Here is a 63,895-nt window from a genome sequence, read left to right as displayed (position 1 = left end):
TGTAGAAAAACAGTTAAAGATTTAACTTCTTTACACTGACAGAAAGACAGTTTCACTGGTCCGGCTACTTAAGATCAAAGTGGGCTGTATGTGACCCTTGATGTAAAATAGTTTTGACACCTCTGGTCTAGGAGATATAGTTTCATCACTGTAGAAGAGATTTTGCTCTTGATTCTACAGTAAAAACTACACTGCACTATTCATAACCATTTAAAAGACCCAAACACAATCAAACTGTATGGCTTTAATGTGTGAGGTGCTCCACATGTGACTGGATTGTGAATTTTTAGTTGAATAGTTTGTCATTTAAAGTTGCTTTTAAAGAGCACATTTTTGATTTATTTCACATTAATAATTGAAATGAATTTCCTTGTATTAGCAAGCACAAGAAAGAGAGAGGTAAAGGACATGCAGTTTGTCATTTTCATATGAGGCCAAAGCATTGAGACATTTGGTTGCCTTGAGTGAAAATCTGTTTTTATATATCATCTTCATTAAATGCATCTTTTTTGCACAAAATAAGCCAACAAAGTACACTGCAGTAAAACAAACAACTATCAGCATCAAACAGAATGTCTGCATGTGTAATTTACATATGATTAAGAACAGAAAGGAATATTTTGAAAACACGTGTATGCTAAGTAAAGGATTTCTTGATAATATACAAGACTTGATAATAGAATAGAATTCAACTTTATTGTCATTGCACATGCACAGGTACAGGGCAACGAAATGCAGTTTGCATCCATCCAGAAGTGCTTTAGTGATATAGATATATTACAATATATATTAGCAATAATATAGATATGTGAGTATATTACAGAAATGGGTCTATTATGGTATGTTATAATGTACACGGTATGAAGTATGTTGTGAATATTCTATAACTATAAGTATGTACAGGCTATGAACAGGATATAAATATGAAAAACTATACAGAATATGAAATAAATAACTTTACAGAATCTGAGATATACAGCTATACATACATAAATGGCCAAAATACATACAGTACTGTATATATTGTATATAGTAAAGAAAAAAGAGAGAGAATGCATTTCCTGATCGAAATGCAGTGTGAATGCTGATAGCTGAATGGTTTGAGCTGAAATGTAATAACTGCTGAATCTTTGGCCTTCAGGTGAATGATTCAGTGGATTTCAACTCATTCAGCATTTTTTAATGGATTGGATTTATATAGCGCTTTTTTTCAAGGCACCCAAAGCGCTTTGCAATGCCACTATTCATTCACTCTCACATTCACACACTGGTGGAGGCAGCTACGATTGTAGCCACAGCTGCCCTGGGGCAGACTGACTTTTTCACCAAAGTGCAGACCTGTTGAAAGCTGAAGTTCACGCAGAGTTTCAAAGTTGGAAAGTAGCTGAACATCTTTAAAATCCACATTAGAAAAGCCAACTGATGACAAAAGAAAATATAGAGTCAGAAAACATCTGAATGAATATTAAAAGCTCATCTTCTAAACCACTTAAAGAGTGGAATTGGAAAAGTGGAATGAAGTATTTTTAATGTCTTAACTCGAGGATGACAAATGTAAAAACAGAATGTTTGCAGAATATCTGCGTCGTGTGTGAGTGTGCATGTGTGTGTGTATCGGCATGTGTAAACATGTATGTATGTGTGTGTGTGCATGTGTGTGTGTATCGGCATATGTAAACATGTATGTCTGTGTGTGTGTGTAAATGTGTTAAACTAAAATAAAAAGGTTATTCTTAGTTAAACCGGTGCTTTGTAACAGTGAGGATGGGGAGAGTTGGTGGCTGCACGGCCAGATCTTTTACAAACGCTCCACTTCGGTGGGAGACAGTCATACAGGAGCGAGCATCCCTGAGAGAATCAGGTGGGTCTTCACGTCAGTAGCCAGTGTGGGCAAAAATGACATTCTCTCTGACTCCTGGTGCGACCCCGAGATGGGGTCCACCAGTAAAACAATTTAAAATCGAGGTGGCCCTAGCTTTTACCAATGAGGAAAAGCACTGTCAGTGCCTGACCCCCTTCTGAAATTGGGGCCTGACCCAATTTCAGAAGGGCCTGACCAATATATAATAGAGTGGAGGAGGCCAGGTTTAACCTGATCCCTGTGAAACAGCTTTTTGGGGAGGCACGGACCCCACCTTCGCTCAACTCCAGCGGCCCCGAGTGACCGGAAGTTTTTGCCAGCCTGAGTCGAAAGATTGCAAGCAGGACTTCGCCCAGAGGTTTGGCTACCTTCAACCATTACCAATAAAATGGTGTGGGACGGTTTCGATCCAGCCAATCAGGAACAGGGTCGAATTTACGACCAGCTACCCAGAGGTTGGAGGAGGTCAGAGGGTACCGAGGTCTTGGGCTTGTGGGTGGCCCCAGAAGTTGCCTTGCTCGTCCTCCAACTGATGACTGCCCTGGATGGGGGGCGCTTACATAGATGGCCATGTCTTTACTTGTCAGCATACATCTGATGCTTCTAAATAAGCTCATCCCAAGTGATTGTTAAGCTGCCCTAGCTGAATGGAATAGTATCATATTTTAGCTTTCTACAGTTCTTCTTGAATATAAAAGGGTTTTTTTGTATTAATTGTTCTGGTTGCTTTATGTGAACATGATAAGTAGACAACTTGTTTCTAATAATTTGTTTCTTTAATTTAATTTTGCAAAGTTACAACCTCAGAAAAGAAGAAGATGTTGCACATGGAATTCTCTCTGAAAACCTGACAAAGGTGGGTCGTGCCACACATTGCTCAGAAGAACAGCGTGCTTTAATCAAAATGTTGATTGGAGATGGGAAAACATAAAGAAGTGCAGAAAATGACAGGCTGCTCAGCTTAAATGATCTCCAATACTTTAAAATGAAAAGCCAAACCAGAGAGACGTGCAAGAAAATGGAAGACTACCATTCGAATGGATCAAACAATAGCCAGAATGGCAAAGACTCAGCCAATGATCAGCTCCAGGGAGATGGTCTGAAGTTACCTGTGAGTACTAAGACAAGCTTCTTCTAATTGTCAGAGTCTATCGGCAAGAAGCCCCCAGAAAATCCAACTGTTTAAAAAAAAAAAAAAAAAAAACCCGTGCTGAAGAGGATACAATTTGCCAAAGAACATATCAACTGGCCTAAAGAGAAATGGAGAAACATTTTGTGGACTGATGAAAGTAAGGGCCACAGACAGTTTGTCAGACGACTCCCAAACACTGAATTCAAGCGACAGTACACCTGAAGACCGTGAAGCATGGTGGTCCAAGCATCATGATATGGGGCTGTTTCTCTTACTATGGTGTCAGGCCTATTTATTCCATACCAGGGATGATGGATCAATTTGCTTATAACAAAATACTTGAAGAGGTCATGCTGCCTTGTGCTGAAGAGGAAATGCCCTTTAAATGGGTGTTTCAACAAGACAATGACCCCAAACACACCAGTAAGCGAGCAGTATGTTGGTTCCAGACCAACAAAATTAAGGTTATGGAGTGGCCAGCCCAATCCCTGGACCTTAATCCAACAGAAAACTTGTGGGGTGGCATCAAAAATGCTGTTTCTGAAGCAAAACCAAGAAATGCAGAGGAATTGTGGAAGGCTGTCAAATCATCCTGGGCAGGCATACCTGTTTACACGTGCCAGAAGTTGGTCGACTCCGTGCAGCACAGATGTGAAGCAGTTCTCAAAAACAGTGGTTATACCACTAAATATTAGTTTAGTGATTCACAGGAATGCTAAATCTTAACTTTTTTTTTTTGAGTAAATATTTGAGTTTGTAATGGAAAAATGCAGACACTGCTATTTTTTTGAATTGCCCAATATCATGTTTTCCTTCATTTTCTGTAAAGTAATTGAAATATTGATACATCAAAAGATGAACAAAAGAGTAAAATACACTCAACAAAAATATAAACGCAACACCTTTGTTACTGCTCCCATTCCCCATGGGATGGACGTAGAGACCTAAAATTCATTCCAGATACACAATATAACCATCCCTCCCAAACAGTGGTCACAAATCAGTCCAAATGTGTGGTAGTGGGCACATCTGCTATATTGAGATAATCCATCCCACCTCACAGGTGTGCCACATCAGGATGCTGATCTGACATCATGAGTAGTGCACAGGTGTACCTCAGACTGCCCACAACAAAAGGCCACCCTGGAATGTGCAGTTTTGTCTCACAGCAAAATGCCACAGATGCCACAAGCAATGAGGGAGCGTGCAATTGGCATGCTGACAGCAGGAATGTCAACCAGATCTGTCGCCCGTGCATTGAATGTTCATTTCTCAACCATAAGCCGTCTCCACAGGCGTTTCAGAGAATATGGCAGCACATCCAACCGGCCTCACAACCGCAGACCTCGTGTAACCACACCAGCCCAGGACCTCCACATCCAGCAGGTTCACCTCCAAGATCGTCTGAGACCAGCCACCCAGACAGCTGCTGGAACAATTGGTTTGCACAACCAAACAATTTCTGCACAAACTGTCAGAAACCGTCTCAGGGACGCTCAACTGCATGCCCGTCGTCCTCATCGGGGTCTTGACCTGACTCCAGCTCGTCGCCGTAACAGACTTGTGTGGGCAAATGCTCACATTCGATGGCGTCTGGCACGTTGGAGAGGTGTGCGCTTCACGGATGAATCATGGTTCACATTGTTCAGGGCAGATGGCAGCTGAGAACGTCCCAGTTCTTGCATGGCCAGCATACTCACCGGACATGTCACCCATTGAGCATGTTCGGGATGTGCTTGACCGGCGTATACGACAGCGTGTACCAGTTCCCACGAATATCCAACAACCTCGCACAGCCATTGAAGTGGAGTGGACCAACATTCCACAGGCCACATTGTCAATCTGATAGACTCCATGCGACGATGTGTTGCACTGCATGAGGCAAATGGTGGTCACACCAGATACTGACCGGTTCTGGGTCCCCAGACCCCCAATAGCGCAAAAAACTGCACATTCCAGGGTGGCCTTTTGTTGTGGGCAGTCTGAGGTACACCTGTGCACTACTCATGATGTCAGATCAGCATCCTGATGTGGCACACCTGTGAGGTGGGATGGATTATCTCAATATAGCAGATGTGCCCACTACCACACATTTGGACTGATTTGTGACCACTGTTTGGGAGGGATGGTTATATTGTGTATCTGGAATGAATTTTAGGTCTCTACGTCCATCCCATGGGGAATGGGAGCAGTAACAAAGGTGTTGCGTTTATATTTTTGTTGAGTGTATAATATGCAGTGTTCCCAATGAATGGACAAAAATATTATATGGATTTTGAGCTTTATTCGTGTTCAAAATAATAGCAGTGTGTTTTAAAACACAACTGTGAATAGTTTCCGTTCTGATCATCCAGTCACAAAAGATGATTCCAAAAGTCATCAACTGACTCAAACTGCCCAGATTTAAACCACTTATCTGCTGAAGACAAATCCACCAATGGAGAACAAGCCTGAAGTTAACGGGCCAGTCAGAATGCTCTACCCAGTGTGCCTGCACTAACTACTGACTGATTCTGTTTCTCTGTGGCAAATCACTGTCAAATTTGTCTCGGTGCACGTGTTGAAAAACTGCTTCTAAATCCAATACTGTAACTCTTATGAAAATACTTTTTGAACTGTGAGGGTCTTAAGCACTACACAACAGTGTGTTCTTTATGTTCCCGCTGTCAAAATTGTGGCCACAGGAGTGATTTAAAAGTGGGGTCTCTCCTGCTGCTGAGACAAACTCCTCACTGAAAATACAATGTATCTCTATTGGTCAGTTTAGAAGGTACTCCCTAGACTCGGATCCATGCAGTTAAAAAGGACTCTTTAAGACTCTCTGCAACAAAAGAGTCCTGCAGGTGTGTTTCTGTTAGGCACAGTTAAAATCAGAATGAATATTGAAAGCTCATCTGCTTTAAATAACTTGTAATGTAATGTAAAAATAAATGTGTTAACATTAACTTAAGTTGAACAAACATTCTGTAGAACAAACTTTAAAATACAGCACAATGTGTTTCAAACATCCATCCATCCATCCATCCATCTTCATCCGCTTTATCCGGGGCCGGGTCGCGGGGGCAGCAGCCTAAGCAGAGAGGCCCAGACCTCCCTCTCCCCAGCCACCTCCTCCAGCTTATCCGGGGGAACACCAAGGCGTTCCCAGGCCAGCCGAGAGATATAATCTCTCCAGCGTGTCCTGGGTCTGCCCCAGGGCCTCCTCCCGGTGGGACATGCCTGGAACACCTCACCCAGGAGGGGGCATCCTTGTCAGATGCCCGAACCACCTCAGCTGGCTCCTTTCGATGTGGAGCAGCAGCTGCTCTACTCTGAGCCCCTCCCGGATGGCCGAACTTCTCACCCTATCTCTAAGGGAGAGGCCAGCCACCCTTCGGAGGAAGCTCATTTCTGCCGCTTGTATCCGCGATCTCGTTCTTTCGGTCACTACCCACAAGCTCGTGGCCATAGGTGAGGGTAGGGACGTAGATCGACCGGTAAATTGAGAGCTTCACTTTTACACTCAGCTCCCTCTTCACCACGACGGACCAGTGCAGCGTCTGCATTACTGCAGCTGCAGCCCCAATCAGTCTGTCGATCTCCGGCTCCCTTCTCCCATCACTCGCGAACAAGACCCCGAGATAGTTGAACTCCTCCACTTGGGGCAGGAACTCATCCCCGACTCAGAGTGGGCACTCCACCCTTTTCCGGCTGAGAACCATGGCCTCAGATTTGGAGGTGCTGATCCTCATTCCCGCTGCTTCACACTCGGCTGCGAACCGTTCCAGTGCGAGCTGGAGGCCCCCACCCGATGAAGCCAACAGAACCACATCATCCGCAAAAATCAGAGATGAGATTCTGAGGCCACCAAAGCGAAAGCCCTCCGCCACTTGGCTGCGCCTAGAAATCCTGTCCATAAAAATTATGAACAGAACCGGAGACAAAGGGCAGCCCTGGCGGAGCCCATCACCCACCGGGAACGAGTCCGACTTATTTCCGGCAATGCGAACCAAGCTCTTGCAACGGTTGTATAGAGATCGAATGTTTCAAACATATTGTGTATATATATTTTTTTATTTGTACAAGATGATAAATGCACTGGCTGAACTATGGTAAAAGTAAAGTTCATTAAAGTTTATGTTACATTGAAAACCTTTGTCCAAAAATATAATTGTATACTTTTGAAAAAGTTTATAGTTAAATAAACCAAAATCACTAAGATTTTTGTAAAAAGAATAGCATTTATTTAGCGGCATTTCCAGGAGAAAATGACTGAAAATGCTGCATGCGAGAAAATGCTGGGAAGACTGAGCAGCAAGACAGAGACTCTAACAGAACAATGGGACAGTTTTTTTGTTTTTATGGGTCTACAACATGATGACAATGTGACATACAGTCTGAATTAAGAATTAACTGTGTATGCAACAGTTTGTTTGTTTGTTTTATTTATTCACTGAGTGTGGTTTTTGTTGTGTTGTGTTGTTATGTTATGTTTTTCTTAAATGTTCAAAATAATAATAAAAAACTTCAATTACAAAAAAAGAATAGCATTTCCAATTTCACATATAGACACACAAACTGGTTTAACTGTCATAATTGCTGTGATGGGTTTTTAAAAACGCAATCTGTAGCCTGTGTTGTTCTCTCAGAACGAATGAAGCAGCTGTTGAACCTTTATTTGCTATGTGGGCAGTCCTTGGGTCCACCCTCCCTTCCTCCCAGTCACAGTGAGACTGGGGCAGCTTGGCAGGATGTTGAAGTGGAGAGAGAGAGACCCAAATGCAGCCTCTGGCTTAGATGGGATGAATGAGCTTTATTTACACATGGGGTAAATAAAGAGACAGAGCAGAGATGGGAAGGACAGAAACTAAGGAAAAAACCTAAACTTGGAAAATCTAACAAATCTGAAACCATAACTCACAGGATGACTTTGCAGAGAAACACAGATGGACCAATAACAAGCGGAAGAAAGGAGCAATCAGGGAATGGGAGACAGGAGGAAAACACAGCTCGGAAAACTAGACACAATACACACAGTACAGGGACTATCAAAATAAAAACAGGAAATACAACAGGTATGCACAGACACGAGCTTGACACTAAGACATCAGATAAGGCAACAGGGAGGGAGCACAGAGACACAGAACAGAATGAGAGATAATTTGGGGCCAGAGTTACCAAATTCCGCCATTCCTGTCTCCCTCCATTACGATAACCATCTGGCACAGGCCCAGAGAGCAGATGTTGCTGCATTGCAACAGCATTTTGCAGACGTGTTCTCCCCCTGCTGGGCTGTACGAATCTCATAGAGCACCATTTTGAAACGCAGCCTGGTGTGAGTAATAGAAGAGTCACACAGCGTGTGGTGTTGCCCCATAGCCCCATAGTTCTTACAGTTCTTATAGGTAGAGAAAGATGGGTCTATACGGTTCTGTGTCAACTACCTCAAGGTCAAAAAGTTGTCACAGTTTGATATGCATCAAACTGTGACAACTTTTTGTCACAGTTTGATGCGTATCTCGTGCCCCGGGTTAACAAGCTCCTGGACTGGTTAGGAATGGCTCAGTTTTTCAGAGCACTGGTTTTCACCAAGGGCTACTGGAAGATTCCTTCCAAGGAGAAAACCTTCTTCACTCCATACGGTTTGTATCAATTCATCAAACTTCCTTTCGGATTGTTCAGAGCCCTCACCACGTTCCAGTGCCTCGTGGACCATGTGCTACGGCCGCATACTGTATATGCTGCAGCCTACCTGAATGATGCCATAATCCACTGTAACACCTGGGCAGTCCTAGAGTCCCCGAGGGAGGCAGGGCTCATGGCCAACCTGAAGAACTGTGCATTTGTACTGGGGGTACCACTTGGGAGGCGGACAGGTGGGCTCTCAGATGGATAAAACAGCAAATGACATTTGTGCAGGCAAAAAAGGCCCTCTGTGTGTGAGGGTGAATGCGAGAGAGAGTGAGTGTCTGTGTACATGTCTTTGTCACAAATGTACTTAATAATGAGGGTGGGAAGCCATTTTTCACCAGGCTGTCAAAATTGAGGAGATCAACAGATTTTTGAAATAGTTTTGGCATTTAATTTAAAGCAGTAACAAGGGCAGGTCCGAAAGCTTAAAATTACAATTCATGATGAAATACTTCCTGTACTGAGTTTGTAGGTTAGTAAGGTAATACTGTCTGTTTTTAGAATTTCTATCTGCGATGTTTCTGTTGACATGGAAAATCTGAGTGTAACGTTGTTCTTGCCTATTTTATTGTGTGTGGAATCAAATCTTGCTTCATAACCTTTTGCCCTGGCTCCATTGTTGGACTGTCCATTGTTCAACAATGGAGGACAATAAAGTATCAAATGCAATGCAAAAATTATATATAAATATATTTTGAAAAAACACATCATACACAACATGATATAGAAAAAAAAAAGTTGATTTTGTTATAACGGTTATTAAACTCTTATTAAAATCATCAAAGACCCCAGTCACCCATCACATGGACTCTTCACCCTCCTGCCCTCTGGGAGGCGCCACAGGAGCCTCCGGACTAAGACCACCAGGTACCGGAACAGCTTCTTCCCCACAGCTGTCAGACTCCTGAACTCTGCCTCCTGACATCTGACCCACGTTAAACTCATGGACTGAACATACACACACACAATGGACAACTGTACCCTCAAACACACAATAATAACATGGAGTGAACCACCACTCACAACCACTAGCACTTTATATAGCCTCTGTAGAAACTATCTACACCCTCACTTATCTTAACTGCACTACTGTATAGCTCTGTGTAAATAATCATTCTGTACATTCAATAATCTTTAATCCTACAACTGTTTACAACTTGCATAGTTCCCATTTCTGTATAGCTGTATATCTCAGATTTCTGTAAAGTTATTTATTTCATATTCTGTATAGTTTTTCATATTTATATCCTGTTCATAGCTTGTACTCACTACAGCCTGTACATACTTAGTTATAGAATATTCACAACATACTTCATACCGTGTACATTATAACATACCATAATAGACCCATTTCTGTAATATACTTACATATCTATACTATTGCTAATATATATTGTAATATACCTATATCACTAAAGCACTTCTGGATGGATGCAAACTGCATTTCGTTGCCCTGTACCTGTGCATGTGCAATGACAATAAAGTTGAATTCTATTCTATTCTATTCTAAACATCTCCTTTCCAAAAAATCTGAATTTTCTGGCTATTTATTGATGGGTTTGGTCTTACAGGGTTAATGACCTTATACTACCATATCACAAGTACATCATAAGGTCCTAGAGTGTTTAAAAGTAGAATGGGAGGCAGAGCCTTCCGTTTTCAGGCCCCTCTTCTTTGGAACCAGCTTCCAGTTTGGATTCAGGAGACAGCTACTATCTCTACTTTCAAGTTTAAGTTTAAAACTTTCCTTTTTGTTAAAGCATATAGTTAGGGTTGGATCAGCTAACTCTGAATCCTCCCTTAGTTATGCTGCAATAGGTGTAGGCTCCTGGGGGATCCCCATGATGCATTGAACATTTCTTCTTCAGTCACCTTTCTCACTCACTTTGTGTTAATAGACCTCTCTGCATTTAATCATTATTTGTTATTAATCTCTTGCTGTCTTCCACAGCATGTCACAGCACGAGGAGGAAGACAGAATGGACATTTCATGGACGTTTCATTGGTTCTTTTCCTACAGCAATGGTTTGACAAATTCCTCGACCACTTGTCATTTTGAGCTGATAGTAAATTTAACAATAGATGTTTTCATCCAGGAAGGAGTGCAAAAACTACATGTATATGGATATGTATTTACAGTATTCATTTTAATTATCTGTCTTTTAAAACAGCATATTTGTGAAACGATTTTAAGATTCTGAGTGTATTTTACAGTGTTGTCTTCCTTTAATTATAGGAAATGTTATGTTTATTGATAATTAAAATGTTAATTTACATTAGACGTGTTAATTCATATGCTGATTTTGCAATTGTATCAATATTTTATTATCTAAAAACAGGAGTAAAATTCTGTAAAATCCACAAGAAAACTACTGTTGAATTACAGATTCTTTTAAAAAAGGGATTAAATATGACCTTTTTTTGTATTTAGTGCAACTCTAAATACAAATATATATATTTGTATTTATATATATAAAAAAAAAAAAACACCCAGCACGCCCCTGCGGGCGGTTTATCCTTCAAGCTCGGGTCCTCTACCAGAGGCCTGGGAGCTTGAGGGTCCTGCGCAGTATCTTAGCTGTTCCCAGGACTGCGCTCTTCTGGACAGAGATCTCCGATGTTGTTCCTGGGATCTGCTGGAGCCACTCGCCTAGCTTGGGAGTCACCGCACCTAGTGCTCCGATTACCACGGGGACCACCGTTACCTTCACCCTCCACATCCTCTCGAGCTCTTCTCTGAGCCCTTGGTATTTCTCCAGCTTCTCGTGTTCCTTCTTCCTGATATTGCTGTCATTCGGAACCGCTACATCGATCACTACGGCCATCTTCTTCTGTTTGTCTACCACCACTATGTCCGGTTGGTTAGCCACCACCATTTTGTCCGTCTGTATCTGGAAGTCCCACAGGATCTTAGCTCGGTCATTCTCCACCACCCTTGGGGGCATCTCCCATTTTGACCTCGGGACTTCCAGGTTATACTCGGCACAGATGTTCCTGTACACTATGCCGGCCACTTGGTTATGGCGTTCCATGTATGCCTTGCCTGCTAGCATCTTGCACCCTGCTGTTATGTGCTGGATTGTCTCTGGGGCATCTTTACACAGCCTGCACCTGGGGTCTTGCCTGGTGTGATAGACCCCAGCCTCTATGGATCTTGTGCTCAGAGCTTGTTCTTGTGCTGCCATGATTAGTGCCTCTGTGCTGTCTTTCAGTCCAGCTTTGTCCAGCCACTGGTAGGATTTCTGGATATCAGCCACCTCCTCTATCTGCCGGTGGTACATACCGTGCAGGGGCCTGTCCTTCCATGATGGTTCCTCGTCTCCCTCCTCTTTCTTGGGTTTCTGCTGCCTGAGGTATTCACTGAGCACTCGGTCAGTTGGGGCCATCTTCCTAATGTATTCTTGGATGTTCGTTGTCTCATCCTGGACTGTGGTGCTGACACTCACCAGTCCCCGGCCCCCTTCCTTCCGCTTAGCGTACAGCCTCAGGGTGCTGGATTTGGGGTGAAACCCTCCATGCATGGTAAGGAGCTTTCTTGTCTTTATGTCAGTGGCTTCTATCTCCTCCTTTGGCCAGCCTATTACCCCAGCAGGGTACCTGATCACGGGCAGGGCGTACGTGTTGATGGCCCGGATCTTGTTCTTACCATTCAGCTGACTCCTCAGGACTTGCCTGACCCTCTGCAGGTACTTGGTGCGGCTGGATAGCGTAGTGGTTAGACTACACGCCTTTGGAACAGAGGATCGCAAGTTCGATTCCTGCCTGGGGCGTCTGTATCCAGTAAGGGTCCTAAGGCTAGACCCCCTATGCTAAGCAAGCCTACCGCAGACATGAGCGAGACAGATAAATATGAAGGCATGCCGGCTCGGACGTCGCCCGGATCAACAAGGTCCGCGTCAGGTGTTGAGGAACCAGGGCACCCTGACGAAAAGTGGGCTACTGGAACAAGAAGGCATCGGTGGGCAAGAGACGAAAACAGGGCGTTGTTGGAATGCTACTATGCAAGTAACCCCGGCGGAAGGGGCTACATGAATAGGATGAGGGACCTATGGATATATATATATATATATATATATATATATATATATATTAGGGGTGCAACGATACACAAAATTCACGGTTCGGTTCGATACTTTGGTGTCACGGTTCGATATTTTTTCGATACAAAAAAAAATGTTCATGCCTTTTTAATTTGTCATTTATTAAAATTATAAATATATATTTTAACTCAAAAGTACAGTTTTTAAATTTAATAATAATAATAATGGATTGGATTTATATAGCGCTTTTCAAGGCACCCAAAGCGCTTTACAATGCCACTACTCATTCACTCACTGGTGGAGGCAAGCTACGGTTGTAGCCACAGCTGCCCTGGGGCAGACTGACAGAAGCGAGGCTGCCATATCGCGCCATCGGCCCCTCTGGCCAACACCAGTAGGCGGTAGGGTAAAGTGTCTTGCCCAAGGACACAACGACCAGGACAGAGAGCCCGGGGATCGAACCGGCGACCTTCCGGTTACAGATACGCTTCCCAACCCCCTGAGCCACGGTTTAACCCTAACCCTTGTTTTTTATTTTGACAGCGAATGCACACCTGCGGACCACTTATGTGCAGCCCTGGTTATTTAGCTCATCATATTGCAGCCACAGAAATTCTTTTGTCCATGAAACCATGAAGCTGCACTTTCTTTTTGCCTTATAGTCTGATTTGTCATAACTTCTCCGTTTTGTGGTAAGCTTTTCTTTGGCTGTCACTTCTTCACCCTGACCTGTCTTATTTGGCTCAGAAGAAATGAAATATAAATCCTGCTGCTTTTACACACGCACTCACATAAGCTCAGCGATTCTCTGCGCGATCAACCTCTCACATGTTTAAGCTTGCTGCGGGAGATTTCACTTGTCATGTTTGCATAGTAAGCTAACGATTAATAAGACGATGTCAGAGGAATTGGTGCACAAATTATCATCACTCACAGATCAGTGCTGTCGCTCTCTATACACAGTTCGCGCGATTGCAAAGTGAAAGCAAAAAAACAAGCGGAAATTCAAACGCGATTTCAATATGTCACATATTGACAGTGGCTCACCGATGCCAATGACATAATTACCCAGCTACATTTCTGAAAGAATGCAAAAGCATTGACATATATTTTTCCTTCCTACAATAGCCCGACGGGCAGGGAAGAGATAGATTTTGGTAGCCCGACTGAAAAAAATCGCTAGCCCCAGGACGTCGGGCTAGCGATATTGCAAGCCCTGTATCTGATTGAGGAATCACTCATCTTTGGAAAAGAGAGTTTATTACAGAGAAATGGCTCTTTCCAAAATAAAAGCTATACTATCCGCTTCTTCTGGGCTATATTCTCAGCAGCATAAGGAGAATCATGTGCTAACAGCTGTCTAAATGACTCGGCTAAAGTTAGTAGCATGCTTGTTGTTTTTGTCTTTGCACTAGGATGATGTCGGCGTAAATGTGCAGTCATATTCGTTGTGTTCCCACTAGTGATTTCAGGTTAATCTCGTTGAAATGACCTTAACGCCACAACACGGCAAATCTCCGTTAACGAGCTACCGCCGATCGCCCCTTGCATGGGGCTAGACGGCCAACACGTTAACGAGCTAACTGCGCTAACACACTAGCTCCCACCCATGTAATTGAGCATTGCACGGCACATCCAACATACTGTTTTACTTTAGTCCATGACGCGCTTACCTTCAGGGTCATACGTCACATGAAAACCAAAATAATTCCAAACGCCAGATCTGAATGGGGGAGGTCCATGTTGCAAGGAGAGCTTAACTTCTGTCTTGCTAGCTTGCCCTGCGCTCTTCCTTCTGACAATGCTGTCTGTGTTGAGCGCTCAGTGGATCTGCGCTCGACAGTGCAGCCTAGGCGGAGTAGTCGAACGCAGATTCACTGAGCGCTCAACACAGACAGCATCGTCAGAAGGAAAGTTGATAAAATAAATTACAAATGTTGTATTGTTCGATACATATGCGTACCGAACCGAAAGCACTGTATCGAACGGTTCAATATCGATACGAATATCGTTGCACCCCTAATATATATATATATATATATATATATATATATATATATATATATATATATATATATATATATATATATATATATATATATATATATATATATATATATATATTGAACAAGTTGAACAGCCACAAGGGGCAGTACCCTCCATGGAGAAGGAGGCTAGAGGGCAAGATCAAAGTAGCACGGAGGGAGGTTAGCCAACTAACAGAGTTGCAGAAAGGTGCGACAAATAAGGTGCCTAAGAAATACAGCAAGCTGTCCATACCTGAGGCCTTGGAAACTGCCAAGCAAAGACTCACAGCCTTGGCCAGCCGCTTGAGGAGGTACACCAGAGAGATAGAAGGCAGGAGAATAAACCAGCTGTTCTCCACAGAACCAGCAAAGGTGTACTCTCAGTGGCAAGGGAACAATAAGAGAACAGCACCACCAAGGCTGGAGACGGAGCAATACTGGAAGAGCATATGGGAGAAGGATGCAACCCATAACGGCAATGCTCAGTGGCTAGTGGATCTGAGGGCAGACCACAGCGACCTCCCTGAACAGGGTCCAGTAACCATCACAGTGGCAGATATCCAAGAAAGGGTCTCCAGTATGAAGAGTTGGACAGCACCAGGGCCCGACATGGTTCACGCCTACTGGCTGAAGAAGCTGACTGCACTCCACGAGCGTCTGGCAGCACAAATGAACCAGCTGCTAGTTAACGAGAGACACCCGGAATGGCTAACTGAAGGCCGGACGGTCCTGATCCCCAAGGACCCCAAGAAGGGACCGGTCCCCTCCAACTACCGACCAATAACCTGCCTCAGTACTACATGGAAGCTCCTGTCAGGCATCATATCGGCTAAGATGAACAGGCACATGGGTCAATACATGAGCGGGACACAGAAAGGAATTGGCAAGAATACCAGAGGTGCAAAACACCAGCTACTGGTAGACAGAACAATCAGCCGAGACTGCAAGACCAGACTGACCAACCTGTGCACTGCCTGGATTGATTACAAGAAGGCCTATGACTCAATGCCCCACAGCTGGATACTGGAATGCCTAGAATTGTACAAGATCAATGGGACCCTAAGAGCCTTCATCAGGAACTCAATGGGGATGTGGCGTACAACACTAGAGGCCAACTCCAAGCCCATAGCACAAGTTACCATCAAGTGCGGGATCTACCAAGGAGATGCTCTGTCCCCACTGCTGTTCTGCATAGGCCTGAACCCCCTCAGTGAGATCATTAACAAGACTGGCTACGGATACCGACTATGGAACGGAGCAGTTGTCAGCCACCTCCTGTACATGGATGACATCAAGCTGTATGCCAAGAGTGAACGAGACATCGATTCACTGATCCACACTACCAGGCTATACAGCAATGACATTGGAATGTCGTTCGGACTGGAGAAGTGTAGTCGGATGGTAACAAAGAGAGGGAAGGTAGTCAGAACTGAGGGGATTGAACTACCAGAAGGCAACATTGCAGACATAGAGGACAGTTACAAGTACCTGGGGATCCCGCAGGCAAATGGGAACCATGAAGAGGCCGCTAGAAAGGCTGCAACCACCAAGTACCTGCAGAGGGTCAGGCAAGTCCTGAGGAGTCAGCTGAATGGTAAGAACAAGATCCGGGCCATCAACACATACGCCCTGCCCGTGATCAGGTACCCTGCTGGGGTAATAGGCTGGCCAAAGGAGGAGATAGAAGCCACTGACATAAAGACAAGAAAGCTCCTGACCATGCATGGAGGGTTTCACCCCAAGTCCAGCACCCTGAGGCTGTACGCTAAGCGGAAGGAAGGGGGCCGGGGACTGGTGAGTGTCAGCACCACAGTCCAGGATCAGACAAGGAACATCCAAGAATACATTGGGAAGATGGCCCCAACTGACCGAGTGCTCAGTGAATACCTCAGGCAGCAGAAACCCAAGAAAGAGGAGGGAGACGAGGAACCATCATGGAAGGACAGGCCCCTGCACGGTATGTACCACCGGCAGATAGAGGAGGTGGCTGATATCCAGAAATCCTACCAGTGGCTGGACAAAGCTGGACTGAAAGACAGCACAGAGGCACTAATCATGGCAGCACAAGAACAAGCTCTGAGTACAAGATCCATAGAGGCTGGGGTCTATCACACCAGGCAAGACCCCAGGTGCAGGCTGTGTAAAGATGCCCCAGAGACAATCCAGCACATAACAGCAGGGTGCAAGATGCTAGCAGGCAAGGCATACATGGAACGCCATAACCAAGTGGCCGGCATAGTGTACAGGAACATCTGTGCCGAGTATAACCTAGAAGTCCCGAGGTCAAAATGGGAGATGCCCCCAAGGGTGGTGGAGAATGACCGAGCTAAGATCCTGTGGGACTTCCAGATACAGACGGACAAAATGGTGGTGGCTAACCAACCGGACATAGTGGTGGTAGACAAACAGAAGAAGACGGCCGTAGTGATCGATGTAGCGGTTCCGAATGACAGCAATATCAGGAAGAAGGAACACGAGAAGCTGGAGAAATACCAAGGGCTCAGAGAAGAGCTCGAGAGGATGTGGAGGGTGAAGGTAACGGTGGTCCCCGTGGTAATCGGAGCACTAGGTGCGGTGACTCCCAAGCTAGGCGAGTGGCTCCAGCAGATCCCGGGAATAACATCGGAGATCTCTGTCCAGAAGAGCGCAGTCCTGGGAACAGCTAAGATACTGCGCAGGACCCTCAAGCTCCCAGGCCTCTGGTAGAGGACCCGAGCTTGAAGGATAAACCGCCCGCAGGGGCGTGCTGGGTGTTTTATATATATATATATATATATATATATATATATATATATATATATATATATATATATATATATATATATATATATATATATATATATATATATTTGTATTTAGTGCAACTCTAAATACAAATATATATATTTGTATTTATGTATATATATATATATATATATATATATATATATATATATATATATATATATATAAATGAGGCCGCTAGAAAGGCTGCAACCACCAAGTACCTGCAGAGGGTCAGGCAAGTCCTGAGGAGTCAGCTGAATGGTAAGAACAAGATCCGGGCCATCAACACGTACGCCCTGCCCGTGATCAGGTACCCTGCTGGGGTAATAGGCTGGCCAAAGGAGGAGATAGAAGCCACTGACATCAAGACAAGAAAGCTCCTTACCATGCATGGAGGGTTTCACCCCAAGTCCAGCACCCTGAGGCTGTACGCTAAACGGAAGGAAGGGGGCCCGGGACTGGTGAGTGTCAGCACCACAGTCCAGGATGAGACAACGAACATCCAAGAATACATTGGGAAGATGGCCCCAACTGACCGAGTGCTCAGTGAATACCTCAGGCAGCAGAAACCCAAGAAAGAGGAGGGAGACGAGGAACCATCATGGAAGGACCCTGCACGGTATGTACCACCGGCAGATAGAGGAGGTGGCTGATATCCAGAAATCCTACCAGTGGCTGGACAAAGCTGGACTGAAAGACAGCACAGAGGCACTAATCATGGCAGCACAAGAACAAGCTCTGAGTACAAGATCCATAGAGGCTGGGGTCTTTCACACCAGGCAAGACCCCAGGTGCAGGCTGTGTAAAGATGCCCCAGAGACAATCCAGCACATAACAGCAGGGTCCAAGATGCTAGCAGGCAAGGCATACATGGAACGCCATAACCAAGTGGCCGGCATAGTGTACAGGAACATCTGTGCCGAGTATAACCTGGAAGTCCCGAGGTCAAAATGGGAGATGCCCCCAAGGGTGGTGGAGAATGACCGAGCTAAGATCCTGTGGGACTTCCAGATACAGACGGACAAAATGATGGTGGCTAACCAACCGGACATAGTGGTGGTAGACAAACAGAAGAAGACGGCCGTAGTGATCGATGTAGCAGTTCCGAATGACAGCAACATCAGAAAGAAGGAGCACGAGAAGCTGGAGAAATACCAAGGGCTCAGAGAAGAGCTCGAGAGGATGTGGAGGGTGAAGGTAACGGTGGTCCCCGTGGTAATCGGAGCACTAGGTGCGGTGACTCCCAAGCTAGGCGAGTGGCTCCAGCAGATCCCGGGAACAACATCGGAGATCTCTGTCCAGAAGAGCGCAGTCCTGGGAACAGCTAAGATACTGCGCAGGACCCTCAAGCTCCCAGGCCCCTGGTAGAGGACCCGAGCTTGAAGGATAAACCGCCCGCAGGGGCGTGCTGGGTGTTTTTTTTTATAATAAAATAAAATAAAATATATAATAAAATATATTTTATATAATAAAATATAATGATAATCAAGAATTTATTTGAAAACATGTTGCAGGATGTATTGCTTTGGAATAATCAAATTTATTTATTTGGTTTGAGTTATTTTTTTTATTTTGTCCTCCACAGTGAACAGCAGTGCCACAGAGTGGTAAAGGTGCATTATGTTGTCTTTTCCATTGCAATGCATCACACTCTGCACACAGACCTCTTGAGGCGTGTCATGGAGTAAATGTTTAACCATTATGGCTAAGCAGAAAGCAGTCAGTATCTTAGGTTTTTATTATCTGTCTGTTGTGAACCTTGTCCGTCCACAGTGCCTTAGTCTGAGCAGATATAAATGCCAAGCACACAGAACTTCATGAGGTCCTTAAAAGGTAGGGTTTATTTTCTGCTTCTCAAACATATGACTGTTCGTGATTTGAATATTCAAATGTGTAAACATGCACTCCTTAGTTACGGCATAATTCCTCTGTGTGAAATGTCATAGCAGTGATGGTAAGCCAGTTTACTTTTGTTTTGTTTTTTACGGTAAGTGTTTTATGCATAATTATCATTGTGGTGGATTGTGTTTTTCAAAATGCTATGGTATATATTGCTGTCAATATAAAACCACACACTAACTTCAGCTATGTTCTTCCTGGTTAAACATTGCCTTTCACTATTTGAAAAAAATAAATCCACAGGCAGGATATTTTTGTGTGTGAGCACACACTCACACGCATGTGTGTGCACACACCTACACACACAAAGTTGGATTTGAAGAGTATTGTGAAATATTGACACAAAAGACCATGTTTCTGGGGGGGTCATTTCCACTACCCTTTCTTTAAACATAATGAATGAATTGCATTAAAGAGAACGGAGAATGAGAATGTGCTCATTTGCACATTAAAAAAGTTAATGTTTTAAGGGTTCAAGCAACATTCCGACCTTCACGCTTTATGCTATATCCAGAATCAGTGACTGGCTTAATCAATGTTTATGTGAGAAATAACTTGCATTTTTATTAAAAATTAGTTTATTATGCTTTCATATGCCACAATGCAACGGACACAACTGACATATATTGCATTTTTTCCTTTTTGAATTAAATTTTGCTTCTATGCAGTTGAAACTATGCAGTTTTCCAGCTATGCAGTGGCAAAACAAGTACAGCATGTACATGTCAAAACGAGCAGACAGGAGAGGGTAGACAAAAATTGTATTCACTAATTATCATGAATCTAACTTTATAATGATTGATGATGGGTTTTTATTAGTGATAAAAAAAGAGTTAAGATAAGTTAATCTGTGTTATCCTTTCTATAGCAGGTGATAGATGAAAAAAAAAAAAAAACCATAAATAATATAATGTGTGGCCTTGTTTGGCCACCTCATACAGCCAGAATAGCCATGGTGGTGGAGTGGTTAGTGCTGCTGCTTGAAGGTTCCTAGTTGGGGCTTCTTCTTTTTTTTTTTTTCTTTTTTTTTTTTTTGAGTGGCACTACATGCTCTCCCAGTGCCTGAGTGTTTTTTCTTTTTCTTTTTGTGATTCAATTCAATTCAATTCAAGTTTTACACTAATAAAGAGAAATTTTTAGCAATCAGATGACCCCAAAGAGCAAGCAAAAATGGGAACTCTATTTATCAACATCAAATATTGATAAACTATATTTATCAGTATCAAAGCTTTATCATAAGTTTTAAGTCTAATCATCAAAGTAGAGAGGGTGTCTGCCTCCCGAAACCAAACTGGGAGCTGGTTCAACAGAAAAGAGGCCTGAAAGCTGAAGTGTCTGCCTCCCATTCTACTTTTACCAACCAACTGAAACCAACTTCTACCAGTTTACTGTGAAAGGACAGAGGTTTTCACAATGCACTTGTTGAAACCACCAGAAAAAAAGCAGCTGGCCCTTCAGCTTAATCAGCTCCAGTCAATGTTAACAGGTGACAGGCACACTCATATAACAGAGCTACAGTCACCAGTCAGATTGAAACAGCAACAATAGCAAAGTGCGACCACAGGATGGCGGTAATGTAATGTAATGCAATGTATGATATGAAAGGAGGGACTTTGGTAAGTCTTTATTTATGTCTGTTTTTAGATATGACAAGGTAAGTACTGCTTGCCATGGTTGTCCTGAAAAGTGTATAATATAATGAGAATTCATTATATCCACAAACTAAGACAGATGTATCTACATGTTGTGTCACTGTTTCTCCTTCAGGTGGCCAGAATGCACAGAAATCCACAGTAAGTTCTCCTTTTGACCCACTAGAATCTTTTATGCCTTGCGATGAACATGAGCGGCCTTTTTTTCCCAAAATGTTGTTGTAGGTTGTGCTTAAATAAATACATTATTTCTGATTTTTGTCTCCAACTTGATTGCTTGTTGCAATTCAGAAAACCCTTAATATCATGCAGCAATTAAATAAATTTGTCTATTTGTCTCTAAATAAATACTAGTCCACCTGCTGAGACTAAAGCTTGTCAAATGGTAATGATAAATAGACTGTCTCTTGAATAGCAGTACTTTGACTCGTTTTTATACAACACCTGAGGACTTTTTCTATGCTTCTTCTGCCTAACGTGTGAATTGAGCAGCCAGGGATTGAAGCACTAACCTTCCAACTAGTAGACGCTCTACCTCCTGAGTCAAGTGAAGCCAAAACATCTCTATCCCCCCCACTGGTATCTGGCTGGCCCCTCCTATGTTAGTGGAGGCAAGAGTTGTTAAACTAAAAAAAAGTGAATGTGAGCGAGTGAGTTCTCCTCAGCAAAATTCCTTTTTTGCCATTACTTCTTAACATGCTGTTATGGGTTCAAAGAGTTACCATTACTGTAATTTTACTATGAGTATTATACTATAAGAGTAACAGGGCGGACACCTTCTTGAGCTTATATGATTATTTAGTAACAATGTGTTTCTATCTCTCTCCACAAGTCAATGGACAGTAACACTAAAATAAAATTTGGAATAAATAATGTTGCTGCTGTTAAACTTCAACAGTCCATTATTAAACACAGTACTTAACGCAGTAATAACCAAAGGTAATATTTTATTTTAATTTTACCGTCATGTAGAGTTAATGTGTGTGAGTGCGTAATAAAACTTAAACATTTCAGATTTTTTCATATCATCCTCAGTCTTACCCTAAAATGTCTAAAAACATTTTCAAGATATTTCGTCAGAGCCATCTCTAGTCACAAAACAACTGATGAATAGTCCCATGTATTTAAGCTCCATTGGGAGATGTCTCATTGGAGGTGGTTCTGAGGGTTAATATGCAAATTATCACATGACATGAGCCAGTGTGTAAAATAAATCATGGATTACCATCTGTGAAACATTGCCCCAGTGCCCCATTATGTGAGCCATCAAGATCACGTGAGGTAAGGTGTGGATTGAAGTGACAGGGCAGTGATGTCAAGATTACATTGTAGTTGGCTGACAGCTAGTGTTGTAAGCCACCACTGGTGTTCGATGTTGGTCATTCATCATGGACATAGATAGACTCCTTTACTGCTTTCAAACCATCTGTCTTCTCTGCCAGTGTTCAAAATATAAACACTGGCATCCTCAAAGGATTGGCCTTTCTCCTTTCAGCTGAGTTTTGTCTTGTTGTGCCATGTGTTAAGTGCTTTCCTCATTTATTTCTTCTGCCTTTGAGGGAATGTTCTCTGTTGGTGCGTTAGAGTCCTGACCACCCCAAGTTTGTGTTGTAGTGTTTGGTGTGAGTCAAAGACTACTGAGCTGTGTCTGTGGGTTTTTGGTAAACTTGAATGCTGAGGCTGGGGTTCTCCTCAGCACAGTCCAGGAGTGGTAACCTATATTCAAAGGATACCTTTTTCTACTGGGTTCAAGCACCGTTAGGTGGTTGTTGTTGCGATTTGGAGAAACACAAACAAAATGGAATTGAAATCAATTGAAGTGATTTTGTTTTGTTCCTCTGAGGAGCCCAAAGATTCACTTTTCACTTTCTCTATGTAAAGATTGACTGTGAAGGGTGGCTGTAGCTTAGGAGATAGAGCACGTCATCTACTGATCAGAAGGTTGATGGTTTGATCCCTGGCTGCTCCAGCATGCTGAATATCACTGGGTTGCTACACTAGCTCCAAGTTGTTCTCCCACGCAAGTGTGTGAATGTTAGATAGAAAACACTTATGTAGGAAAAGCATAATAAACTGTTTGGGTGAATGAGGCAAGTTGTATAAAGCTCTTTGACTGCTCAGGTAGATTAGAATAGCTGTATATAAGAACCAGTCCATTAACCATTGCAATGGGTGACACTATTGGACTTCAATGCAGAATTGTCCAATTTGGTATAGCAATATTATAATTGGGAGTGAACAGGAATATTATACATAATAAATCTTGTTGTTAATCAGTGTAACTAGATGTGTTTCTTATGTTAAATAGTCAACATAAGAAAATGCATATATACCTTCTGTAAAAGGTGCATGTTCTGCTGTAAACAGGCCTTCTCTGTGCTAGTTTTTTATATGAAACTGTATCGTATCCTTTTAAAATTGGAGTTTTAAATTGACTCTAATATCTCCTTACATCAGTTTTACCTTTAATCCAAAGGAAGGGATTGACAACCCAGCTCTGGTCATGACTGATGATCCTGGTGAGATGTACACATCTTTACAAACAAAACATTTCATAATACCCTCCCGCTTCCTACTAGTTGTTGATTTTTTTCCTGTGTTTGCAAAGCCAGATCCAAGCGTGGTGCCGAGACTGTGCCACCTGAAGCGTTCAGAGGGCCAAAGCTTTGGCTTTCATCTGTGTATGTACAGCCAGGGTTTTGAGATCACAGATCTGGATCCATGGAGTCCTGCAGAGCACAGTGGCCTCAAGGATGGAGATCGAGTACTGGAGGTGAATGAGGAATATGTGGTCAACATGGATTTTAGTAGGGTTAGTATCTAGAATTTGTGCAATATGATAGTGGGTACAATGGTGGTTAGTTGTGTTACTCAAAGCAAGCAATGTTTACTCACAGCAAGCAGGTGTTTGTAGCCTCCTAGGGGCCTTCTGTAGAGTTAGCATGCTCTCCTTCTGCCAAAGGCATGGATTTTAGTATCGTTAGTGATTCTGAATTGTCCAACTGTTTAGATGTGAAACCTGAGTATTGACGACCTCCTTGCCTCGTACCAGCTGAGAAAGGCAAAGAGCCTGGCTAGATAAGGTTATGAGTGGCTGAAACCATAATTTTGCTTTCAAGAAAATGGAAGGATGGTTTCATGGTGAGGATTTTCCGCTGTGTGTTGCATTTTTTAAAACAACAGACATTCTGCAAAATAGCTTGTCCTTTCTTACAGTGCATACTTGCTGTACTGCAATTACATTTTTTTCTTGACTTTCCATCCTTTAGAATGTGATAAATTCTATATTATTTGACATTGTTTGACATTGTCACATACTATCCCATATGGAAAAGAAATAGTAAAAACTTATAAAAGACTTGCATAAGATGTGGCCTACTTCATGTAGTGAATCATATAAGGCTTATATGATTTACTCATGAAAGTGGCCACTTTCTCATTACTTTCATATATTGTTTTAGTAAGCATCCAAAACATACAAGTTTCATTTATATAATTTTTCAAGGGACCTTATATCTGTTTTCACTCTTGTATGCTTTTCATATAAGTTTCACACAAGACAGACACAAACTTTATAAGATGTATATATATCTTTTCCATATGGGTATGTAAGAGGTCAATATTAGTTAATCCCAATCAAAAGTTTAAGATCACTTGAAAAATGGCAAAAAAATCATATTTTGCAAGGTTGGATCTTAACAAGGTTCCAAGTTGAGCTTCAGCATGCAACAAGAAGAAACATTTTTTGACCATGCAATATATTGAAAACAAGAATTAAATTGAAACAGGCTGTTTTACAGCTGATCAAAAGTTTAGGACCACATGCCTTTAAAAGGCCAATTCTGTGCAAAAATGTGGATTCATTGTCCCATTCTCAGGTAGTCACACTGTCAGGACGTTCCAATGGCAAAAGCAAAAAAAACCAAAAAACGTTCCCTTTTTAAACGTGGCCGGGTTGTCGAACTGCAGAAGCAGGGTGTCTTACAGTGCGTCATCGCTGCTTAGGTGGGACGCTGTAAGACAGTCGTTTGGAATTTCTTAAATGATCCTGAGGGTTATGGAACAAAAATGTCAAGTAGAAAATTTCACCAGCACTGAGCTTGAGGATCCAATTGGCTGTCCGTCAAGACACTGGACCTGGACCCAAATTAAGGCTGGTACTGGTGCCGACTGCAGCCTCATAACCATCAGACGGCATCTGAGACTGAAAGGCTTCAAAAACAAAAAACGTCTTCAAAGGCCTTGTCTCCTTGAACGCCACAGAACTGACCGTTTGGACTTTACACCAAACATGGTACATTAAAAGGTGGAAGAAAGTTTCATTCTCTGATGAGAAAAATTTAACCTTGATGGTCCTGATTTCCAACATTACTGGCATGACAAACAGATAGAGATGTTTTCTATGCACCACAGTGGAGGGGGCAGCATAATGGTCTGGGGTGCTTTGTCCTTCAGTGGAACAATGGAGCTTCAGGAGGTGCAGGGGCGTCAAACAGCTGCTGGCTATGTCCAGATGTTGAAGAGAACATCCCTCATGACTGAGGGCTCTCATCTGTGTGGTAACAACTGGGCTTTTCAACAGGACAATGATACAGTACACAATGCCTGCAGGACAAGGGACTTCTTCCAGTAGAATACCATCACTCTTTTGGACCATCTTGCACGTTCCCCTGATCTAAATCCAATTGAGACGCTTTGGGGAGTGGATGTAAAGGGAATGTGAATGCTAGATACTTTAGAAACCACTTAGGTATAAGTGATATGTGTAGATAGATACGTGTATAAAACATGCCCCACGGCTCATGCAGTTTTTTTTCTCTTTCTACCTAAGTGCTTTTTAAAGTATCTAGCATTCACATTCCGATGATGCATCGGAGAGCAACCAGGGGTTCAATGCCCAAGGATACTTTGGACACATACTGGTGTAGCGAATAATTGAACCAACAAGTTTCCAATTAGGTGATACCCTGCTCCACCCCCTGAGTATAGCAACACAAGGTTATTAATCTCTGGCTGTCTTCCACAGCATGTCTTCTATCCTTTCTTCCTTCTCTCACCGGTTGGGTGATGGCCACCCCTCTCTATGCCTGGTTCTGCTGGAGGTTTCTTCCTTCTTAAAAGGGAGTTTTTCCTTCACACTGTCACCAAAGTGCTTGCTCATAAGGTGTCATATGATTGTTGGGTTTTTCTCTTTATGTATTATTGTAGGGTCTACCTTGAAATTCAGTCTGAAGTAAAATGGAATAATTGATAAAAACATTATTAGGACAGGCTTAAACTGTTTTAATGGATGACTCTGCCATACAGAAAAAGAGTAAGTTTATAATGTGTCTATGATTATCTCTCTGCAATTATCTAACAGGTTGTGAGACAGATCCAGTCATGTGGCTTACACCTATTTCTTCTGGTGCTGAAGAGGGAAGAGTATGAATGGGTATGAGAACTGATCTTTCACACAACTATGTTTTATTCAAATCTGATGTCTTATTGGTAACCAGTGATCATAATGCTCAGTGATTAACATCATTTAGATCAAGACTAAATGCAGCTATTCTTAAAACAGTGACAGCCAGCAACAATCTAATGTTCTAATGCTACTACACATACTGACAATACTGACGATGAGGAACTTTCCAACCTCTCCCGAAATAGTTGTTAATTGCTGAGGAATTAAAGTTAACATTGCAGATGTGTGTATAAGTGTATGAATTTTTTTTTAAACCTTTGCACAAAGGCAGTTTCTTTTCTTTTTTTTTGAGAGACGGCCTCAGAAAAGAATTAAAGGGTGAGCACTTCTTGGCTCACATGTCATATTTACTATCAACTACAGGTTGAGGCTTCTGAAAATCTATATTTTAGTCCTATATTTTACTTTAGCCCCCCTCCCCTCCCAAATTTTCAACATTTCATCTCTGGCAGCTTAGCTCAGGAGGTAACAATTAGTCCTCTACCAATTGGAAGATTGGAGATTTGATTCCTGGCTATTCCATTAGGGTTATAGCTCTGTTATCAGAAGAAATTTTACAAGGTGCTTAACAACGAGGGATAACATGGAAAAACAAAACAAACACAAATTGAAACAGTGGTCCCATCATTGCACAGTTACATGTTGTTTACATAACAATTTATGGTTAACGTGAGGCTAGCAAGCCACTGACGCCATTTTATTTAACTCAGGTATGTATCTTTGAAGGGTTTTTATTTCTCTGTTTAAACTAGTCAAGGTACTGAAACTTTATTTCTGAAAGACACCTACTTTAGATCCTCATATTTGCAGCATTAATTTTGCTCTGCATTTGACTGTTAAACCCACTTTCTGCAGAAATTTCAAATTACAAGCATCTTAAGGTCTTGGTGGACAGAAACCCAAAGCTCTTAGTTAAATGACAAAACAAAGTGTGACAGCATTAAATAAAGAAACTAAACAAAAAAACGCCAACAGACTTTGTTAAGCTTTTCATCATCAACCTATTTCACCATACCACATAATGGGTACATCTAATGGCAACATAGGTAAAGTATTATAACTAAATGCAAAGATTGCCCCCCCCCCCCCCAACCACCACCACCAACAAGTACCAAGTCATGTTTTGCTTGGGGAAGAAATATTTATTTCACTCAGTAAATCATGCAAATCAATTTATAATGTTTGTATGAATAATTTAATTTTATGATTTTTTTTGCGGGGGGGGGGGGTGTTCTGAACTTTAGATTCTGGAAGAATGAATCCAGAACCACATATTTCGGGTCACAGAATCTTGCAGATGTCTCCTTTCTCCTTTTTCCAGGCAGTGTCTATGGGCGTGGACCTAAAATTCCTGGCCAATGCCACCAAAGGGGATCGCTGGTCTCGACCCAGGCTATGTCACATCCAAAAACAGCCAAAGCATGGCCTAGGAATGACTATTGTCTCAGTCGATGGTATTTATTTTGCTGTCACTATCTGTGACAAGTGCTAACTACTCACAATCACAAACAGCTCCCCTGAAGTCACTGTACCTTCTAACTATTTTACAAGAAAGCCAAGAAGTTCCAGTGCTAAAGTTCAAACTCAGTTTAGATGAACAGTTTCCCCTGGTTCTAGTCTATGTATCATTAGGACATAGACCAGAACCATCAAATCACAAAAGTGATCTAATGGTTCCCAAAATGTGCAACTATTTAATTATTTCTGCTGATTACTTATAATATACAACAGTTTTGTTTTTTCTTTCATCAAGCATTATTGAGTAGATTTTGACTGTGGACAGACTGTGGATGTGTCAACAGGTGAAAAGAATCAATATATGGTGAGAACAGTTATTGATGGTCCAGCAGAGAAAGCGGGTATCTTCAGTGGTGACAGACTGATCTGGATTAATGGACTGATGGTGTCCACTCTCAGATACTCAGCTCTCATCAGAACTGTACGGATCCTCTTCTCTCAGTCAGAATTGATGTGTGTGCTCTGTTACACTGAATGTGCATTACTGTCTGGTGTGTTTGGCCCTCAGGTGAAGAAGAGTGGGGATTCAGTGACAGTGCTTGTTATTGACAGTGACAGTGAGTCATGCTATATCAGAAGGAAAATTCCCATCATGCCTGTGGTGGCACAAAGCTGCAGCCTCCCCCACAAAGCTAAGACCATGAATCTGGTGAAGGGAAGTGATGGATATGGCTTCCTGTTGAGACAAGAAAAGCTGGCAAGCACACAACAAAAAGGTGAGAGACATATTAATGGAAAGTTTATGAAAGGATATAGGGTCCCACTTTATTTTCAATTGAACTGATTTCAATTCAGCTTTATTTATATAGTACGAAGCCCCGCAGGGGACATGGGAGAAAAAAAATTAAGACGGAGCTTTGCGAGATCTCGCAAAACTTTTGCAAGATCCCGAGTTTGTTTTGCGAGAGTTCACAAAAGTTTTGCGAGATCCCGAGTTTGTTTTGCGAGATCTCGCAAAACTTTTGTGGGCCAGTGGACACTTTTTCAATAATGAGGATGTAGACATCATGGACAGGAAAGAACGCTGGTTTGAGCAGGGAATCAAGGAGGCCATTTATGTGAAAAGGGGAGGCACAAGGATACATCTGTCACCATCTCACAATGCTTTGCTTGCAGCCATTCTTCAACTCTCTGTGAATGGTACTCATGGCCATTGATCAATGATGAATGGTCTTGTTGATCAATGGTCATGACAATTTGCATATTAATGATCAAGAAACTGACCTTGACAGTCCATTGTTCATCAGTGGTGCTAGTTTCAGTCACTGTGCAAAGGTACTGTGTATAAGGTTGGGGAAACCTGCAGTCAGCTGAGACTGATGAAGTCACTTGGATCAGTGATAAAACCTTTCTCCCACTGAAATCGCTACATCCAGATGAACAGAATCAACTTTTGGGGATTTACTTACCTGGATGATTGAGCATGCATCAGGACATCAGAAAGCTTGCTTATCAAGTCGCAGTAACAGATAATATCAAACACCATGGGATGAGAAACAGATGGCAGGGCCTGACTGGTTTATAAGGTTTGTGAAGCTGAACCCCAGCTGGGGCGGGGGTGGGCACTTAAATGATACTTATCTAACTAACCTACTCTAAGCTAATGCTGATTTTGTTCTAATCTTTGAGAAGAAAAACACTGGAGAATATGAGGACACCTTTGCCACCGCTGTCCTTATCTCTTCCGTGTTGCTATAACCCAATAGGAGAAAGCCAAGTCCAGTAGGATACAATGGAAATCGAAATCTTCTAAAATATATACTCTAACAAGACAAAAATGAGCAGAGAAAAAGCCAAAAATCCTAAATCCAATTAAAGCTGGAAGCAGCTTTGGAAGGGCCCTCGCACCCAGCCATGCCCAACAGGTGGCGATGGAGATTACCGTTCAATCTAATGTCACACTCAAGCATATAATGTATTGCACCACCAGTCAAAATGTCATCTAGATCAATGACGATTTTAGCTTTTTGTACACTTCCTCTTTCCACAAAGTGGCGCTCTAACCATTGCTGACAAATGGCACATCAGTCCGTTTGAGGCACGACTGTCATAGTGCCTGTAAAGTGTGAGAGGGATTGGACAATGTGTCTTTGAGTTATAGCAGTTTTGTAATTCTTGGCAAATGATTGAAACTCGACGTGCGGCCACGACCACCCGTTTCACGAAACGTGAAAAGCTTCGCATTTTAACATGACTGAGGTCTCTTGATTCCACTCAGCGCAGATTATGTTGATCTGGTGAAATTCCAAGGATATGTTCATTAGAGTACGAGGCCTTAAAACTGTGAACAAACGTTGACATGTTCAATTGAAAATGGCTGACTTTCTGTTGGATGGGGAACACTGCTCCAAGAGACTTTTTTGTACATCTTGATATCTTACATCAGGCTGCTAAATTTTAGACTCAGAAATTTTGTAGGGGGTGCTGTGGCGTCATTTTGCAATACTCCATGAAAAGAATCACATAACAAGAAAGCCTTCTTCACACTGGAGTAGTGATGGGATTTCCGGCTCTTTTTAGAGAACCGGCTCTTTCGGTTCGGCTCACTAAAAAGAGCCGGCTCTTTCGGCTCTGAACCGGTTTTTCAGGTTGTTTTGTTGCTTTAATTAATTTATTATTAACAATAATAAAAAATTATGCACAAAAGGAATTACTAATGTACAAAAAAGTGGTTTTATTTATATATGTTTATATATAAATATGTGTGGTGGCCCCTAGAGACAAAACACGTACAAACTCCAAAGCACATTTCTAGCATGAACTGAACTTCCAAAACAGAGCTACCTAGATCACTTAAATTACACAATTGAAAGCATATGTGTATTGTTTGTGTATTTATACACAATCACTCATATATATTCAAATAATTTTAAAAAAATGTTCATTTACCTGTTATTACCACACACCAAATCCAGTTGTTGGTACTTGCTGGCTTGTGTAGCCACTAGGTAACAAAAGCTCAACACTGCACCTAGCATCCTGGAGCACTTCTATTGTGTTTTGTATGTGTTTTGAGTTTTTATGTGCTTCTGAGTTTTTACGTGTTTTGGAGTTTTTACGTGATTCAAAGTTTGTACGTCCTTCGGAGTTTGTACGTGCTTTGTCTGTAGGGGCCACTGTAAATATACTTTTATTTATTCACTCCACATAAAATGTAATAAATAAATCATATAATACAAAAACCAACTATTCACATTTCAACTTTTAACTGTTTAAATTTTCAGCTTTTTCCTTTAAAAAATTTAAAGTGAAACAACACAAAACACTGCAAACCACAACACAATTAAATATAAATTATAATATGAAAACAAAAAGAACATGCACATTCTCTGTCATATGGACCTGCATGAATAAACTTTCTGAATCCTTTATCATCCGCAACTGAAAATAGTTGTGGATGATTACTATACCTTTCTAATGTGACATTGTTGTCCCTGGCTGTCTTTCTCTTTCTCCCTCCTGCTCTGTTCCTGTGCTACTGAGTGTAACTACCGCCCCTCCCCCCTCATCCCAGTGTAAAGCACAAGGCTCGCATGCTGAGTGAAGCGAAAAAAAAGTGCGAGAAAGAAAAAGAAAAAAAAACACGGCTCGCAATAAGTGGCCAGCTCACGATAAGGGGCCGGCTCGTGTCGTTCGCGTCAAAGATCCGGCTCCAAGAGCCATTTTGTTCGCGACCGACACATCACTACATTGGAGGTGTGTGCCATATTTAGTGACTTTTCAAGCTTCCCAACCCACTGTCAAAAGCTTAGAAGAGTTAGAAGAGAGAGGCCTAATGTTTAATAATCCACATTCAACTGTTTTACTCTTTGGCGCAGCTGTGGATATTCTATTGTTCTTTCTTTGGGATTTTTTTATGCTTAAATTGTTTGATGACAGGAGAAGAGAAGCTGCAGAGAGATGTGTAAGACTGTAAGTCTGCTTCCTGGTCCCAATTCTGGATAGTCACATTTTGGCAGGTTTAATAAATTTGGCCATATTTTGAGAAACCTAGAGCTGCTCTGTCCAAAGTGGGAAGGATACTGTTGCACCTAATGGTCTTACCTATAAAACCCAAATTGTTTTTTGGAAACGACTCAGACAGACAGCAGTTAAGGAGAACATGCAGCTAAACATGTCACTCCTGATCTGATTGGGGAGGGGACCAGAGAAAAATACATAGTCTGAGATTGTTTAGCAAAGTTACACACCAATTTAATATTAGTTTTAGTGATCTACGATTGATGTAACCAGGTGTCATTACTGCCAACATGAATTCTAATTTTACAAAATCTACCTTTACATTTAGCCAGCAACTTCAGGGTTCCTTCAGTCTCACCTGCTCTGGCACCTGGAACAGAATTGCCAATAAACAGAGTTTGTTCCTGGCCTGAAGTTAGATTGGCTATAGGGATTTTCAAGGGTGCGGAGCCAGGTTTCCAATTCAGTGATCCTGACCTTCAGAGCAGTAAACAGGCTTTATTTAATTCAAGTATTGTACAACGAGGCCAAAGAGTAGCTAAACATCTCACAGACTGAGCAGGAAGATGCAGGAAGAACAGTTGAAGAAGCCATGTTGCTAGCAAGCCAGCTACGAGCTAAGCTAAACTAGCAAATACCTAGACACAGTAAATGAATACTGTGAATATAATTAGGGCTCAGTAGTTGGGCGTCTGCCATTTTTTCTGTTATTTTTTCTCTGATGCTCTTCAGTTCCATTCTTAGAAAGCACAAAACTGCTTTCCTTTGTTCCCTCTTCATGTGAATATGGAAGGATGTCTACTTTATACAGACTTGCATACAAACTGAGTGTCTTGAGGAACTAAAAGCACTGACAGCTCTGAACTTACTGAATTATAATGAAACATAGGTTATTGTATTTGGTCCTGCTGTTGCACTGTTGGGTTTTTTCCTGTACACATGGACCCTAGACAGTAATTTTAGATGTGACAGTCTAAAAGTCTAAAATTACTGTGGATTTCTGTGCAGTGGTGTAATGCAGTTTCTTTCAGCTGAGGCAACTGATAAAGATAAAACAAAAACATTGTGTTGAAAGATCACTTTAAAATAATGCCTTTATGACAGCTCGGTTGGATTACTGCATCTCTTTGTGTTTGGGAGGTTGCTGTAGCACAGGAGGAAGAGCAGGTCATCTACCAGGGCCATCTATAGGGTTTTGAATGCTTACAAAGAGTAGAACAGCGCTATACAAGAACCAGTCCATTTGGTGCTAGCCAGTCCTCCCTGCAGCTGGTGCCACATGACTTTTAACTGGAACATATAAGAGAGACTATATTACTCTGGTTCTTAAAGCCCTTAAATTCATCCTACTTCTCTGAGCTAATGCACTTGTATTCCCTTCCTGTGCCCTTAGTTCAGTTCACCATCTGCAAGTACACAGTGGACATTCAAGAGGGACAGGTCTTTTCCCATTGCAGCTCACAAATTGTGGAAATTACACATTAGACTGACTTGTTAAGACCCACTTCTACTTAGCTTTCAACCCACTGGTGACATGTTGATTTTATTAACTCATGTTTAATTGTGTTTTGTACTGTTATTCATGCTTTTATTTTGTCTGGTACTTTTGTTTAATATTACAATTATTGTAATGCTTTTATTCCTACGTTCAACACTTTAAAAACAGAAAACACTAAATGGCTAAAGCAACACTAAAGCAACACTAAACACTAAAGCAACTTTATAAAAAAGTTGCTTTTCTTTATGCCTCTGATGACTGATCTTCGATCTCATTAGGATAGTGTGCAGTGGGACACTTGGAGGGCAGACTGTCAGCTGCCCAACTAATCAGAATTAGAAGTCATACTTTTGTTTCCTTTACTGTAATTCACTGCTGGGTGGGCGAGACAGGCTGTTTGGAAGATGGAGCTAAGCCTTGCCCAGGCTTAACTATCTATACAAAGTATATCAAGATGTAATCCAGATGTAATCAATTCATATATTTCTCAAAGTTAGGAATATATAAATATATTTCAGGAAACAGTAATAAATCTAATAATAATCTTCTGTGACCCTGCAGTTCATGTGCTGAGAGAAGTGGATGTGGGGAGTCCAGCTCAGGGTGCAGGAATGGAGGATGGAGACCTGCTGCTTGCTGTCAATGGGGAACCTATTGAGTCCATGGAGCATGACGACATTGTTAGAAAGATTAGACAGAGTGGGGATAAAGTCTCGCTTACAGCTATATCTATTGCAGGAAGAGACTTTTACAGAGAGGCAAGTACAATCATATCAATACAGTCACACAAATATAGTATAACACGTAGTGTGTAAGGGGTGAACTGCTTTCTGTTCTCCTGCAGTTAGGCATTTCTCCTCTGTTATTCCATGAAGACTGTTCTCACCACTGCATAAAGAACTGGGAGGACGCTCCTCTAAGAAAACCCACAAAGTATAATCAGGACAGAGAGGAGGCTGACTCTGGTTTCTACTCAGGTTATGTCGCAGAAATGCCAGAAACCGTAAGGATACAGGTAGGACCTCACTGTTTTACTGAAGTTAGACATGAATGTGTGAGAACATGGCATGCAGTGTAAAATGTTGAGTCATCATAATGTCTAGAAAGGTGGTATTTAATGGGATTTGCAAAGCTAGTAATGCTTTGTGAATATTTAGATGTTTCTAAATGTGCAATTTTGCTTGCATTACATGTTTAACAGACCTTACTTACATTGTGCCTTTCTACTAAGGCACTCAAAGCAGTCCCTCATTCACCCAATCACACACACATTCATGCAACTATGCCTAAACACTTTTCAACATTCACACACTCACACCTTAGTTGCCCAAAGTATATGCATGGATATGCATCAATTAAAGAAAAATGCTGTTGTCATTTAACTTTTTTATTGCATTTAACAAAACAAAAATTCATTCATCATCATTCATTTTCAGGACCTACTCTACTTAAGTTTGTGTCCACAAACTTGTGTCCACAAACTTGAGTAAGTTATTCAAATGTTCCTCAAATGTTCCCGTTAGTCAAAATTTTAGAGCATTTTCCGTTGAATCTCTAATGCGTCTAAAAGAGTTTTTGGTTCTATGTAGACAACACATGGCAGACCCGACCACATATTGCACATTTTTAACACTTTTCTTTATTACGGTTATTGTAACTACACGCACACGGCTGCAGTTTTTCAGCTGCCAGCCACACACCCCAACGACAACAACAGCAAACACCCAGGATCCAGTACAGACTTTAATGCAGGGAAGGCGTGGTAAGCTGATGCAGCTCCGGTGTGTGAGCCTCCCCGCAGCGGTGCCACAGACCACGCCCCGTAACATTCTAACACGTGAAAATATTAATTTATTTACCAAAATTATTTCTTAATATTATAATTTCGTATGCCATCTTAGAAACCCCATGATTTTGTGTATTTGGATTAGATTATCTACTGATGTATTTCCTTTTAACAAATCAGTATACTGGCAAAGTGAAGGATCTGGTCAAAGACAATAAAGACCACTTTGGTATGATAGTGGACTCAGTAGAGAATGTAAGAGTGGCTGCATTTAACCTATATGTACCTAACAAAGGTTACCCACAATTCTTTCAAAAACTCACTTCTCTTTTGGCTGAGTAACGTAAAGGGATAATTCTAATACAGACAGGCTTTAACTCTAAAAGTGGACAAGAACTGAATAGACTACCTGTAGACAAAGAACACATATCCAGAAAAAGTAAGCCATTTTAGGGGGTGAGGGAGAAACACTGGTAGTTGTACTGTCATCCCAGAGAAAGCAATTTTTTTGTTTGTTTTTTTTGTCCCATGTATCCCAGGAGAATTTACCTCGAAATTTACCGTAACACACAAAATAAGCTTGGGAACAGATAAGCATTTCAAGTATTGGAGACTAAATGTATCACTACTGAGAAATGCCTTACTTTAACAGGAAATGCAGAAGGATGTGAATTTAAATGATATTCAGTGGTACTCTCCCTCCCTCTAGTCATCTCATGTTTACAACTGTGGTTACAATTGATATTTATATCAACATGAAAACAATTGTATTTGCTGTTATGGACACATTTGTATATATATATCCTAAATTTTTTTCTGTTTATATACATTCTTTTTTGTTAACTTTAATTTTATTCTTCTTTTGCACTGAAAGAACTGTTCTAACTCTCAAATGTGCGCTTGAAAGTAGATGTAAGTAAGCTTGAGTTGAAATGGTGTCCCGCAAGATCTTTAGATAGCCTGGAACCATAGTTTGCTCTACTAGAGAAAAGCCTTCTGTAAAGCTGTGGCATCTCATTCATCACTGATTGAAAAAATTGAGAACAACCAAAGCTTTCTTTTCACCACTGTAGCCAGGGTCACCAAGAGTCAGCCAAGCATTCCATGAATTTCTTCACAAATAAATTTTTAACCATTAGAGAAAAAAATATTCATAACCATCTGTAGAGGTATTATTAATGCAGATGGTTACTAGAATAAGTATACTGCAGATACATTTTCAAACTAGTTATCTCCAATCTTCGTGAGTTAACTTCATTAACTTCAATCAAAAGCGTCAATGTGTATTAGATGTCTTTCTACAGTCCTCCTCAAATAAGTCAATAAATTTATCTTAAATATGATCAGTCAATCACTATTAAGGGGCCATTTTGAGCTTGGGGCTTCCAGTCCATGTTCCTGTATACTGTGTCAGACTGCCTGCTAGCATCTTGCACCCTTGTTATGTGCTGGATTGTCTTAGAGGCATCTTTGCACAGTCTGCACCTTGGGGTTTTGCCTCGTGTGGTAGACCGAGCATCTATTGAACTTGTGCTTAGAACTTGTTCCTTTGTTGCCATGACTGTTTTATCTTTTAGTCCTTCTTTGTCAGAGGTGTGGACTCGAGTCACATGACTTGGACTCGAGTCAGACTCGAGTCATTAATTTTATGACTTTAGACTTGACTTGAAAAAATGTTCTAAGACTTGTGACTTGACTTGGACTTTTACACCAATGACCTTCGACTTGAATTGGACTTGAACCGGTTTACTTGAAAAGACTTGATATTTTACCCCAAATATAAAATTTAACATGCATATTATATAGAGATTGAAAATGTGACGTCATTCACGGGTAGAACCGCAAAGGATTCTGGGAACTCGTGGCAAGCGGTACTAGCGCACGCAGGCTTTCAATTAAAATCAGTTATACAGCGATAAAAAGAAACACAAAAATGTCAAGAAGCCGTTGTATTATTAACTGCAATAGCCGGTCGCATGACAGCCACGGGAAGCCGACGGGTAAAGAGATCGGTTGTTATCGGATTACGTCGTTGAAGAGAAATTGTTCAAGCCATGTTTCCGAAGTAACAAAGACGCGACGGATGGCCTGGATTGCAGCCATTCAAAGATCAAATATAACGTCCCAGAACACTCCAGCTCACAGGTTAGTCTGCTCCAAGCATTTACACGAAGGTCAGTGTTTTTTAGTAGTTAATACGTCATTTTCATAACATAATTAGTGATATAGGTTACAAGCAAGTCTGGCGCTGAACAGAAATTGTCGCGCTATGCTCCTTTATTTATTGTGCATAAATAGTGAATTGTCCTGACACAATATTGCGTTTCGCTTCTGTTATTATGGTACATTGACAAAAACATATACTTTTATTCACAGGATAAAACAGGTTTTTTGTATCACTAATTGCCCAGTACGATTACAGCATACAATATTGTTGTCACTGCTACATTTCTGTGATGCTACCAGAAATTATTTCCACTACTAATTAATTACCGTTGAGCTCAAAGGTCATATTAATAAACGGTTAAGGAATGTGTATTTATGACGACAATTTGTGAGACTGGTAAACTTATGATACGTACGATGGTCTTTCGTTCTACACGGTGCATTTCAAGGTCCTGCACCCATCTGTCGGTAAACTGTACCTGGGCTTGTTGCAGTGACCGGAAGTTACTAAACTTCATGAGTGTATGCACTCACTCCAAGAACCATATAATTATAAATATGCATATAAATATGCTAAGATGAGATAGCTGACTTCATCTAACTAGCAAATGTTGTCCAGGCTACGTTGGTGATACAGTTTTTTTTTATGTGTATGATATTTTTGTCATGCGATTTTAAAGCCGGTCCTACAACCGCATCCAAGAATAACATGCAGCTTATCTCAGAACTGTCGGTGAAAATTATTCTTGGAGCTAGGTTTAATTGAGCTGCATTTTAAAGAGGTGCAATTTCACAATTTGTGTATATTTTCTAAGTTCACTATTTTGTCATGTGTTGAGAAAAACACAGATTTTAAAATTACATGGTCTAATATTTACATTTAGCATAACTGCAACATTATTTTTTCGTTTTTTTTTTTTAAAGACTCGAAAGGACTTGAAATTCAAAGTTTCAGACTTGTGACTTGACTCGGACTTTTACACCAGTGACTTGAGACTCGACTCTGACTTGCCTGACATTACTTGAGACTTGACTTGAGACTTGAGGATAAAGACTTGAGACTTACTTGAGACTTGCAAAACAATGACTTGGTCCCACCTCTGTTCTTTGTTCAGTCATTGGTAGGATTTCTCGATATCAGCTATGTTTTCTATCTGCTAGTGGTACATACCATGCAGGGGCATGTTTTTCTATGATGGTTCTTGTACTTGCTTGTCTTCTGTCTCGGGTTTCTGCTGCCTGAGGTATTCACTAAGCAGACGATCAGTTGTTGCCATCTTCCTGATGTACTCATGGATCTTTGTCATTTCATCCTGGATAGTGGTTCTATCACTCTCTAGTCATTGGCCTCTGTAAGGAAGAGGACTCCCTTACTACTGTTTATATTATAATTTGTATAGCACTTTAGGAGCACACCTTTCACTTTATTAAAAGCACCTTATCTAGCACTTTATTTAGCATCGCACTGTAAGCATAGATTTGCACATGAAGAACATTTGCACACAAGAAGTTTAATTATTTATTGAATATTTATTGCGTATTTTAAAATCAGTTGGTAGCCTTTGTTCCAGGTCCCGCACAGCTGCTCCTCATCAAGAAATGTGGTGGTTGTCTGTGAGGAGAAAGGAATTGGGATTGAGAGCAAATAAGGTTTACCAGTAAGGAGAACTAATGCAAGTGTGTGAAAATCTAAAAATAATGTGGTGCAAAGAAGTGACTAAGATGTGATTACTCACCTTTCTTTCCTGTGCCTGTGTCCTCTCCAGGGTGTTTGGGCAAATGTTTCACCAGGAGTCCAGACAGCTTTTAAAGACACCTTTTATAGACAAGCTATCTATCTATCTATCTATCTATCTATCTATCTATCTATCTATCTATCTATCTATCTATCTATCTATCTATCTATCTATTAGGGGTGCAACGATACACAAAATTCACGGTTCGGTTCGGTTCGATACTTTGGTGTCACGGTTCGATATTTTTTCGATACAAAAAAATGTTCATGCATTTTTAATTTGTCATTTATTAAAATTATAAATATATATTTTAACTCAAAAGTACAGTTTTTAAATTTAACCCTAACCCTTGTGCGTGTTTTTTATTTTGACAGCGAATGCGCACCTGCGGACCACTTATGTGCAGCCCTGGTTATTTAGCTCGTCATATCGCAGCCACAGAAATTCTTTTGTCCATGAAACCATAAAGCTGCACTTTCTTTTTGCCTTATAGTCTGATTTGTCATAACTTCTCCGTTTTGTGGTAAGCTTTTCTTTGGCTGTCACTTCTTCACCCTGACCTGTCTTATTTGGCTCAGCAGAACTGAAATGCTTTTACACACTCACTCACATAAGCTCAGCGATTCTCTGCGCGATCAACCTCTCACATGTTTAAGCTGCGGGAGATTTCACTTGTCATGTTTGCATAGTAAGCTAACGATTAATAAGACGATGTCAGAGGAATTGGTGCACAAATTATCATCACTCACAGATCAGTGCTGTTGCTCTCTATACACAGTTCGCACGATTGTAAAGTGAAAGCAAAAAAACAAGCGCAAATTCAAACGCGACTTCAATATGTCACATATTGACAGTGGCTCACCGATGCCAATGACATAATTACCCAGCTACATTTCTGAAAGAATGCAAAAGCATTGACATATATTTTTCCTACAATAGCCCGACGTTCAGGGAAGAGATAGATTTTGGTAGCCCGACTGAAAAAATCGCTAGCTCCAGGACGTCGGGCTAGCGATATTGCGAGCCCTGTATCTGATTGAGGAATCACTCATCTTTGGAAAAGAGAGTTTATTACAGAGAAATGGCTCTTTCCAAAATAAAAGCTATACTATCCGCTTCTTCTGGGCTATATTCTCAGCAGCATAAGGAGAATCATGTGCTAACAGCTGTCTAAATGACTCAGCTAAAGTTAGTAGCATGCTTGCTTTTTTTTGTCTGCTTCCACTTGTCTTTGCACTAGGATGATGTCGGCGTAAATGTGCAGTCATATTCGTCGTGTTCCCACTAGTGCTTTCAGGTTAATCTCGTTGAAATGACCTTAACGCCACAACACGGCAAATCTCCGTTAACGAGCTACCGCCGATCGCTCCGTGCATGGGGCTAGACGGCCAACACGTTAACGAGCTAACTGCGCTAACACACTAGTTCACACCAATGTAATTGAGCATTGCATGGCACATCCAACATACTGTTTTACTTTAGTCCATGACTCGCTTACCTTCAGGGTCATACGTCACATGAAAACCAAAATAATTCCAAACGGCAGATCTGAATGAGGGTGGGGGAGGTGCCCTGCGCTCTTCCTTCTGACTATGCTGTCTGTGTTGAGCGCTCAGTGGATCTGCGCTGGACAGTGCAGCCTAGGCGGAGTAGTCGAACACAGATTCACTGAGCGCTCAACACAGACAGCATCGCCAGAAGGAAAATTGATAAAATAAATTACAAATGTTGTATTGTTCGATACATATGCGTACCGAACCGAAAGCACTGTATCGAACGGTTCAATATCGATACGAATATCGTTGCACCCCTACTATCTATCTATCTATCTATCTATCTATCTATCTATCTAGATAGATAGATAGATAGATAGATAGATAGATAGATAGATAGATAGATAGATACTTATATGATTTAAATGATTCACTGTCTTTGGATTGACATTATTTGAAGTTGCTAGTAGGCTTGCCCAGTTCAACAGTTTATCTTTAATTCAATTCAGTTCAAGTGCATTCAAAAATCAAAAGGAATCTAGATTTGACTCTGGGTTTGTCTTGTAGGACCCTACTGGCCACAGTCAATGCTGCACGGAATCTAGTTACTTCACAAGAGAACTCTCTGAAGATTTAGGTCCATTGACCAAGGTATATTAAGTCCTTCATGGACTGCTCCCCTCATTATGTCTTTGTATACATAATGTCTACAAGATATTCTTGTGATTAAATGCTCTGGTGGTTCATTCTTACCAGGTGACAGCCTGGTGATAATGAACAATATATCTTAAATTGTTAATTGCTAACAATTTTGTTAACAAGATACTTTTTTTTTTAAACAAAATTATATTCATATTAAAGACCACGTTTAAAACATACTATTTGTGATGGCTGTCTCACTTCACTTTTATAATCCTTTCTGGCTGAAGAATTGTCTTCTTGCCAAGCTCAAGTCATTATTTATGTTGTTAATGAGATGTTCTAGCATATAAATATAGACAATTTACAAAATTAATTGTGGTTTGCATTGCATTGTGTTTTATGACATTTGCTATATTTTACAGATTTCTGAGAGAACACATTATGTTTACTTGTGATGGAAATGAACAAAAATAGAAGTGACCAAGGCCATCCTGTGGACAGAGCTTAACTTTGAAGAAAGTAAAGATTTAACAGCTGATGAAGATGTGACTGAAGACAATGTCTTCGTCTGGATTCAGGCCTGCTTGGTTATGGGCAGCCTCCCTTTTGATTTGATCATATAATGTGAATTTTGGACACTGAACACCAGATTTGCAACAAAACAGCAGTATTTTACATCCTTGTAGTTATAAAATCACAAATTACTCATCTCCTGTGTAGTAATGGTGTCATCATGTTTACTGAAAACTGAATAATTACTTCGCTGCAATTGTCACACTTGGCAAAGCTGAGTGGACCAAACTGCATCCACTTCTGACCTGCAGGCCCATTCTTTTTAAATCCCCATGCTGTGCTATCTATATAATATGACAAACTTTAGAATGCACCGTGGATGGATATACTCCTAGATATTTCATATACGATCTCAAAATATATTATTGTACTGTGTGCCATTGGTGCATAGAGATTCTGTATTTTATTCATTCAGTCCACAGGTTTTTGTTTTGTCACCTCAGTTAATTCGAGTCACAAAACCCCCTGAATGTTTTTGTGGTGCTGTTGCCTTCTTTGTGTGCAAATATCTAATAAAAGATCTAATAAATAATAACTTAAGTAGGTTAAATTCACAGTTACCTACTTTACTTGAGCTTCCCTTTTTACACCGCTCTCTATTGTTGCTTCACTATGCTTTATATTTTACTTCATTATCTGAGTTTATACTACTTTTGGACCTTTGTATATAAAAAAATAAGTCACCCAGTTGTGCATAGTACAACTAAAAGTATTAATTAGTTAATCAATTTTTGATTTGCTTTTTGTTTTTGTTTTTAGACAAAAACAAAGGACTAGATTGAGAGACTGCATCTCAGCTCATACAAATGCCCTCAAAACTGAAAATGAAACCATATGGTATGGTCATTTTCTTTTGTTTTATTTCATTATTATTTATTATTAACAATAATTATTATTACATTTATTGCCTCTGGGTTCCATCCTTAGACGGGAAGGGATTGCTTTTCATTGTTATGCTGATGAATGCCAAATTTATTTGCCACTAAAGCAGAAGGATGGCATCGCCATCAAACCTCTTTTGGCATGTCTAGATGACATTAAAGTGTGGTTGGCTTTAAACTTTAAAATTTTAATGAAAAGAAAACAGAGGTGTTGGTGTTTGGACCTAGTGGGCACTGTGAGTCCTCTGTTGATTTGGGACCCCTGGAAGTTTATTTTAAACCTGTTATTACTGAACCTTGGTTTTAAATTGGACAGCCAAATTAGAGCAGTGGTGAAGTCCAGTTTTTATCATTTAAGGCAACTGGCAAGAGTGAAATCTTTTCTTTCAAGGCACCTCGAAACAGTCATCCATGCTTTTATTTCTTCCCGTCTGGAGGCAGTCTCTCTTCAGCGGAAGGAAAAAATGATATGGTTTGAAAATGCCATGTCACTGCTTTCCTCATCCCTTGCACAGATCAATCCACATGTTCATAGCATGCCTTTTTTTCTCTGAAATATGCTGAGCAAACCTGTATTGTTGACATTTCTTATATGTCAATCAGCGTATCACCACTGATTTAGTGAGTAAATGTTTATTCTCATTCAAACTGTTTTTGTGCCTTCTTGCAGTTTAGCACTTTATGAAGTTGCTAGCTAGCCAGTGCTGCCTCTCGGCTCATGTTGGTTAAAAAATTAACCCCACAGCTTTAAAAACCTTATATAAAAGACTGAGCAAATTTACTGTTGCTCATTTGAAATAGAAAAGTAAGCGTTGCAGAAGCCAAGACGAAACATTTCCAGAGGGTGCAGCCCTTAGGGGTTCGGCTTGTTTTAATTCATATGGACTTTTATAACATATTAACTGTATATTCTTAGACCCGGCATTTATTCTAATGCTTTGTTGCTGCTTTTGAATATCTGTGGCATCTGTTAATGTCAAATCTAGCCATTCTTTAGCAAGCTATTTTTACATTTAACCAACATTTCTGTTTAATTTCATTTTAAATAATACTAGTATTTGTTAGTTTTAATAGTATTTTAGATTCATGTTTTGTTGTGAAATTCAAAAGCTATAAACCAGATTAGGGTTACAATCTAATTGGGCTTTATAGCTGAAAAGTAATTTAGCTTCTTCTAAACAAATTAGTTAAACTCTACTATTGAATCATCAGAAACATTTTGGGGTAGACTATGTTAAATATAAATATACATACAATGGTTATTGTGCTTTTTAGAAACTATATATTGGAAGTTAGCTTTTAACAAGCATGTAATGATTTCATTTAATTTAGGTGGTCTCTTTTTTTTATAACACACATCTCTTTAGGCCTAAACTGACATTGGCAATACCACACATTCAGACATAGTAGTAGATAGTGTTTTAAATGACTATTTTTTTCTATTATTTTTATTAATAAGTATATGTGCTAGTCTAATTAGTTAGTATGAGGTGTACATTGTGTTTCTATATTTTAAGCTATAATGGTTGCAAAGTCAATAAGAAGCAATCTCAGCTTCCAAACAATTTTCTTTTTTTTCTCCCTCTGCTTGCTTTCTTTGAGGCTCTGGGCCAGCACTCCCCACATTACATCAAACACATGCAAGAAGACATCAACTGGGTGGTAAGTGTTTTGGTTTTCCAAAATATTAATAATCATCATTGATCGTGCTAAACTTTAATCATACTTTAAACCAACCTGTTTTACTTCAATTTTGATTTGTGCTTTGGCTTGGGAAATTTTATTTTTTACTGTTCTTTCACCTTGTGGTGAGTTGGATCAGGTGCCAGGGGCGCATGCCAGACAGACCTAGCACACCTGAAAGCATTCTGAGAGAGGCTGGGAACATTGAATTGGAATGGGCAATGTTGAGGCTCCTGGAAGGAGCTGAGGCTGCAAGATGGTTGGTGCCTGTCGTGGTGATAATCACATCAAGTTGAAGAGGGGTACTGTCAGGATTGGTTAGACATCAGTTGATGGCTGAGTGTGGAATGGTGGGAATGACAATGTACAATGCATACTTTATTAATCCAGTAGGAAATTAGTCCTCTGCATTTAACCCATTCACTCAGTGAAGCAGTGGGCAGCCATCAATCCAGTGCCAGGGGAGCAGTGTGTAGAGAAGGTACCTTGCTCAGGGGTACCTCAGGCTAGTAATTCGGTGGATTTGAACCCCCGGCCTTCCGATCATGGGGCGAACACTCTACCTACATCGCCCCCTCAAAATCTGTGGCCATGGTCCTCAGCTGAAAAGGGTGAAGTGCCTACTCTGCATCAGGGATGAGTTGCTGCCCCGGTTGAAGGAGTTTATTTATCGCAGGGTCTTGTTCACGAGTGAACGAAGAGAGGAATGAGAGATCGACAGATGGATGTTGCTGCAGCTGCAGTGATGTGGACGCTATACCAGCCTGTTGTGGTGAAGAGTCATTCAAGAGGGGTAGAGTAGAGTTGCTACTCGTCCACATCGAAAGAAGCAAGTTGAGGTGCCACAATTGTTTATATCAAATTTACAGTATTTTTTACTAATAATGTAATCACACAGCTAGTTTGTCTAACTTGAGATCTGTTCTATAGGAAATGCAGAAATACATTTTTTAAAAAGCCAAATAAGTTGGTGTTCTACATTCAATTCAATTTTATTTATACAGTGCAAAATCACAACAACAGTTGCCTCAAGGTGCTTTATATTGCAAGGTCGACCATACAATAATACGATTGTTTCCTTCCAGGACACCAGTAGTGATAAGCCCTCCGTCACAGAAGGTGTGTGGTCAGTGAAGATGGTCACCTGCAGGTTTGAGGTCATTGCACTTCCAACCCACATCCACTGCCCTTAAGAGAAGTTGCAACAATGTCAAAGACTTCATTGAGGCACTTACATTTGGATCGTCTAAATCCATGGCAGTCATTCAGGCAGTAATGCCAAGAACGGAAACAAACCATCCTTAAAATGTTACAAGACACAAAGCTCCTGTGTTTGAATGCAAAACAAATGTGTTGTTTGAGCTGAACAATAAATACATTTTATACTGATTATATCAGCAATGTAACTTGCAATACAAAGTTATGGGAAGCTTTAACTTAGTTTCAGAATAATTAAATCTGAGAATTTGTCTCAGTGTAAGGTTATTAAAGGTTTAAATTATCTTAACAAATAAACATACAATTTAATTGTACTAATATTTAAAATCTAATGGGGGAATGGGAATATACTTATTTGTTGTTAAACATAACAGTGTCCAGTATGTTGGCTGACATACTTTTTTGCATTTGAAAAAAAGGCTGGGATAATTTTAACTGCATTGCAAGTGCTTTTAATTTTTGTTTTTGAATCATACTTGTACTAGAAATCTCTTAAGTTTAAGGATGATAAAACATAATGTGATTTAGCTGCATTTATTTGTATGTAAGGAAAATTAAAAATAGTAAGTCACCACAATTTCTTTTTTTAACTTAGTAGAACTTGAAATGTTTATCAGTAGGGTAAACAATTAGTATTGCTCACTCAAAAATATCAAGTTATTCTTAGTACTGTGTACTCGCTAGTTATCTTAAGTGAGCTTTACTTTAGTTCTGGGAACTAATTCGATTTTACAGGGCATAAGGGCACCTCTTAGTTAAATTATGGATGATGGAACCTCAACTGCTGACACTACTGTCCCTGACACTGAGCTTTGAATGCAACCATCATGGTCAGAACATCTAACAGTCAGGTAACCCTTGGCTACTGGTAGGTTTTGTATTACAGAGTGCAAGAAAGGTCTGTCAGAAGATGTATGTGGAGGGGCAGAATATTTTATTATTTCGGTATAAAAGCATGAATGGACATTCAAGTGTTTTTTTGATATTGTTTTTTTATTTCATCCCCACATGATCAGAAATGTGTGGAGGTAAACAATGCCAAGTTATTGAGCTCAAGAGGTAGAGACCAACACGGTGAATTCTTAATATACATATTCACAGTGTTGCCGTGACAAAATAATTAAAAATAATAACAAAAAATGCATTTTTCTTAGACATATCTACAACTGCTGTACACACAAGTTATAGTTAAGATGACTGCATTTCTTTTAATTGTTACAGGATTTTCTGTCCACATCCTAGTTGCAGGGTAAAAATCAAGAAAATATATACATTTGTATGCAAGTTTTTAAAAAAAATTTTTCACAGCCTTAGAAATGTACAGGCTAATACAATCCCTATACAGTGTTTTTTTGTGTGTTTTTTGTAGGTTGTTGTAGATTTGCTTCTCTATATAACATATATATACATAGTTATTTTCTGAGGTGTGAAAAGAATGCATACCATAGGACACAAGAACAGATTGATAACAAGTCTAAAAATATATTAAATAAATTACGTCAAAAACTTTGTTTCTCCTGAAGACAGTGTACACACATGAGAAAGAGCAGGGGCACATATTTGCACTGGATTACCATCTAGGGAAAAACATGTAGAAAAGACCATGTCATTTTTGAGATGTTCATGTGCTACTTTTCTCCTGTCTGAGAAGAGCTGCTCAGTACAATTCTTGAAGAATGTCTATAGTATGTGATGACAGATTCAAGTAGAAAGAACAAGGTTAAAACAAAATTTACTGCTGGTTTAACTGCCAGTCACTCATTTTCACCAGATCAGTTACTTTGTATTTTGACAGGTTCCGATTGGTCCTTCTAATGAAAAAGCTTTCTTCTCACCAGAAGAAAGCTACTTTAGCTCACTATGATTTTAGTTTTTTGAATATGTATTTCCCAGTCTAAGTCTGATTCTTCCGTTGCTGTTCCATTCCAACCATCTATATGTGATAACACACAAACAACGCTTTGCTTTGGCTAACCAACAACCACCCAAAAAGTCAGTGGCTCACCAAAGAATTAAAATTTTAATTATTTTTCTGCATATTTTCTTTTTACTGTATTGACCCAATTCATATATATATATATATATATATATATTAGGGGTGCAACGATACACAAAATTCACGGTTCGGTTCGGTTCGATACTTTGGTGTCACGGTTCGATATTTTTTCGAACTCAAAAGTACAGTTTTTAAATTTAACCCTAACCCTTGTGCGTGTTTTTTATTTTGACAGCGAATGCACACCTGCGGACCACTTATGTGCAGCCCTGGTTATATAGCTCGTCATATCGCAGCCACAGAAATTCTTTTGTCCATGAAACCATAAAGCTGCACTTTCTTTTTGCCTTATAGTCTGATTTGTCATAACTTCTCCGTTTTGTGGTAAGCTTTTCTTTGGCTGTCACTTCTTCACCCTGACCTGTCTTATTTGGCTCAGCAGAACTGAAATGCTTTTACACACTCACTCACATAAGCTCAGCGATTCTCTGCGCGATCAACCTCTCACATGTTTAAGCTTGCTGCGGGAGATTTCACTTGTCATGTTTGCATAGTAAGCTAACGATTAATAAGACGATGTCAGAGGAATTGGTGCACAAATTATCATCACTCACAGATCAGTGCTGTTGCTCTCTATACGCAGTTCACGCGATTGCAAAGTGAAAGCAAAAAAACAAGCGCAAATTCAAACGCGATTTCAATATGTCACATATTGACAGTGGCTCACCGATGCCAATGACATAATTACCCAGCTACATTTCTGAAAGAATGCAAAAGCATTGACATATATTTTTCCTACAATAGCCCGACGTTCAGGGAAGAGATAGATTTTGGTAGCCCGACTGAAAAAATCGCTAGCTCCGGGACGTCGGGCTAGCGATATTGCAAGCCCTGTATCTGATTGAGGAATCACTCATCTTTGGAAAAGAGAGTTTATTACAGAGAAATGGCTCTTTCCAAAATAAAAGCTATACTATCCGCTTCTTCTGGGCTATATTCTCAGCAGCATAAGGAGAATCATGTGCTAACAGCTGTCTAAATGACTCGGCTAAAGTTAGTAGCATGCTTGCTTTTTTTTGTCTGCTTCCACTTGTCTTTGCACTAGGATGATGTCGGCGTAAATGTGCCGTCATATTCGTTGTGTTCCCACTAGTGCTTTCAGGTTAATCTCGTTGAAATGACCTTAACGCCACAACACGGCAAATCTCCGTTAACGAGCTACCGCCGATCGCTCCGTGCATGGGGCTAGACGGCCAACACGTTAACGAGCTAACTGCGCTAGCACACTAGTTCACACCAATGTAATTGAGCATTGCATGGCACATCCAACATACTGTTTTACTTTAGTCCATGACTCGCTTACCTTCAGGGTCATACGTCACATGAAAACCAAAATAATTCCAAACGGCAGATCTGAATGAGGGTGGGGGAGGTGCCCTGCGCTCTTCCTTCTGACTATGCTGTCTGTGTTGAGCGCTCAGTGGATCTGCGCTGGACAGTGCAGCCTGGGAGGAGTAGTCGAACACAGATTCACTGAGCGCTCAACACAGACAGCATCGTCAGAAGGAAAATTGATAAAATAAATTACAAATGTTGTATTGTTCGATACATATGCGTACCGAACCGAAAGCACTGTATCGAACGGTTCAATATCGATACGAATATCGTTGCACCCCTAATATATATATATATATATATATATATATATATATGTATATGTATATATATATATATATATATATATATACACATATATATATACGTATATGTATATATATATATGTATATATATGTATATGTATATGTATATATATATATATATACACATATATATATACGTATATATATATATGTATGTGTATATATATATGTATGTATGTATATATATATATATATATATATATATATATATATATATATATATATATTCATGCCATTTCTGACATGAAGTCTCTGAAATGTATTTTGCATTTTGTTATTGTATTGTCACCAGACCTTGTCATATTGCAGTCTTGCTGCAGGCAACAGCCTATTGATGACAATGACAATTTCTTGCCTGCAAAAACTTTTTAAAAAGTGTCAATGTGTTTGTTAACTGTTAAAGTTAATTACATGACAGTATTTACCCTCTGCTCTTTTCTTCCTGCTGGCGATGTAAGGATGTTAAAAGGTAGGATAAAAAATGTGGCTCACATGGCTTTGGTTAGATTAACTTACAGTCTCACTTGTGAGACTTGTGAGCTTGCTGATGTCCCAACAGAAAAGCTATACTTTTAATGTGCTCATGGAAAATAATGAATAGCCAAGTCCACTTAAATAGGACCCAGACTATGAAGAACCATAAACACTCGGACTTGCATCAGCTCTGTTTCAGTGCAGAAAGTGTACAGTACACAGCAAGTCCAGCAAAGGTTACAGAGAACAATGGAAACCTGATATATTTCAGCTCAGTGCAAGCTTCTAGGTTATTTTTAATAAGAAATAATTCTCTTCAGACTCTTTTGGGAAAAAAAAAATAGCTCACCTTGACTGAGAATGTCCAAGAGGGGAACTTTAGGAGGCACATATGTAGATAAAACACATTCCTTCATTATACAACAGTTTTTCAGTCAGTCTGATGGGACTTCTTAAATTATATGTGATGACTGAACTCGTTATAAGTAGTATAACTGATATGGTCAAACGAGGGGGTAGAAATATTACTGTAGAATTGTTTGTTCTTTTTATCATTACAGTCACTCGTTGTATGCATCAGAGGAGTTTATTTTATTGTCTAGTCTAGAAGCAGGGTTTTAGGCTAATTCATTCTTAAAGTTATTTCCTATTCATTAAAAAGCTTGTCTTCATGAAGCATGCAAGTGAGCATTCACCAGCGCCACCAAAATGATCTCTTCATATATATTTTCAACTGCAAATTCCATTTCATTTTGCACAGAAATTAAATAGAACTGAACACTTTACCCAAGTTCATGTTACCAATCAGAAATGGTGTGTTGTTGATCTTCTCAGTAGGATGTCTGACTCTTTCCATGATAAGTGGAAAAGGTTTACAAATTCAGACAGGCTTATTGTCATTACCTTCTTTAGGCCTCATGTACAAACATTTGTGTTCATTCATCTGTAAAATGATGCGCAAAATATGAAATATGACCACTAACTATTTAAGTTAACTTATTTGCTATTTTGGAAATGTGACAATCATGGTGTATGGTGACAATGCAGACTCAAGGTCTACATTGTCTTACATTTGGCTAACAATCTATTTACACAGGGCGAAAGACTAGTTTACAACCAGTAATAAAGGAAAAGGTGTTCCCTGACTGATCGTGAGTTGTAGGAGGTTGACAGCAGTCCCTGGGAAAATGATCACTGAAGGCCCAGTCACACTAGCTGAAAGACCTGTTGGTGACCCCCCTGCTAAGGAAAAATGTGTATTCCCCAAAAACTTAACGATTGCTTTGGTCACTATGATGATATTGTATATTTTTTGAATGGATGTGACCGACTTATAGAAACACTTTCCACCTACTGTCTGCACTGCAGTGAAACCAGAAAAGTGCGACACAAACTGGAAAAGGAGGCTGTTTGTCTTCAAAGTAAAAGGTTTGCCTATTTAAACACAACTATTACTGTGAAGCTGTGAAGGTAGTAGTTTTAGCTTAGGAGGTAGAGTAGGTTATCTATTACTCGAAAGGTTGGTGGTTCTTTTACTGACTGCTCAAGCCTGCATGCCAAGGTATCCTTGGGCAAGATACTAAATCCCAAGCTGCTACCGATGATAAATGGTAAATGGACTGGTTCTTATATAGCGCTTTTCTACTCTTCTGAGCACTCAAAGCGCCGATACCGATGTATTCACTGGATGAATAAGTGTGACTGTTAGACTGTCATGTAGACAAAACATAGAAAAAAATCCCAAGTTATCGCATTTACAAGATTTTCAAAAAAACTGAGAGCCTAACTTTTAATATCAGCACCTATCAATTTTAAACTTCCCATGTCACCTCATTCTCGAGTTGTCGCATTCACAAACTGGTGTGTCCACACCGCCGGCCCGGCCAGTGGCGACAATAAACCATTTGCCTACTTGTAGATTTGTAGATTTGCTTCTCTATATAGTAGTAAGCAAGTATTTACAGACAAATATGAAAAACTACAGGCAACCACAGCAATATGGTTGCTAGCAAATAAAACAATCACTGGGAAGTTTTTGGTGCAGCATTTTCTTTTCTTTGTCATATTTAACCCAGCAGGAGCCATGAAACTCCAGAGACCACTGTCATCCAGTCACTAGCAACTGGCTGTTGTATCACATCTAATATGGCTGGCAACTCTCAGGCAGTGTGTGAATGAAAAACCTTAATATGTGAATGGAAAACTTGACATAAACATTATCAGTAATAATTACTTTCCTGTAAGCATTTTCCATTTTTCCATTTTAAACATTTCAATGAATTTTCTGTGAAAACTACAGATAGTTTCAAAATCCACTGTAGCAATTTAATTTAACTGAAACTTACTAAAAGGGAGGAAACTTTTGTATCTTTCTTAGACAACAGACATCCCATGGTGTATGTTTTGTAAGCAAATGACAAAAGGTGAACTAATTCCACATAGAAGGACGCTATGAGAAGATGATGAGTAATTAATCAGGAAACATTTGGTCTAAATTGGCTGTGTGACAAGCTATCACAATTTTGATGTGCTGGAACAAGTAAAACAAAAAAACTTTCACAGCATAAATAGATGGATCATATAGTTGCCTGTATTTAAATCCAAATCTCTCCATGTTTGGTTGTTCCCTGTGTTTTCAATAGAACTATTTAGAATATGTTGGTCTTAGGTTTTGATTTTATTTTTTTTATCAGACGTTAAATAGGCAAAATTGTTCAAAATCAATTAGCACCCCTTCTGTCAAAAGAATGAATAAATGAAAACTGTCAAATATGCAGTGGGGCCACAAGGCGACATTTTTTTAATACAAATGATTAAAAATAAATAAAACAATAATGCTACAGAGAGCAAATTTGTAAAAATTCTAAAATATGGGAAATTTTCAGTTGCCCATAATAATAATGTTGCAGTTGATTGTCAGAATAAAAAGTGTGGTTGGAAATAATGCAGAAATGACAGAAATGACGGGTGCAAAGTAGCCTAGTTTTCTAAATTAATGAGATGGTGATTGCAGAATTTGTAAAATATACATTTTATATATAATTTGTGCACAAACACTATATACACACACACACACACACACACACACACACACACACACACACACACACACACACACACACATACATAATATATATATATATATATATATATATATATATATATATATATATATATATATATGATGTGTGTATGTTCTCAGTTTGTTTAGAAAAATTCTGTACAAAGCATTATACAGAGCTTTTCTGTCATTAATTTCCATAAAGCAATTATCAGTGGACCTTTCTTTGATTCCATTTTTCAGCATAAACCCAGCAGACCTGTGAGTCCTGCTCTCCAGTGAAATGCTACACAGATGATAGAAGACACTGAGACCCTTTCTTGTTCCCAGTTTAGCAGCTTGTCAGTCAGGAAAAATAACGACACAAAACAGTAGCTATTCCCACACCAGCGGAGATGGAGGCATTTCAGAGGGCTGAGCCACTGTGGAGCTGTTCAAAAAACAGGGCATTAAGTGAAAGGAGTTAATATTAGCAATATTTAGTTGAGAGTAAAACATTTGTTAGTTGGACACAAAGGTTTAATACCACCAACGTTAACTGCTAGAGTTAATGATAGTAGTGTACTACTTAGAGGAGCCACATGCATGCTAGTTCACAATGGCATGTTGCTGATCTTCTCAATAGGATGTCTGACTCTTTCCATGGTAAGTGGGGAAGGTTTACAAATTCAGACAGGCTTATCATCATTACTTTCTTTAGGCCTCATGTACAAACATTTGTGTTCATTCATCTGTAAAATGATGCGCAAAATATGGAATATGGCCACTAACCACGTGACATTAACTTATTTGCTGTTTTTTAAATGTGACAGTCATGGTGGCCTCACTGGAAATGGCTTATTACACCAGAAAAAGGTCTTTTACAGATTTTATGTGAGTGTGTGTGTATGTGTGTGTTCATCCAGGATTTTATGACATTGGCAGTGTGTTTGGGATCCTTGCCATACTAACAAAGAAGTCCTTGCCAATTAGGTGTTTCCAGATGGTAGTGTATGGTGGATCAAATGCTGATGGTACTTTTCTGTGGTCATAATTCAATTAAATTTGACAAGATCTCCAACAGCACAGGCTGATATGGAGCCCCAAACCATGACTAAGTCAGATTTCTGTAGACACTCACTGTATCTCTCTCCTGACATTCTCTGTGCATACTGATGACAATTTCAATTTCATTCACAAGACCTGTTATTCCTGATTTTAAGTCCAGTTCTTGTGTAATTTGGAATACTTTAGCCTTTTCTCCCTAAAATATCTCCTTGACTTGCATTTCTGTTGAAGATTAAGTGAACAACAGATGCATTTATCACGTCCTGTGTTGTTCCTGTATCATTCATCAAAATGCTCAGGTACAAGAACTGGCCTGAAAATGGGACAAAAAAGCAACCAATGTCCAGAGAAAACCTTTAGAAAGACCTTCAGCAAGTCTATAGGACTGTTGCTCAAGAAAAAAAAAGTCTGGCTCCCAGAAAGCAGGGTGGATCAAGACTTTGGCACAGTACAGTATCTGTAACTCATGTACACAATATTTAGTATTAGTGTGTGTTCATACTGCTAACAATTACAGAGTCTCCTACCTGATGAAGCTTTTGAAAGCAGCTGATTGAGGATTAATGCAGAGTGGTACTCTACTTCCCTTTTGCTGTTCCAAAATGAATTGATGGATAATTTCTGTAAGAGAAACACGCAATCATCATTCATTATTAATGATCCTAATGTAAAGCCATTGTGAAGTTTTTTTTAAATATATTTCCCATGCTTACATAAAGATCAGAATTATGTTTTCTTTTCTTTATTATCTTGCTGCAGTCTTGTTACCAATGTTACCACTCAGAAAAAAGAAAATCATTGCCTTAGCACTGGTATTGGAGTAGAAGAAATAAAACAGGATGCACAGAAGGCAAGGAGTTTCAACGTTTTATCCTGAAAGTCTAATATTTCAAGCTGTAGCAGCATGTCCCTCTTTATATTTGGGAATCTCTGAGCTCCTGCAATGATATCTCATCAAAATAGCAGTAAAGCAGCAAATTCAAGGTACACAACAAGCCCAAGGCTAGATTTGCACTATTGTAGAGTCTTTACAATACTGAGCACCTTGGTATTGCTGCGATTTGCTGCTATGCCAATAAAATTGAATTGATAATGATCTCCATTGTTAATATGACAGTTGGGTTCCCAAGTGTCTGTCAGTCCTATTAACTTATTTTCATCTATCAAAGCCAGGGCTGCAGGGTTTATTTTTGTTGATGTTTATGCGCCTTGCAAATAGAAACAAAAAGAGCAAACAAATTTACCTTTGACTTGTCTTACAGAGCTCAGATTCTTCTCAAAGCCATCATCAAACTTGGTGTTAGTGATGGGCTCAAAGTCACTGGTGTACACGCGACCCGAGGATGTGGTATAGCAGCATTTGCACATGCACGTGTGGTAGCGAAGTCGACCCTCGTCTAGATAAGGATGAGCCAGGGCATCTTTGGCTGAAATCCTCTTTGACTGGAGACCAGATACAAAAGTTAAATGTGTTAAATTTTAAACTGTTACTCTTCAAATACAGGCAAGAAACAATAAATAAAGGACTGGTGTGAAAATCACTGAATGGCCCTTTTAGAAAAGGCACAGATTAAACTGTCACATCCCTACTGGACTGTGAGAACACTAATACTACCTCTAATAGACTGACATGACCATATCATTATCTGAAAGCAGACTGTGTGTAGCCACAGTAACCTGGTTTCACCAGTGTCAAGGATGGGTTTGATGAAACTGGACAATGATAGAAATTACAGGATCAATGATGTCATGAACTCATTAAGGATGCTCCTGCCTTGAGAGCTCAAGTAACTGAAGTGGGCTTTCATTATTATGGTAAATGGTAAAAATGGTAAATGGCCTGTATTTATATAGCGCTTTACTAGTCCCTAAGGACCCCAAAGCGCTTTACATATCCAGTCATCCACCCATTCACACACTGGTGATGGCAAGCTACATTGCAGCCACAGCCACCCTGGGGCGCACTGACAGAGGCGAGGCTGCCGGACACTGGCGCCACCGGGCCCTCTGACCACCACCAGTAGGCAACGGGTGAAGTGTCTTGCCCAAGGACCCAACGACCGAGACTGTCCAAGCCGGGGCTCGAACCGGCAACCTTCCGATTACAAGGCGAACGCCCAACTCTTGAGCCACGATCGCCCCACATTATGGTTCAAACTATGTTTATTATTCCCATGTTATTGCTTCTGTTCATCTGGCCATAGCGTTTTCAGTACCAGTACCATACCAGACAGCAGATTTTCCCCAACCTGCAAGTTGAATCAACTTTTTGGGATTTCCTTACCTGAGTAATTGAGTATACATTAAGACATATGTGTATTATTGTACACAAGCTACTTAGTGAAAGGGATTCATTTACAAAACATAATGTAAATCTATATCAGAATGCCTCACCGGATCAAACACCAGCATCCTGCAGAGAAGGTGCACTGCTTCGTGGGTTGCTTGGCTGGACAGTGTGTACAGAACAGGAAGGGATGGCTGTAAACCAAACATCACACCATTTAGAATGTTGCCCTCTCTTTCAGCTTCTGGCACATCTTACATTCATATGTTTCTTACAAGTACAAGAGGAAGAAGTGAACAACAAGCCAACAGTACAATTTTAGATTTAACAGCAATGTTACAAATATATTTTCCAGTTTATCATCTATAGCAGGGGTCGGCAACCCTAGGCACGCGTGCCACAGTTGGCATGCGAAGGGTTAACTGATGGCACGGCCATAGCTGGACTGGCCATTGGGCATACCGGGCATTTGCTCAGTGGCCCGATGATTTTTTTTTTTTTGTAACGGTATAAACAATGAAAGGTGTTGGATTGGCCAGAAGCTGGCCGGTGTGTGAAAATAACTCAGTTGTTTGGTGGTGGCATCGCGGAGCTTCCACAGATTCGGTAAAATTAACAAGTGGTGGAGGCCAGCAGGTGGATGAGGGAGATCGGCGGCAGGACGAGGAGAGACCCGAGGCGGCCGCCGAGGAGAGACCTGCAGTCTGTCTGGGTCAGATATAAACCAAGTTTAGGTTTAGTTTATTTTCGTTGTGCTGACTTTTTACAGTCAGTTACAATAACTCGTACTGCGTACTAGCTAGCATGAGTTTCTATACAGCTGGGTGGGTGCTATGTTACTGATAATGAACTTTATTTAATTCATAAGGTTAGTTAGTAGAGTTGCCAACCGTCCCGTAAAAAGACGGAATCCTCCCGCATTCAGAGAAATTATTACGCGTTTGGTGTTGAGCTGAGAGGGGACACAGTTTGTCCCGGACTTCAGCTAGAATGAAAAAGACACAAAGGTGGAGTTATTTTGTCTTTGCTGCACATCTGCCTCTTCTTCTCTCATTCTCTCCCCTCTCTCTCCTGTTGCTACTTCAATCATGAAACTGATCAATGATCAGCTTTTCTCTCTTGTTTGTTTATCGCCCACTTTGCACCAGAAAGAGGAAACCGCCGGATGTCGCACTAAACAACAGCAGCACGTTTAAGCTTGATCAGCTGTTGTTAGAATTTATTTAATATTAATTTCTAGTATCAGCTGGTTTTTTGTCCCAGTCCAGCCCTGGGCTCTACACGCAGTGAATTAATCTGAGAAGTTGCATCAAAAAATAAATGGCCGTGCCAGCGGTGCACATTGCCAGCGGTGCACATTGCCAGCGATGCACATCGCCGGCAATGTGCACCACTGGCGCGAGAATCCCCCGCCGCCCTCTCCTCCCTGTGCCGCAAGCAGCAGGCGCACCTCGCAAACGGAGGGCGCCCTTACTCCCAGCAAATGGGCGATAGAAAACCGATCGGTGCCTACGCCATTCCCGATATGCACTGGCATGATGTCGGGGCAGCATGAGTACGAGTAATTATTATTATTATTATTATTTTTTTCCGATGCCGTGATACTGCCCTGGGCAACTGCCCGTGTCGCCCATATCAAAAACCGCTACTGCTTCTGTAGCCCCATCCAATACTCTCTGGTATGCACCTAGTTGGTCAAGAGTTCATTCTACAGCAAGATAATGACCCAAAACACAAGTCCAGGCTATGTCAGAGCTACCTCAGAAAAAAAGAACAGGATGGTAAGTGCTACATCCACCTTGTAGAAACATTTGTATCATTAACTAAACCTGGAGTTCACAATAAAATTATTTCCAGATTAAAAACAGCATCCTGTGGTATAAAAATGATAGGACTGCTTCTGTTAAAGTGAAGTGGGAAAAAGTAGGCAATCTGACAATTACGGAGGAGTGTTGGGACCACATATGTAAAACTGCCTGTTTCTATTTAAAAACATATTAATAACCTATTAAAGCAAACTTAAACTGGCACTTTAAAGTGATCCACACTCACTATTGCCCTAATTAACTTAATTTCATCTAAATTTTCATCATAATGCATAAAAATATTCTGTGTACTTTTTTTTCTTGTTTTTCATTTTTACTGCCATGGAAACAGAGTGAATGCCAGTAGGAGGCAGATTGCTACCTACTGGGAGTCTGCACTTTCAATGTTATCCCTTGATAAAGGCAAAGAAGTGAGGCATTGCCTGCTAACTTTAGCCACCATTTCCCTGCTTTTTGGGTTCTCTCGTAGATCTGTATGTCCTCGTAGATATGCTTGCATAAACCAATGGATTATAACATCCATCTATCCAACCATCCATCCATTTTCTTCTGCTTATCCAGGGCCGGGTCGCGGCGGCAGTAGCCCAAGCAGAGAAGCCCAGACCTCCCTCTCCCCAGCCACCTCTTCCAGCTTGTCCAGGGGAACACCAAGTCATTCCCAGGCCAGCCAAGAGATATAATCTCTCCAGCGTGTCCTGGGTCTGCCCCGGGGCCTCCTCCTGGTGGGACATCCCTGGAAAACCTCACCCAAGAGCAATGTTCCCAAGGGCTGTTCGATATAACGATATATATCGGATGACGATATAAAAACATCTATCGTTTTTATTTTACGCTATCGTTTGTTTTGTGGTGTCGCAAAATAAACTGTTTACGGCAATATTTTTTCACCGTTTTGATGGTCACTGTAGTGGCTATATTAATTTCTTAAGTTCTCTCTTTCTCTTATATTTAATATAGCCACACTACGGACGGACAAGCGCCTGTTTTTATGCGTTGTCATTAGCAACAGCGATGGTAAAACCATTGCGTGTCCGCTTGTTTATTTTCCACATAAACCTTTCACAATAAAGCTCAAGATCCTGTTGAGACTTTTCAAAATAAACTGAATCACGTGAAAGAGCATGCAGAGTATTTACGGATGAGAAGCAAAAAAGAGCCGTCAGGTGCTAAAAAATAGACCTTAGACTCAAATGTTAGAACAGGCTTTTCCCTGCAGCACGCCGTGTAATAAATACTCACAAAGAAAACGGCGGCCGTTACAACTTATGTCTAAAAATGTATAGTTTCATGCATCGGTTAAAACACTCGCTCCAGGTTTTTGATTGGTTGACATGGTACATTTTTCCACCAATAGGAAAGGGTGGGGTAAGTTACCATAGTTATAAGCAGTAGTAGTATAAGTACTGATTAATAGTAGACACAATATAAGGAATAGTTATAGAAACCAAGGTTGCACGGAAGTAAGGTTGTCTTGAAATAAGCTGACCACTATTATTGCAAATATGGATAGGAACCTGAATGTGGTTAGTTACATATATATATGTTATGATATTTTAGATGATATTTATCGTATTCGCCCCAAAATTAGGCCGTTGAGAGGTGTGGTCTACTCAAAATACAGCTATCCACGCCCAGTGAATTTTGTAGTGATTTATTTCTAAGGATAGATACTAAATATTCCAATTCCAGTGAGTTCCAATATGCTTTTTTGGGCAGAAAAAGAAAAGGATGACTTCATTATTTAACTTTAGACAGAAATCATAATGGTGCCTTTTTTCCTTTTTGGGGGGGAATAGGACAGTCTGTATTTGTGAAATTTGCTGCAGGAGAAGCTGGATCCTTAGATGGTAAGAGATCAGTCAATAATGAAGGCAGTGCAGGACGGTGGTGTTGCCCTCACCACAACTGGACAAGCGAGATAACTAGTAGGATTTTGTACAGTTCCAGTTCATTTCAGACTTCCTAATGCTTGTTTTAATCAGTTATCATTACCATGGTATTAAATTCCTACTCATAACACAGAAACCGCCACAGGTATGTACTGGTAGTCACTAGTTTAAGTTTGTTTTAAAAGGTTATTAACATGGTTATTAATATGTTATTAAACAGGCAGGTTCGCATCGTGAAGCTATTTCCTGCTTATTACACAGAAACCTCCATAGTTGTTTCCAGGTAATAATCACATACTGTTTAAGTTAGCTTTAATAGGTTATTAATATGTTATTAAATAGAAACAGGCAGTTTTGCATTTTGCAGCTCTGTTTCCTGTTTATTAAACAGAAACTACTACAGGCAATTGAGTGGTAATAACTTATTAATTACCACATTATTACATTCTTGTTTCGGCCTTGTTACCCTGCTATTACCACTTCATTACAGAGCTGTGTTTCCACATTATTACCCCTTGTTTTTGGGCCCGTAGTATCCAATAAATAAATATCAGTGCATTACTTGGATATTAGGTGGTATTATTTGTTTGTTTGTTTGTTAATTTATTTCGAACATGTAAACAATATACAGGTACATTTAGTAAAGAAAATAAGAGAGATAAAAAAATACTATACAAAATTAAGTCAATACATTTCAATATTGCTTCTATTCTGATTCATTTACATTTCGAAAGGGAGCGGGAAGAAGTACACACTTATTTAATCCCATCCCATAACCCCAAATTAACACTGCATTGAGGAGTTCCAGACTAATAACAGGATAGCGTGTGGCTGTGAGTGCGCAGATTTGTGTGTTTATTGTGCACACATGAAATGGACCAACTTGTAATTGTGATTACAGGCTAGAAACCCTGTCCCTTTTGCAGTCAAGTCCATAGTGCTGTTTCTATGACAGGAGGAATTACAACAAAAAATAAAATTTAATTAACCTGATCTTTCAGTTTCATCTGTATTGTTTTGTCTTTTCACATAGAACAGATGCAAAAAAGCACTATTTGACCTGTTTGTGAGGTCCTCTGAGAATATGTGCACGAGCGCCTTCACATGCCGTCCTCATCGCCTCCATAGAAGGTGTCCCCAACAGGTCAGTGATTAAATCCAGCTACACAAAAGCACACACATCACAGTATAGTGAGACACAACAGTTTGTTGCATGACTGTTTTTCTTTTAAGGAGGAGGTTATTTAATCCTGGTGGTGACTGGTAATGATTCTGTTTTTAACATTTTAACACAAAAAAAGGGAAAAAAGAACACACTGTTACTTTTATGTATCAAAATCTTTCCAGACAAAAAATTTCTCATGCCTTGCAGATTATCTTTTGTCATCTTATTTAAATTAAGTAGCAACTACCTGCTGAATAGGACTTTGGGCTTGGAAGAGGATGCGTCGCCCTAGCAACTCAGCAAAGATGCAGCCTACAGACCAGATATCAATTGAGTTGGAGTAGTGGCGGCTCCCCATGAGGATTTCTGGAGCTCGGTAGTACTGTGTCACCACTTCCTGAGTCATGTGTCTTGATTCATCCGACTCCTCCACTCGGGCCAGGCCAAAATCACAGATCTGAAAGACAGCCATTCAGAGATTACTGCAGCTCTTTTTATCTTCTGATTTCTTTTTATTCATCTTTCTTCTGAAACCCATCAATCTTGCCAAGATTTCTTGTCTCCTCTCTGCCTCCCTCACCCACTGTGCTCCAGCATGTACAGTCATGGCCAAAAGATTTGAGAATAACACAAATAATGGTTTTCACAAAGTTTGATGCTTCAGTTTTTATGAAGCAAAGTCCTTCTTTGCCACGAAAATGAACTTAATCGCCCAAAACCCATTTCAACTGCATTGCATCGCTGCCACAAAAGGACCTACTGAGATCATTTCAATAATCTTCTTGTTAACTCAAATAAGAAAGTTGATGAGCACAAGGCTGGAAATCATTATGATCATTATGTCATGCTGGTTGAGTTAGAACAGCTGACTGGATGTGTTAAAAGGAGGGTGATGCTTGAAATCATTGTCCTTCCTCTTAACCATGGTTACCTGCAAAGAAACGTGCAGCCATCATTATGTTACATAAAAAGGGCTCACATGCAAGGACGTTGTTGCTATTAAGATTGCACTTAAATCAGCAAGCTCACCAGTGCAGAGCTTGCTCAGGAATGGCAGCAGGCAGGTGTGAGTGCATCTGCACGCACAATGAGGTGAAGACCTTTGGAAGATGGCTTGGTGTGAAGAAGGGCAGTAAAGAAGCCACTTCTCTAAAAAAAAAACCAAAACAAAAAAAAAACCCATCAGGGACAGACTGATATTCTGCAAAAAATACAGCAAGTGGACTGCTGAGGACTGGGGTAAAGTCATTTTCTTTGACAAAGCCTCTTTCCAATTGTTTGGGGCATCAAGAAGAAGGATTGTCCGCAGAAGAAAAGGTGAGTGCTACCATCAGTCTTGTCTCATGCCAACAGTGAAGCACACATTCATCTGTGGGGCTGCTTCTCATCCAAGGGAGTGGGCTCACTCACAATTTTGCCAAAAAACACAGCCATGAATAAAGAATGGTACCAAAACATCCTCCAACAGCAACTTCTTCCAACCATCCAAGAACAATTTGGTGGAGAACAATGCCTTTTCCAGCCTGATGGAGCACAGTGCCATAAGGCCAAAGTGATAACTAAGTGGCTTGGAGAACAAAATATTGAAATGTTGGGTTCATGGCCAGGAAACTCCACAGACCTCAATCCAATTGAGAGCTTGTGGTCAATCCTCAAGAGTCGGGTGGACAAACAAAAACCCACTTATTCTGACAAACTCCAAGCATTGATTATGAAAGAATGAGTTGGCATCAGTCAGGATTTGGCCCAGAAGTTGATTGATAGCATACAAAGGTGAATTGCAGAGGTCTGGAAAATAAGAGCTAACACTGCAAATATTGACTCTTTGTACGAACTTGATGTAATTGTCAATAAAAGCCTTTGAAACTTATGAAGTGTTTGTAATTATACTTAAGTACATCACAGATACAACTGACACAAAGATCTAAAAACACTGAAGCAGCAAACTTTGTGAAAACAAATATTTGTGTCATTCTCAAAACTTTTGGCCATGACTGTAGTTGTCATGGTCCTGGGTCGGTGACCCAGCGCTTTTAGTTATCATTTTCTAGTTTATGATGATGATGATTATTATTGTTTGAGTTCTGTGTGTTATATTTGGTCTGCCTTTGAGTCTGTCTCTGTCTATGGTGTCACCCCATCTGTTTGTGAATCTGTCTGTTTAGTTCAATGTCTTGTCTGGTTCCATGTGTCTGAGTTTCCTGTTTTATTGTGAAGGTTTGTGTCATATGTGAGTGTGCCCAGTTTACGTTTCCCCTGTCTCGTCAGCTGTGATTTCTCCCAGGTGTGTTCCCCTCCTGTCTCTCATCCCTTGATTACTGCCGTCTGTGTATTTAAGCCCTGTGTTTCTCTGTGTCAGTGTCGCGTCGTACCCTCAACTAGCTGTGTGTTCTGCTTCTATGTTCCTAGTGTTTGGTCTCCTGCTCCAGTTTAGTGTTTCTTTCCAGTGTTTCAGTCCTTGGTTCCTCTGTTCTGACTTTTGGTTTTCTTTTGGTGAGTTTAGTTTGTACGAGGTTTTTCCCAGCAATAAAGCTGCGCCTTAAGTTTCACTTCCGTGTCTGAGTTCTGCATTTTGGGTCCACCACTCCTGCTTGCCTGCCACACAGCGATTCATGACAGAACGACGCGACCAGTATGGATCCAGCAGACTCACTGAGGAAGCGCAGCTCAGCCTTTGACGGGACCCGGCTAGCGCTTGGAGGGCCTCCGTGCTGCCGTTCCTCACTAGCTGCTTACCCTTCGGTCCACTCACCTGCTTCTTCCCCCCGGATGCCCCGGTCT

At 40.4% G+C, this 63,895-nt stretch overlaps 2 protein-coding genes across 2 annotated transcripts in view; one reads left to right on the top strand and one right to left on the bottom strand.

The window, feature by feature from the left end:
* Window positions 1–19,254: 19,254 nt before the first annotated feature.
* On the top strand, window positions 19,255–42,887 carry LOC146653467 (Na(+)/H(+) exchange regulatory cofactor NHE-RF3-like). The gene is made up of 12 exons (XM_085379824.1): window positions 19,255–19,329; window positions 21,163–21,188; window positions 23,505–23,566; window positions 23,660–23,859; window positions 26,410–26,481; window positions 27,836–27,968; window positions 28,317–28,453; window positions 28,541–28,748; window positions 34,052–34,248; window positions 34,335–34,505; window positions 41,239–41,322; window positions 41,736–42,887. Exons 2-12 carry the CDS (start codon window positions 21,172–21,174, stop codon window positions 41,766–41,768), a joined length of 1,314 nt encoding a protein of 437 aa, XP_085235950.1. The 5' UTR covers window positions 19,255–19,329; window positions 21,163–21,171; the 3' UTR covers window positions 41,769–42,887.
* A 10,126-nt stretch (window positions 42,888–53,013) lies between these two features.
* Window positions 53,014–63,895, bottom strand: part of nlk2 (nemo-like kinase, type 2) — a 55,495-nt gene continuing 44,613 nt past the window's right edge. The window contains exons 6-11 of the mRNA XM_085379823.1: window positions 61,362–61,571; window positions 61,010–61,111; window positions 56,342–56,428; window positions 55,192–55,390; window positions 54,475–54,568; window positions 53,014–53,330 (exon numbers count right to left, since the gene is read on the bottom strand). Of these exons, the coding sequence (XP_085235949.1) occupies window positions 53,276–53,330; window positions 54,475–54,568; window positions 55,192–55,390; window positions 56,342–56,428; window positions 61,010–61,111; window positions 61,362–61,571 (747 nt within the window). The 3' untranslated portion in view covers window positions 53,014–53,275. The remainder of the gene's footprint in view (window positions 53,331–54,474; window positions 54,569–55,191; window positions 55,391–56,341; window positions 56,429–61,009; window positions 61,112–61,361; window positions 61,572–63,895) is intronic.

This window comes from Rhamphochromis longiceps, linkage group LG14, assembly GCF_057381845.1.
Source record: "Rhamphochromis longiceps isolate RC_006_pf linkage group LG14, R_longiceps_female_GT1.1, whole genome shotgun sequence".
Lineage (NCBI taxonomy): Eukaryota > Metazoa > Chordata > Actinopteri > Cichliformes > Cichlidae > Rhamphochromis > Rhamphochromis longiceps.
Note: the sequence above shows the minus strand (reverse complement) of the source record. Positions and strands in the feature narration are given on the sequence as shown.

Bases quoted from the DNA above. Each gene is read 5' to 3' on its own strand.
- LOC146653467 (XM_085379824.1), top strand. The intron at 28,749-34,051 runs GTGAGAGACATA...GTGACCCTGCAG, and splicing joins GGCAAGCACACAACAAAAAG to TTCATGTGCTGAGAGAAGTG. The intron at 41,323-41,735 runs GTATATTAAGTC...TATATTTTACAG, and splicing joins ATTTAGGTCCATTGACCAAG to ATTTCTGAGAGAACACATTA.